A 72,089-nucleotide genomic window follows, 5' to 3' on the forward strand; every position below is an offset into this window, starting at 1 on the left:
TCTATTTGTGCTGCACATGCCTTAATACAATTTAAGGTTGTACATAGGGCTCACATCCCTAAGGATAAACTTGCTCGATTTTATTCTTATGTTAATCCAACCTGTGACAGATGTCGTTCTGAAGTTGCTTCATTGACCCACATGTTTTGGTCTTGCCCCTGCTTGCAAAATTATTGGAAAGATATTTTTGGTATTATTTCAAAAGTTCTGAATATTAAATTGCAACCGCATCCTATTACTGCAATTTTCGGTTTACCAATGGTGAATAATAGTTGTTTATCCCCCTCAGCTCAGCAGATGATTGCATTTGTTACGTTAATGGTCAGAAGATCTATCCTATTGAATTGGAAAGAAATTAATCCTCCAACCATATTTCAGTGGTTTTCTCAAACTATTTCTTGTTTGAGTTTAGAAAAAATTAGAAGTGTTGTTTTTGACCCTTCGATTAAATTTGAAGAAACTTGGAGACCATTTATTCAACATTTTCATATGAGCTAAACTGACTTTTTCTAAACCTTACTTTTATTATCCTTAAGTTAGGTCGCTATTCATTGGAGCGTAGAAGATTGAGGGGGATTTGATCGAGGTATTTAAAATTTTGAGAGGGATAGATAGAGATGACGTGAATAGGCTGTTTCCATTGAGAGTAGGGGAGATTCAAACGAGAGGACATGATTTCAGAGTTAGGGGGCAAAAGGGAAACACGAGGGGGTATTTCTTTACTCAGAGAGTGATAGCTGTGTGAAATGAGCTTTCTGTAGAAGTAGTAGAGGCCAGTTCAGTTGTGTCATTTAAGGTAAAATTGGGTAGGTATATGGACAGGAAAGGAGTGGAGGGTTATGGGCTGAGTGCGGGTAGGTGGGACTAGGTGAGATTAAGAATTCGGCACGGACTAGGAGGGCCGAGATGGCGTGTTTCCGTGCTGTGATTGTTAAATGGTTATATGGTTAATTATTTGGATGGAGGTACGGAGTTATTGACGCTGCTGTGTATATTTGACATAATGCAATGGCCCATGTTGGTTAGGTTTTTTTTTGGAGGGGTTTTTTTTCTTATTTACTCCATTTTTCTTAATCACTATGAGTTTGGGAGGTTATTATATATGGATTATCATCTATTTGTATTTATACTTTAACCTATTAATTATGTATTCTCAAACTCTCTATATCTATGTTTCTCTTATGCTTGTTTAAAATTAATAAAAAGATATAAAAAAAAGAAAGACAGTCACAAGATACCCATGGGGTATGTAACAGCCCTAAAGGGACGTCTTTCTATTCTGCGGCTGTGCCCTCTGTTGCTCAACTTTCACACTATTAGAAAGAATGGGGGGAACCTCAACGAAACCTATCGAATGTTGAAAGGACTGGATAGAGTGGATGTGAAGAGGATGCTTCCTGTGGTGAGTGACAACCTCGGGATAGAGGGGTGTCCTTTTAGAACTGAGATTAGGAAGAACTTCTTCAGCCAAAAAGTAATGAATCCGTGGAATTTGTTGCCACAGGCAATTGTGGAGGCCAAGTCATTGAGTATATGAAAGGATATGGGCAATAGGCGGGAGGTTGGGGTTGAGTGGAAAATGGATCAAACATGATGAAATGGCAGAGGAGACTTGATGGGCCAAATGGCCCAACTCTGCTGCTATATCTCATGGTCTTATTAAGGTCTATCTAAGCCTCTCATAATTTTATGTGCCCTTGTCATGCCTCCTCTCAGCTTCTTTCACTTCAGGAAAAATAGTCCCAGCCTATTCAATCTCTTCATGTATCCTAAGCTTTCCAATCCTGGTAACAGCACAGAAATGGGCTCTTCAACCCATCTAATGAGCCCATGCTGAACTCTTACTCTGCTTAATCCCATCAACCTGCACTTGGATCTTAGACTTCCATACCTTTCCATTCATGTACTTATCCAAATTTCTCTTAAGTTTTGCAATCAGATCCACATCCGCCATTCTACGCAGTATTCTGATAAAAGATTGGAGATAATGCTTGACATTTTTATTTTCATTTTCAAGGATAAGCATGAGGAATTTGCTGTGGTATGTTTGTCATGCATCTGTTATATACCCCATGGGTATCTTGTGACTGACACATGACCATGATGTAATTGAGTATTTGGTAAGCATGTTGTAATGGCCTTGTGATGGTGGGGTGATGTAATTTCCTGCCAATGTGAGGTCACATGATGTAATCTTCCCACCAGTGAGAGGTCATGTGATGGCCTGTTTCAACTGGTATAAATGGGGAAAGCCTTGCTGTGATGCAGGTCAGTTTGTAGTTTACTTCGTGACTCTGTTATGCTGTGTATTCGTCTCATGAAGCAGTTTTGTTCTAAAGTGGAGTTTTACTTTCTGTCTTAAGTTTCAAAGGTTATTGCCGGCAGTCTCATCACAACGCTGCCAGTTTTGACTCCTACCTTTGCAGTCCAGTCGGAGAGTGAAGAATTTACCAAAGGGTGACCAGTGGGGTACCGCACGGCTCAGTGCTGGGACCCCAATTGTTTACAATATATATTAATGATTTAGGCAAGGGAATTAAATACAGCATCTCCAAGTTTGTGGATGACACAAAGCTGGGCAGCGGTATTAGCTGTGAGGATGATGCTAAGAGGATGCAGGGTGACTTGGATAGGTTAGGTGAGTGGGCAAATTTATGGCAGATGCAATTTAATGTGGATAAATGTGAGGTTATCCACTTTGGTTGCAAAAACAGGAAAACAGATTATTATCTGAATGGTGGCCGATTAGGAAAAGGGGAGGTGTAACGAGATCTGGGTGTCATTGTACACCAGACATTGAAAGTGGACATGCAGGTACAGCAGGCAGTGAAAAAGAAAAATGGTATGTTGGCATTCATAGCAACAGGATTTGTGTACAGGGGCAGGGAAGTTCTACTGCAGTTGTACAAGGCCTTGGTGAGACCACAGCTGGAGTATTGTATGCAGTTTTGGTCCCCTAATCTGAGGAAAGACATTCTTGCCATAGAGGGAGTACAACGAAGGTTCACCAGATTGATTCCTGGGATGGCAGGACTTTCATATGAAGAAAGATTGGATCGACTAGGCTGGACTTGCTTGAATTTAGAAGTTTGAGGGGGGATCTAATTGAAACCTATAAAATTCCAAAGGGATTGGACAGGCTAGATGCAGGAAGATTGTTTCTGATGTTGGTGGAGTCCAGAATGAGGGGTCACAGTTTAAGGATAAAGGAGAATCCTTTTAGGACCGAGATGAGGAAAAACTTCTTCACACAGAGAGTGGTGAATCTGTGGAATTCTCTGCCACAGCAAACAGTTGAGGCTGGTTCATTGGCTATATTTAAGAGGGAGTTAGATATGGCCCTTGTGTCTAAAGGGATTAGGGGGTATGGATAGAAAGCAGGTACAGGGTTCTGAGTTGGATGATCAGCCATGATCGTACTGAATGGCGGTGCAGGCTCGAAGGGCTGAATGGCCTATTCCTGCACTTATTTTCTATGTTTCTATGTACAGAAAACCCGAAAGATCGAGTAAAGTTGGTGTCATCAGCGGTTTACTACAGCAGCGACCTTATTGAATCCTTGTTCAAGGGGGTAGTAACCTGCATCTGAAATAGTCCCTGCTGTAAGAGCAGAAAGCGTCATTTGCCAAGGAAAGGTCGCTGCCTTTAAGCTGTTTTAATTTCCTTCATCATGAATCCTTCAGGCAAGGCATATATTAGCTAGGATCAGCAGTAACATCACGTTGTCGATGAATTCGTTACTTCAGGAAAGTCTCTCCTAATTGACTGTATAAATCATTTTGGACTTCTGTATTTACCACTTTAAGAACTATGTTCGCATTTATCATTTTAAGAACTGTTCGAGCTGGCGTGTAGCAGTTAACTTCTGGTTAAGTTAGTCATTTGTTTACTTTACATTTGTCGTTGAGCTGAGTTTTAAATAAATGTTTTATTTGTTTATAAAAAACCTGTCTCAATTCTATATTCATTGTTGCTGCATCGTAACACAACAAAAAAGTAGTATTTGACAATTTTCAGGAATAAAGAACCTATCAACCCCTGGTTTAAGTATACCCAACGACTTGGCCTCCACAGATTCTCAACCCACTAGGTAAAGAAATTACCCTCTAGGTAAAGGATTACAGTATATGTATGTATACACACACACACACACACACACACACACACACACACACATATATATATATAAAATAGTTAAGCTAGGTAAGTAAAGCAAAAACAGCAGTGAGATAGTGTTCATGGGTTCAATGGCCATTCAGAAATTGGACAGCAGTAGGGAGGAAGCTGTTCCTGAATTGTTTAGTGTGTGCCTTCAAGCTTTTATACCTCCTTCCTAATGGTAGCAATGAGAAGAGGGCATGGAGATCTTTAACAATGGATGCCTCTCTTTTGAAGATTGCTCCTTAAAGATGTCCTGGATAATACGGAGGCTCGTGCCCATCTGTTTTTTAAAGGGATGCCCCTCTATTCTGAGGCTACGCTCTCTGGTTCTAGACTCCCCCACTTCTGGAAACATCCTCACCATGTCCACTTTATCCAGGCCTTTTAATATTCAATACATTAAATTGCAATTCCATATAATTGCAATTATATAATGCAATTCCACTATTTTAGTGGCTCACTGAAGATTTCCCTTTAAAGGCTGGAGCACAACATGAATTAGTACAGTGATGAGCTGCCAGTCCCCCTAAACTGTGCCAATAATTATCCAGGCATGCTCATTAACCACTTAAAGACAGCATGATGCACTCAAAACATGTTTAGATATTCGAACAAGAATCACGATTGAACCTTAAGTCATGCACTGCAGCACCAACAGGTGCAACTTAATCCCACAGCTTCTATTTGGAAGCGAAGCATTTATTCGGCATTCATGTTTCAGAACTGAAAGCAATACAATGCAAATGATATGATTGAGGATGGAACACACTGTAGAAATCCAGTAGTCTCAGCGTACACAATAGTGACTGAATAATTATTGTCATCCATCAGACCTAAAGGTCTAAAAATGTAAATAACTTTTTCTGTCACATCTCTCATTCCCCATGCTTGCCAAGTATTTTTTTCAGTTCCCTCCTGAATTTCTCAATAATTCCTATGCATTAATTTGCTTTGTCTCAATGCTGGTGCTGCCACATTTTAAAAAAGATATGTCTACACTGTGACTCTGTGACGTTAAACATCTTTTTCAAGTTATCAGTGTGTTCTGTAGAGGATTTTACAGGAAGAGTTAGGGTCACAAACACTAACTGTGATGGGAATGGAGATAGATTTTCGGCTTGTCAGAATTTGCAGGGAACGCCTGCGGAGCTTGTTGCTTTATGCAAGGTCTTCAGAATCCATTCCAGATTTATGATGTTCTGATAAGGTGATGAAGGACTTTAAATAGGAAGTATGAAGTGTTGCTCTTTCCACAGATGCCTAATCTGCTGAGTTTTATTTCCAGCTCTTTCTGCTTTTCTGAACATTTGATGTGGCCCCTTGCTGAGAGTAAGGAAGACCGGAGGTTCGATCATTAAAAGCACTGTGACAAAGGCTGAATTGAGGCGGTGAGATCTGGGCACCTGAGCATACCGACTCAACTAAACTCGATGCTCAGACAGAGACTTAAGCACAGGGCTGAATTAAAATAGGTCGGTTACGGGCCAAATCGAGGCAGTGTGGTCTAGGCACCAGAGCATATCGAGGTGCTGGAACCTGATATTTGGACATCAAGTTAGGTGCCAGGCCAGATTGAAGTAGTTAGCGTTCAGATCACTGTTGCACAATGTTTACTTCAGCTCTGCACTGAAGAATGGGGCTCTCTTTGCAGAATTCATTTCAGGACGCTATTTGCTTGTGGTTACCGTATGCATGACGTGGCTGGGTGTGCTCTTTTCTTTTTCCACATTGGGTGTTTAACAGTCTTTATTAAAGGGTTCTTTATTTTTATGGACATGATTTTGTTTTTTCTCTGTCTGCACATTGGGTGTTCGACGTTCTTCAATTTTTTATGGTTGTTTGGGTTTCTTTGTTTTGTGGCTGTCTGATAGGAGACAAATCACAATGTTGTATAATATATATGTCATCTGATAATAAATGTTCTTTGAATTTGAACTTGTAGTTTAGTTTTCCAGCAACTGAAGTTTTTTTTTTAAACTTTCAAGTTCCATGAGAGGTGGTGATCTGCTCTGGGAACATCTCAGGTAGTCCATGAAGTCAGTACCACCATTACCGTGTACCTTGTTGACTATATAAGACCATAAGATTTAGGAGCAGAATTAGGCCATTTGGCCCATTGTGTCTGCTCCTTCATTTCTTCATGGCCGATCCATTTTCTTCTCAGCCCCAATCTCCTGCCTTTCTCCATATCCCTTCCTGGCCTGACCAATCAAGAAACTATCAACTTCTCCCTTAAATGTACATAAAGATTTGACCTCCACAGCTACCAGTGATAAATTCCATAGATTCACCACCCTCTGGCTCATCTTCATTCTCTCTTCTGAAGCTGTGTCCTCTGGTCTTAGACTCTCCCACCATTGGGAATATCCTCTTCACCTCCACTCCATCAAGGCCTTTCACCATTTGATAGGTTTCAATGAGGTCACCCCTCATTCTTCTGAATTCTAGTGAATACGGGCCCAGGACCATCAAATGCTCTTCATATGACAAGCCATTCGATTCCGGAATAATTTTTTGTGAATGTCCTTTGAACCCTCGCCAGTGCCAATGCATCCTTTTAAAGATAAGGGACCCAAAACTGCTCTGAATACTCCAAGTGAGGTGTCAGCAGTGCTTTATAAAGTTTCAACAATTACATCCTTGCTTTTATATTCCAGTTCTCTTGAAATGAATGCTAACATTACATTTGTCTTCCTCACCACAGACTCGATCTGCAAATTAGCCTTTAGGGAATCCTGCACAAGGACTCCCAAGTCCCTTTGCACCTCAGTTTTTTTTTGTATTTCCTCTCCATTTAGAAAATAGTCAACCCTTTCATTTCATCTACCAAAGTTCATGACCATACGCTTCCTGAGACTATACTCTATCTGTCATTTTGCCCATTCTCCTAATCTAAGTCCTTCTGTGGCCTAGCTACCTTCTGAAAACTACCTGCTCCTCCACCTATCTTCATATCGTTTACAAACTTTTCAACAAAGCCATTACTTACATCATCCAAAACATTGACATATAACATAAAACAAATCGGTCCCAACGCAGACCCCTGTGGAACATCACTAGTCACCGGCAGTCAGTCAGAAAAAGCTCCCTTTATTCCAACTCTTTACCTCCTGCCAATCAGCTACTGCTTTATCCACGCTAGAATCTCTCCAGTAATTCTATAGGCTTGGAGCTTTTTAAGCAGCCTTATGTGTGGCATCTTGTCAAAGGCCTATTAAAAATTGTCCACTGTGTGATGGTTAAAGGATAGCCCAGGAAGGCGAGACATCAAAAGTGCTTCTGATGTAACTACTGATGCCTTTAATAGAACATCTGTCGTTGCAGAGGGAATTTCCAACCATCCTATTGCTTTGGATATCTTTTTCTCACCTCTTCAGATCATGAGAGAGTAGCCATTGATTCACCTTTCTCCATGGCTATTATGTTAGAGGTGCTGTCTCTGTTCGGACAGGCTACTTGCTTCATTCAAAGTCTTGCCTTTTTCAGATCCAGTTCTATGATGGACCATTCGACCCTAAGCTTGAATGGCTCTCCGGTTAATTCCTTGTCCAATGTTGTGATTCTCTGAAACACACAGTCCTTCAGAGTAAGTGAATCAATCCAATCAACCCCATGGTTATTTGTGCAATGCTCTGCACTATAACCACAATCAATTATTGAATCCATCTGTGGCCAATGTAAACTGAACATTTAACTTCCCCACAATCATTGGAAGGTAAATGTCTCTCCTGCATAAGTACCAAATACCATTTTGCTCCAAAAATTGGCTGGGACGTTTCTGATGCATATCTTGACCTTTAATAATCTGCACTATAGAGAATCAATAGTTATATTTGATCCTTGTGCTCTTAGTAAATAATGGCTTTGATTATTTCAGAATCAGAACTAGGTTTAATATCATTGGCATATGTCATGAATTTTGATGTTTTGTGGCAGCAGAACTTTGCAATACATAATAATATTACCATGCAAGAAGAGAGTATGGCCTGGATGGTGGGGGTCTTTTGGGGGGTCTATGATGGTAGATGCTGCTTTCTTGTGGTCCTTCTGGCAGATGTGCTCAATGGTGGGGTGGGTTTTGCCTATGATGGACTGGGCTGCGTTCACCACTTTTAGTACACTTCTCCATTCTTGGGCATTGGTGTTTCCACACCAGGTTCTGATGCAACCAATCACTCCACTGTATGTTCGCAGAAGTCAGTCAAAGTTTTAGATGACAGGTCATTACTGCAGCAACTTCTAAGAAAGCTACGACGCTGTCTTTGCAATGGCACTTACGTGCTGCTCCTAGGATAGATCTTCTGATATGTCAAAGGTTGCAGCAAGAGGGCTGGACAATGAGATTGACAGGGACAATAAATCGGCCGTGATTGAATGGTTGAGCAGACCCGATATGCTGAATGTCCCAATTTTGATCCTCTGTCTTATGATATAGAACATAGAATAGTACAGCACAGTACAGGCCCTACTGCATAAATTGTAGTGATTTCATGGTCACTACAGACAGCAATGGCTACAGTGTATCAAAAGTTCCACCATATGAAGCATGCCTTATAATCATGACTACAGCCGCTTACTTGTGCTCTCTGTTTCTTGGGCATTCTGTGCCCCCTTCTGCATGGCGCAAAATACAGGCTCTGAGTGAGACCAGTGAAGCTGTGGATGGAAAGCAGGTAGATTCCATCAGGCTGCATGGCCAGAGGCACACGTCACAAAGTACATCAACGGAGGGATTGGGGGAACTAGCAAGGTGGATGGATCTGAGGACTGACATCTCGTGTAGGTTAGAGAAGTGATAGGAACGTGTAAGACACAATCCTCACCGTCATCGAGAGCAGCTTCAGGAGGCAGTGCCTCATCATTAAAGGACCTCACCATCCAAGACAAGGATTCTCAACCTGGGGTCCACGGACCCTTCGCTTAATTGTAGGAGTCCATGGGCTGAGAAAGGTTGGGACCCCCTGTGAAGTGAGGACGTGCTCACTTCACAGTACTATCATCAGGACGAGGGTTCAGAAACCCGAAGACCCACACTCAGTGTTTTAGGGACAGTTTCCTCCTCTCCACAATCAGATTTCTGAACAGTCCTTGAACCCATGAACACTACCTCATTATTTTGCTCCCTTTTTGCACTACTGTTATTCATCTTTTGCACTGTTTACCTTTTGCAACTCACATGTTGCAGGAAAGCAGCATCCATCATCAGGGATCCCCACCACCCCTGGACCTTCTCTTTTCTCGCTGCTGTCATCGGGAAGAAGGTGCAAGAGACTCAGGACTTGCACCACCAGGTTTATGGACAGTTATTCCCCCTCAACCATCAGGGGATAACTTCACTTGCCCCATTATTGAAATGTTCCTACAAATAATGGACTCACCTTCAACCACTCTTCATCTCGATATTTGTTGCTTACTTATTTATACTATTGTTTCTTCTTTTTGCACATGCACAATTTGTTGTCTTCTGCACTCTGGTTGAACACTCTAGTTCGACTGTCATTCACTAATTCTATTATAGTTACTACTCGAGGGATTTGTTGAGTGTGCCCTCCAGAATTTGAAGCTCAGGGTTGTACATGGAGACATGTACATACTTCGATAATAACATTTACTTTGAACTTTGAGCTTTAGTAATTTTTACATCTTTCACTGTACTGCTGCCGATGCTTGTGAAGAAAAAGCATTTCGGGATGCATATTGTGTACATTTCTCTGACATTAAATGTACCTTTGAAACAACTATTTTTATCATCTATGTCAATGATGATAAACCTGATTCTGATTCTGATTGAAGGAATGCTGATACTCAAATCAGAATGGAGTTGTTTGGAACAGACAATAATCTACATACTCACTCCAACTATTTAGTGGAGGGGTCACAGTTTAAGGTTAAAGGGGAAGCCTTTTAGGACCAAGATGAGGAAAAACTTCTTCACACAGAGAGTGGTGAATCTGTGGAATTCTCTGCCACAGGAAACAGTTGAGGCTGGTTCATTGGCTATATTTAAGACGAAGTTAGATATGGCCCTTGTGGCTAAAGGGACCAGGGGGTATGGAGAGAAAGCAGGTACAGGGTTCTGAGTTGGATGATCAGCCATGATCATACTGAATGGTGGTGCAGGCTCGAAGGGCCGAATGGCCTACTCCTGCACCTGTTTTCTATGTTTCTATGAAGGGTATGGATAGGGGTAAATGCAAGCAGGTTCTTTCCCACTGAGATTGGGAGACACTAGAACTACAGGTCATATGTTAAAGGTGAAAGATGAAATATTTAAGGGGATCCTGTGGTAGGAATTGCTTTACTTCCCCCCCTCAGGGTTTTCTCTGAGTGTCGAATGAGTTGCCTGCGCAAGTGATAGATGTGGGTTGGAATCAGCATTCCAGTTGGATAGATACATGGAAGGGAGAGGTATGGAGGTCAATGGGACTAGTCGGAATAAGAGTTCATTATGGACTAAATTGGCCCAAGGGCTTGCTTTCATGTTGTAGATTTGTGACTCTACCACTCTATGTACCAAGTGCTAAAACTAGTTAACTTGCAAGAAGAGCTGAGATAAACCTAGTATAAAAATTTCAGCTCAATATATATTTCTTTGTGACTGTCTGTGCCATGATTATTTGACACAATCTTAGGGAAAGTTGAAATTAAATGAATGCTCCATTACCAGCAGTAGGTATAGCCAGGACACTGCAGCAGGTGCTTCCCATCTCCTTGACCAGAAGTAAACTGAATCATTTTCAAATTCAAAGTTGACTCAGTTGAGAACTTTGGGATTGTCGTGCTGGAACAGAATTCTAAATGCCTTTGCAACCTTTAAAACAAAATCTATCTTTGAGTTCTTCAGACTTCAGATATCACATCATGGTGTGAATACAAGTCAGTTTAATTGTTTTTGAAAGGAAAGGAAACCAGCATATCTGAGTTATATTTTCTGACTTCTAAAGCATCTGGTAATGAATATCCGAGCAAAAAATTGACTGTGTTTAGTCTTTACTCCTTGGAATGTAGAAGATTAAGAGGAGATTTGATAAAAGTATAGAATATTATAAAGGGTATAGATAGGGTAAATGCAAGGAGACCTTTTCCACTGAGGTTGTGCGAGATTACAACTAGAGGTCATGGGTTAAGGGTGAATGGTGGAAAGTTTAAGGGGACCATGAGGGGAAACTTCTTCACTCAGTGGGTTGTGAGAGCGTGGAATGAGCTGCCAGCACACGTGGTGCATGTGAGCTTGATTTCAAAGTTTAAGAGAAGTTTGGATAGATACTTGGGTGGTCAGTGTGTGGAGGGCTATTCTACAGGTTTGGCTCGATAGGAGTAGACAGCTTAAATGGTTTGGCACAGGCTAGATGGATGAAAGGGCCTATTTCTGTGTTGTATTTTTTCTACGACTCTAAATACTCTCTACGAGAGCATAGCAAATAAAACAAAACAACACAGGAAGAGACCCTTTGACCCAACATGTCTGTACCAACCATGATGTCAGTTTAAAGAAATCACTTCTGTCTGTGTGTGATCTCAATCCCTGCAATCCTCACTTGATAGAATTGAAAATGTTTTATTTTCAGCTTGATAGCATAACAGTTGGCACAACTGCCTTACGATGTCAGTAATCACTGATTGGGGTTCAATTCCAGCTACTGACTGTAAGGGGTTCAGTGATGCACGGGTTTCCTCTAAGTGCTCTGGTTTCCTCCCACATTCCAAAGACGCATAGTTAGAATTAATGTACAGGAGTTGTGGGGGTGGTCTGTTGGTGCCAGAAACAACCCTCAGATTGTGTTGGTCATTGAAACAAACTTTGCATTTCATCGTATGTTTCAGTGTTTTGATGTATCTGTGACAAATGAAGCTCATCTTTATATCTCTCCTTATGGTCACATGTAGCAGGACATGCCCACTTCTCATTGATAACATCAGGGAGGAGATACAGGAGCCTGAAGTCACACACACAATGACTCAGGAACAGCTTCCTTCCATCTGCCATCCAATTTCTGAATGGACATTGAACCCAAGAACCTTGTTGTTTCTGTAGTTACACTACTTATTTAATTTAACCTTTTTTAATATTCACATATACTTCTTAGTGTAATTTACAGTTATTATTATGTATTGCAATGTACTGCTACCGCAAAACAACAAATTTCATAACAAATGCCAGTGATACTAAGCATGATTCTGATACAGTGAAAAGCTTGTCTTGCATTCTATTCACAGAGATCAAACCATTACACGGTGTAAAAGGTATAGAGGAAGATCAGTGTCACAAACACAAGAAAGTCAGAAGATGCTGGAAATCCAAAGCAACACAAAATGCTGGACTGATAAAGGGTGTTTGCCCAAAACGTCAACTGTTTACTCTTTACTATAGATGCTGCCTGGCCTGCTGAGTTCCTCCAGCATTTTATGTGTTGCAGAGGAAATGCAGTGCAGGTAAACAATAAAGTGCAAGATCATAACAAGGTAGATTGTGAGTTCAAGAATCTATCTTATTGTATTAGAGGCCCATTCAACTGTCTGATGACAGTGGGATAGAAGCTGTCCTTCAGTCTGATGGTATGAGCTTTCAGACTTTTGTATCTTGGGGGGGGGAAGAGAATGTCTGTGGTAGGTAGGGTCTTTGATTTACAGAATCTGCGAGAAGTGCAGACAGAGTCCATGGGGGGGGGGGGGCTGGTTTTTGTGATATTCTGAGCTGTGTCCCAATTCTCTGCTGTTTCTTGCAGAATAGTTGCTCTACCAAGCCATTGTGCATCCAGATAGATTGCATTTGTTTGTGTGTTTTGGTTCATATGTCTGCCCAAATGGTTCTTAAATAAGCTGCAACATCTGCTTCTACCATCTCCCTGGCAATGCGTTCCAGGCACCCACAGTTCCCTATGTAAAAAAAAAATCTACCTCATAAATCTTCATTGCACGTTAAAAGGACAGGTGTCTAACTGAAAGGAATGACTTACAGTAGCTTAGCCTAAGACAATGCAGCTGTCAAGATTCAAGATTAAATATCCCATGTACATTAAAACACACAATGAAATGCGTCATTTGTGTAAACAAGCAGCACAGCTGGGGCAGCCCGATGAAGCCTGTTCTTATAGATTTGCCTTCCTCTGCAAGGCGGCAGGAAATTTATTAATTTATTTATTGAGATATATCATGGGACAGGCTCTTCCAGCCCTTCGATCCACATGATTCAGCAACCCCGATTTAACTCTGGCCTCATCATGGGACAATTTATAATAATCAATTAACCTACCAACTGGTACGGTGTTGATCTACAGGAGGAAACTCGAGTCCCTAAAGGAAGCCCATGCTGTTATAGGGAAACTGTACAAACTCCTTACAGACAATGGCAGGAATTGAACCTGGGTCGTTGGTACATTAGAGTGTTATGCTTAACACTACACAACAGCCTCTTTCCTTCATGTAGCTGGTTTGGAATCTGTCAAGACATTTTTAATCAAGAGGTCAATTACATTATAAAAATCTAATGAGAAATTAGGATATTAGCTTTTGGGTGTATATTTAGGGATGGTCATAAATTTAAAACTGCTTTAGAGGCTATTTGTACAAATCAATTGGAATCATACATAAAGACATAAATAAACTGTGGATAGCCATAAAAGTTATATATGTTGTCAGATTCAAGTGGTTTCTGCAGGTTCAGCAGCAACAATAAGACCATAAACTTTAGAAGACTTATTTGTCCTGTGGGATCAGTTAATCTACTGAAATCAATATTCCTTACATGGATTTACCATATACGTTCATGTATGTACAGTGGTGTCTTGATTAGCTCTTAGAATATATTCACAGGGATAGAAGAATCAACACTAATAAAAGTGTCACCGTAATATTATACGTTTTTTTGTGGTTGTCCTTCGTGTCTGACGATGACAGGAAACCTCTACAGTGGCAGTTGCACTCTCTTGACTGCAGAAGTCTGAGTCCAGTGGTACAAAGAAGTGTCACAAACGGGGGTCTTTGTTGATTGTAGTGGATGACCATAATGGCTTCTGTGCTTTGTAATGCCCTTCGCTCTCCACAGAGAGTTACGGTACCACCTTCCTGGCCGTTGGATCTCATCCGGCCAGTCTGCCGCAGCTGACTTAGCAACATACAATTGTAGGGCTCACAGATGTCGCTGCTGTGCAAGGAACCTGGCACTGGTCTGTGCTTTCCTCACTGCGATGTGAGGCCATGCCAGAAACTTGACATAAACCCATGGATGATTTGCCCACAGCTTGGAGAGGCTGCCTTTGAGGACTACACACAGAGCGCTGGAGAAACCCAGCAGGTCAGTCATCGTGAACTTTGAATCCAGATCATCGTTCCTGGTTTGAAACGTCCGCTGTCTAATTTTCTCAACAGTTGCTGCTGGACCAGTGGACTGGTTAGAGCACAAGAGATTCTGCAAGTGCTAGAGATCCAGAGCAACACATATAATGCGGGAAGAACTCAACAGGTCATGCAGCATCTATGGAGGGAAACAAATTGTTGATATTTTGGATAAAGATTTTTCATCAGGACTGGTGAGGAAGGGGAAAGAAGCTGGAATAGAAAAGCTGGGGGAGGGGAAGGAGTACAATCTAGCACGTGATTGGGGAACCCAGGTGACGGGGAAGAGGGGTGGGTTGCGAGGGAGAACAACATGAGGAGCTGGGAGGTGACAGGTGGAAGAGGTAACCGGCTGAAGAAGAAGGAATCTGGTAGGTGAGGATAGTAGACTATGGAAGGGAGAAGGAGGTGATAGGCAGGTGAGGAGGAAGGGAAAAGGTCAGAGGGGAGCAAGAATGGGGGATGGAAAATAGGTAAGGGGAAAGGAGAGAGAAAATACTGACAATGAGCAAAATTGACGCTCATGCTATCAGGCTGAAAGCACCCAGATGTTATATGAGATGTTGCTCCTCCAACCTGAGAGTGGCCTCATTGTGGCAGCAGAGGGGGCCACAGACCAATATGTCAGAATGAGAATGCGAAATCGCTTTGAAATATGTCACTGAAAAATCCTACCTATGCTGGTAGACAGAGTGAAGTTGTTTGACAAGCTGTTTGTTTTTTAGCACCTGATTCCAGGTTCAGCTCTCCCTTGTGTCTCAACCTATTGCCGAGTTCAAAAAGGTTCAAGGTAAATTTATTCCAAAGTATATATACTGTATGTCACATACACCACACTGAGATTTGTTTTCTTGGGGGCATCCACAATAAATGTAAGAAGTACAATAGAGGTTGTGTGTGTAGCTTGCAAAGCACTGCCGTGTGTCACCAGGGACATCTTGAACAACTTTGTGTTAAATGTTTGGGTTTATTCTGGACCCCAGAACAGGAATTTCACAGAGGAACCCGTATTGCAATGCACAGAATGTGCTGGAGGAGCTCAGCAGGTCAGGCAGCATCTATGGATGGGAATGAACAGTCGATGTCTCAGGCTGAAACCTGCTCATCCTGTATTGCCATTTTGAATTCTGTGCAATCTCTATAAGACCATAAGGTATAGCAGCAGAATTAGGCCATTCAGCCCATCAGGGCTGCTCCACCATTTCATCATGGCTGTTGCATTTCCCTCTCAGCCCCAATCTCCTCCCTTCTCCCCATATCCCTTCATGTCCTGACCAATCAAGAATCTATCAACCTCTGCCTTAAATATACACAAAGACAGCCCCCACAGCTGTCTGTGGCAAAGAATTCCACAGATTCACCACCCTCTGCCCGAAGTGCGCTTCCAATCACTTTCTCAGAAGTAATCCATAATTGAATTTCTATACCATTACATTTTCAGGAATGTTTGACTAGTTCTGGCACATTACCTTGTACTCGGCCAGCTTTGTTTTTTGCCACCTCTCGCTAATTGGAAATGATGATTGACAGATTGATTTACACTCACAGCTCTCTGCAAACATGCCTTGGCAAATTCTGTCTCAAGCAAGTAACAGATTATATCTGATTTTTACTTCCAGATGCTAGATGAAATAGACATAATGTATTAATTTGTCTTTTACCAGCCCAGTCATCCAGCATTTACGTGTAACTTAAGTGATATGACTATTAAAATTTCATCTGTGTAGCTTCAAATGTTTTTTGCCTTTGGTCTATTAGCTCTGAACTCCACTGGGAAATCATTGTGGAGAATATGATAACGGTTAGCACAATCACTTTACAGGGACAGCAGTCACTGATCAGTGTTCAATTTTCGCCCACTATCAGTAAGCAGTTTCTACGTTCTATCCATGACCATGTGGGTTTCCTCCGAGTGCTCTGGTTCCCTTTCACTTTACAAAGATATACAGATTAGAGTTAGTGAGCTGTGGGCTAAGGAAGCATGGTAACACTTGCACATCGCAATCAATGCATTTCACTGCTTGCTTCAATGCTTCAATGTACATGTGGCGAATAAAGTGAACATTTATCTTTACCTTGACCCTCATTCAGCCATCTGGCTGCAGAAGCACTATTTAATAGATAAGTTCTGATTAAGTTCTGAATACCTTGAGTGGCTAGGATGAATGTCACCCACATTTTTGGTTACTTAGACTGGAGTTGCACTATTTAAAGAAATGGCCTGAAGAAATGAATGGAGCTGCAAGTGTCGTATTCTGTGCATTGTATTCATTGCTAATAGTTCTAAGAACATCAGACTGGACTTTCTGTGGTTGATAGAAGATGGGGAACAAAACTCCATCATGAAAGAGAGCATGGGTCAAGTAGAGTTTGTAGAAGGGAGCAAAGGAGAGACAGGTACAGAATATCAAGAAGTAGATTGACAATGGTAATGCATTCTGGCTTAATCTTGCCAAAGATGTGAGATCAAGCTATAGAACATAGAATAATACAGCACATTACAGGCCCTTCAGCCCACAATGTTGTGCTGATCCTCAAACCCTGCCTCCCATATAACCCCCCTCCTTAAATTCCTCTATATACCTGTCTAGTAGTCTCTTAAACTTCTCTAGTGTATCTGCCTCCACCACTGACTCAGGCAGTGCATTCCACGCACCAACCACTCTGAGTGAGAAACCTTCCTCTAATATCCCCCTTGAACTTCCCTCCCCTTACCTTAAAGCCATGTCCTCTTGTACTGAGCAGTGGTGCCCTGGGGAAGAGGTGCTGGCTGTCCACTCTGTCTATGCCTCTTAATATCTTGTACACCTCTATCATGTCTCCTCTCATCCTCCTTCTCTCCAAAGAGCAAAGCCCTAGCTCCCTTAATCTCTGATCATAATCCATACTCTCTAAACCAGGCAGCATCCTGGTAAATCTCCTCTGTACTCTTTCCAATGCTTTCACATCCTTCCTATAGTGAGGCGACCAGAACTGGACACAGTGCTCCAAGTCTGGCCTAACTAGAGTTTTATAGAGCTGCATCATTACATCTCGACTCTTAAGCTCTATCCCTCGATTTGTGAAAGCTAACACCCCATAAGCTTTCTTAACTACCCTATCTACTTGTGAGGCAACTTTCAGGGATCTGTGGACATGTACCCCCAGATCCCTCTGCTCCTCCACACTACCAAGTATCCTGCCATTTACTTTGTACTCTGCCTTGGAGTTTGTCTTTCCAAAGTGTACCACCTCACACTTCTCTGGGTTGAACTCCATCTGCCACTTCTCAGCCCCCTTCTGCATCATACCAATGTCTCTCTGCAATCTTTGACAATCCTCTACGCTATCCACAACACCACCAACCTTTGTGTCATCTGCAAACTTGCCAACCCACCCTTCTACAACCACATCCAGGTCGTTAATAAAAATCACGAAAAGTAGAGGTCCCAGAACGGATCCTTCTGGGACACCACTAGTCAAAACCCTCCAATCTGAATGTACTCCCTCCACCATGACCCTCTGCCTTCTGCAGGCAAGCCAATTCTGAATCCATCTGGCCAAACTTCCCTGGATCCCATGCCTTCTGACTTTCTGAATAAGCCTACCGTGTGGAACTTTGTCAAATGCCTTACTAAAATCCATGTAGATCACATCCACTCCACTACCCTTATCTATATGCCTGATCTCCTCCTCAAAGAACTCTATCAGGCTTGTTAGGCACGATCTGCCCTTCATAAAGCAATGCTGACTGTCCCTGATCAGGCCATGATTTTCTAAAAGCCCACAGATCCTATCTCTAAGAATCTTTTCCAACAGCTTTCCCACTACAGACGTAAGGCTCACTGGTCTGTAATTTCCTGGACTATCCCTATTACCTTTTTTGAACAAGGAGACAACATTCTCCTCCCTCCAATCCTCCGGTACCATTCCTGTGGACAACGAGGTCATAAAGATCCTAGCCAGAGGTTCAGAAATCTCTTCCCTTGCCTCGTGGAGCAGCCTGGGGAATATTCCATCAGGGCCGGGAGACTTATCCTTCCCAATGTATTTTAACAACTCCAACACCCCCTCTCTTAATATTAACATGCTCCAGAACATCAACCTCACTCATATTGTCCTCACCGTCACCAAGTTCTCTCTCAGTGGTGAATACCGAAGAGAAGTATTCATTGAGGACTTTGCTCACTTCCACAGCCTCCAGGCACATCTTCCCACTCCTATCTCTAATCAGTCTTACCTTCACTCCTGTCATCCTTTTGTTCTTCACATAATTGAAGAATGCCTTGGGGTTTTCCTTTACCCTACTCACCAAGGCCTTCTCATGCCCCCTTCTTGCTCTTCTCAGCCCCTTCTTAAGCTCCTTTCTTGCTACCCCATATTCCTCAATAGACCCATCTGATCCTTGCTTCCTAAACCTCATGAATGCTGCCTTCTTCCACCTGACTAGATTTTCCACTTCACTTGTCACCCATGGTTCTGTATAGATCTGTAGTTTCTATAAATGTGTAGTGGAGAATATATGGACTGGCTGCACCACAGCCTGATATGGAAATACCAATGCTCTTGAACAGAAAATCCTACCAAATGTAGGATAAAGCTCTCCCAACCATTCAGCATATTTACAGTACATGAAATGCTGTCACAAAAAATGCAGTATCCAACATCAAGGGTCTCCAACACCCAGGAACTTTTCTCTTCTCACTGCTGCCACCAGGAAGAAGGTGTAGGAGTCTCAGAACTTACACCAGCAGGTTCAGGAATGGTTACGACTCCTCAATTATCAGGCTCTTGATCAAAAGGGATGACTTCACTCAACTTGCACCAACATTGAAAAGTTCGCAAAATATATAGACTTACTTTCAAGGACTCTTCACCTCATGTTTTCAATGTTTGCTGTTTATTTATTTATTATTATTGTTTCTTGCTTTTGAATTTGCAGAGTGGAGGAGGGGAGATCAAGCGTGAAGCTGGGAGGTGATAGGCGGAAAATGTAAAGGGCTGCAGGAAAAGGACTCTCTTCCCCCTCACCTGGTTTGCCCATGTCCTCCCCAACCTTCTTATTCGGGCTTCTTCCCCCTTCCTTTCCAGTCCTGATGAAGGGTCTTGACTCAAAATGTAGACTCTTTATTCCTTTCCATAGATGCTGTCTGATCTGATGAGTTCCTCCAGCATTTTTATGCATGTTACTGAAGATTCTTAGTGTCTTTGAAAGAAGATAAAATTCCAGGCCTTGAGCAAATAAAGTTGTCTACAAGAACCACAGGAGACTGCAACAGTGATCTTCCAATCCCGCTGGCAAGGGACATGATGCCAAAGTGTAAGAATGCCGGTAATGTGGTACTGTCATTTATAAAAGGAAGAAATAAATAGACTGAGTAATTACAGTCTAATCAAGCTAACTTTGATCATAATTATTGGAAATAGTTCTGAGGGAGGGTAGCAATTATGATTCAGACTAATCAAAGAATGCTGACATAGATTAAAAAGAGAAGGTTGCATATAGCAAATGAGATTTTTTTTATGGGAGCAATAAGTAGGAATAAGATCTATGTTTGTCATAGTTAACATAGATTTTAACAAGAAAATTCACAAGCTTTCCTGTGGGAAGACTGGTCAGAAATCCTCTGGAAAGTAGCACATTTACATGCTGGAATCCTGAAGAAGCGTCTCAGCCTAAAATGTCGACCCTTTATTCCTCTCCATAGATGCCGCCTGACCTGCTGATTTTCTGCAGAATTTTGTGTGTGTTACTCAGTGATTTCCATCATCTGCCAAATCTCTTGCGTTTATAGAGCCATAGAAAAGTACAGCACAGCAACAGGCCATGCATCCCACCTGGTCCACACCGAAACCATTTAAACTGCCTATACGCATCTTTCTGTGCCCAGACCATATCCCTCCATATCCTTACAATCCATGTGCCTGCAGTACCTAAACCTCTTAAACATTGAAATTTAGCTCACATCTACCACTTTCACTGGCAGTTCGTTCCAAACTCTCACAACCTTCTGAGTGAAGAAGTTTCCCCTCATGTTCCCCTTAAAGTTTTCACCTTTCACCTTTATACAGGTTGGTATCTCTGTATTAATGCACATTTTATTCCATATCTGTGCTTCAACATCTAGCTTTATTTTGTGTAATTCTTCATTCTTTAAGATTGTAGAATGCTGTTTTTGTTGCATGTCATGCCAACACATCACAGCAAATTTCTTAACTTTCATGAACAGACTTACATGAATTTCTAATACATGTAAATGTAACTGGCAGATAAAGTTCATTAAAAATTTACTCCAAAACCGATCCGGTTGCAGGAAGCAAAGGGATGTGGGGAGTGGCAAGTTGCATATGGCGATGTGCTAGATGGTTCAGCTGCGGTTCCCTAACAGCTCATGGGAAATAAAACTGAAATGAAAGTAAAAACCAAGTTTAAGAAACCTGCAGATGATCAATATCTGATAATATTAAATGTGAGAAAGGAAGCTGTTGATTGAAGGAATATGTTAATGCGCTGGTGAGGTGGATAGGTGAGTAACAAATGGAATTCACTATGTATTAGGTATTGCATCATGGGAGGGTAAACACCAGGAAACAAGTAATGAGTAGATCACTGATTGGTTGGCAGGGCATTTGTTAAGTCTTCATTAATTTAAAATTTTCCTGAATGAGCACTCAAAAAGTTGTAGGCTACAATGCCAAGAGCCAAAAAATACAAAGTGGTATAATTCCTCTTGAAATGGTCTGGAGATGTTGGACAAAATACGTTCCTACATTACTGATGATTCGTATGATTTGTACTTCCACAATTGCTGGAAATGGGTACCATGACAAAGCAGATGCAATCATATGAACGTTAAGGTGATTGCTGGCAATAATACTAGGTCATGCCAAGCTGCAAAAAAAATCACAGAGCAGAATGAGGCTCCGTCACAGAGCAGTTAGAAGAATAATGCTATTAGAGTGTCAGTAATCACTGATAAAGGCTCAGTTGCTGCCACTGTTGGACCTTTATGCATTCTGCTCATGAATGTGACTTCAGGAAGGGAAAGGCACTGGGACACACACCAGTCCTCATTGAGGGATCAGCAGTGGAAAGAGCAAGCAGTTTCAAGTTCCTGGGTGTCAACGTTACTGAAGGTCTAACTTGGTCCCAGCATATTGGATCTAATTACAAAGAAGGCATTACAGCAACAATACTTCATTAGGAATTTATATGTCATCTAGCAAATTTCTACAGATGTACTCAGGAGAACATTCTAACTAGTTGCAACATTGTTTGCTCTGGAGGGGCCACTGCACAGGATCAGAAAAAGCTACAGAAAGTTGTAAACTCAGCCAACTCCACTATGGGCAATAGCCTCCCCCCAGCATGGAGGACATCTTCAAAAGGCGATGTCTCAAAACAGTGGCTTTCATCATTAAGGACCCCATCACCCAGGACATGCCCTGTTCTCATTGCTAAAATCAAGGGGGAGGTATAGGAGCCTGAAGATGCACACCCAGTGTTTTAGGAACAGCTTCTTCCCCTCTAATATTAGTTATATGGATAGACCAATGAACACCACCTCGTGATTTTTGCCTCTTATTGCACTACTTAGTTAATTTAATATATATATTTGATGGATTCCGATCCTGGGTTTCCTCACGCATTCCAAAGTCCTACGGTTAGGGATAGTGTTATAGTTTTGGGCCGGAAGCTTGGTGACACTTTCAGGCTGCCCAGCATACTGTACGCCTCAATGATTTGCTTAACACCATTTCACTGTATGTCTTGACGTTTCAATGTACTTGTGACAAATAAATCTTTGCGGTCATCAGGTTCTTGGGAGAGCAAAGGCACCCGAGATCAGGATAATTCTGAGCCAAAAATATGCGATATATGGCAATGAATGTTCCAGAGGTTTAATGTGGGGACTCGTTGGAAGACTGTGGATTCTAGTCAAACTAGAGATGCCACCTTGTTATAATGTCCAGAACAATGTTCTCCAGCCTGGCCAGTGCAGGATGAACTATTACTGCCCCTGCAACACATACAAAATGCTGGAAGAACTCAGTAAGTCAGACAGCATTTAGGGCCAAGATAGTCGATGCTTTGAGCCAGGGCCACTCATCAGGCCCATAAGGACCATTCATCAAGTCTTGTCCAAAAGCGTTGAATGTTTATTCCCCTCCATAGATACAAACTGACTTGCTGAATTCTTCCAACATGTTATGCATGCTGCTCTAGTTTTCCAGCATCTGCAGAACCTCTTGCATTTATGTAGTTCTGTCCCTGTCCCCTCCTGCTCTTTCAAGATGGATCAGACCTCCTCAAGGCAGCACAGTAGCACAGCAGCTAACATAACATTATTACAGGCCAGCAAACTGGCTTTAATTCCTGTTACTGCCTGTAAAATTATGGTACCTTCTCCCCATGACCACACGGGTTTCCTCCGTGTGCTCTGGATTCCTCCCACATTCCAAAGACGTACAGGTTAATAGGTTAATAGGTCACATGGTGTAATTGAGCAACGTAAGTTCATTGCAGCCTCAACTAGAGGGCCTCAGATATAGGGAGAGGTTAGCTACACTGGATCTTCATTCAACGGAGTGCTGGAGAATGAGGACTGACCTCATAGAAGTTAACAAAATCGTGAGGGATATAGTTAAGGTGGACAGTCTTAATCTTTTCCCAAGGGTTGAGGAATCCAAAACTAGAAGGCACAGATACAAGATAAGAGGAGAGAGATTTAAAAGAGACCTGAGGGGTAACTTCTTTACACAGAGGGTAGGGAGTACCTGGAATAAGATACTAAAGGAAGTGGTCAAGTTGGGTACATTGTAATATCTAAGTAAAATTTGGCTGGGTACATGGAGGGGATGGGACTAGAATTGTTATGAATTGAATGCGGGTGACTGGGACTAGCTGGGAGGTTTTTCCAGCCTAGTTCAGCAGAAGCAATGTAATCTTGGAATTGTGTGGGCCATAGGTTTAAACCACACTTGAGAATTAGTGGTTAGAGTAATGCAATTACTGAGCAAAACGACAGGGGATCAATTCCACTAGTACCTGTAAGGAGGTTTATGTTCTCCCAGTGACCACATAGGCTTCTTCCTATGTTCTGGTTTCCTGCTACATTCCAAAGATATATGAGTTAGTAGGTTAATTGGTCACAAGGATGTAATTGGGCAGGAGGGCCCTGTTACCATGATGTCTCTCTAAGTAAATAAATAATTGCTAATTTCATTGTTGTGCTAATGAACAGAGATAACAGGAGAGCATGAAAGGAGCATGCAAGTTATATTCCTCTCTATTTTGAATATTGTCCAAGATTTAAGCAAGTCGGTATCCAGTTGTTCAGGGGAATCTCAACCTAGCTATCTGAGGATTAAACCAAACCAGGTAATGTTTATTCCTCCACCATTACTGACACATTCATTGATTAATCTTTACGATGCCAGTATCATCAAGAGGACATGGCCACAATCATCATGAGGAAACGTTGGAGAAGGAAGGGCACATGATGTGGTGAGAGGTCAGTTCCATCATCAGGACGGCACTTCATGTGGCGTAGAGTGGCGGTAGAAACGCTGGAGACCAAAGACATCTCAGCATCGTACCATAGAAGCAGAAATGAGAGCCCTGAACCACGCCTGGGGTACAATAGAGAAGATGGACAAGGGCGGACAGAGATGGAGGACCTTCGTTGCTGCCCTAAATACCAGTGGCATAATGGGTAGTAAGTATTATTTGATACTGCAATAGTTTGCTGTGAACAAATTAAATGCTGAGTGTTTCTGCACACCAAAGATGGTGTAGTTTATGTGGTACCATACTTTTCACCAGACTGTTTGGATTTTGATAGAACATTTTTCCAATATATTTACTTAGAAGTTTATAAAGGGATTTTTCAATAATACCCTGTGTCTGTTCAAAGTAAATTTATTATCAAAGTACATCTTTTTTACCATTTACTTGACTTGAGATTCGTTTGCTTGCAGGCAAAATGAAAATTAAACAAAAGAAATATATTAGAATTAATGAAAGACTACAAAACAGGTGAGGGCTGGCAAACAACCAACGTGCAAAATAAGACAGATTATGAGAGGGTTAGATAGAGTGAACAGAGCATCTGTTTCCCAGGGCTGACACGTAAAATATCAAAGGGCATGCGTTGAAAGTCAGAGGGGTTAGGTTCAAAGGGGGTTGGAAGGTAAGTTCTTTATTCAGAGAGTTGGGGCTGCCCGGAATGCGTTGCCTGGTGCTAGAGGCAAATACATTCACAGCTTTTGAGGGATGCTTGGATAAGCACATGGATGTAAGGAAGATGGAGGGATATGGGTGGTGAATTCACCACACAGAGAGTGGGGAATCTGTGGAATTCTCTGCCACAGGGAACAGTTGAGGCCGGTTCATTGGCTATATTTAAAAGGAAGTTAGATATGGCCCTTGTGGCTAAAGGGATCAGTGGGTATGGAGAGAAAGCAGGTACAGGGTTCTGAGTTGGATTATCAGCCATGATCATACTGAATGGCGGTGCAGGCTCGAAGGGCTGAATGGCCTACTCCTGTGCCTATTTTCTATGTTTCTATGGGCTTGGTGCAGGTAGGAGGGATTAGTGTCTGGAAGTTTTTGATTTGCTTTTTAGCTGGTCCAGTGCAATTTTGTGGGCCAAGTGGCCTGCTCCTGTGGTGTACTGTACTGTTCTGTACAACAGATGCTAAGATGTGTTAGGGGCAGCCCGCAAGTATCGCCACAATTTCGAGTGCCCTGAAAATCAGTCTACAGGTCATATGGTGTATGGTGACCGAAATCATTCCATGGGAGTTTAGGAGCCTGATGGTTAGCCTGCAATAACAATTCCTGAATTCTTGAGACCTAAAGTTTTTGTATCTCATGAGAGAAGAGGGAATGGCCTAGATGGTGTGTGTGTTGGGGGGTTCTCTGATGACAGGTGCTGTTTGTAACTTTAAAACATTAAATTGACTCAAAGGAAGACACAGGAGTCTTAAAACTGAGTCTAACTTTGTGTTTGCTTTAGGCAAGGCGCACACTTATCATATAACAGTGTGATGATGTATGTAATTCACGCATTCATACATATACCCTATAATGGGTTATTGAAATATCAAAAATGCTTAATCAAGCTATATCTATATAAGATTACTCAAATATTACTGAGATATGAAATACACAACATTCCTCCTTGCTTACCTATAAATTTCAAATCAATAGAGAATGCATCTCAACTATATAAACAGTATACTCTGTAATAACATGGGTCCTGAGGAGGGATCTCGGCCCAATGTGCCAACTGCTTACTCTTCTCCATAGATGCTGCCTGACCTGCTGAGTTCATCCAGTGTTTTGCTTTGGCTTCGCAGCATCTGCGGATTCATCATGCTCGTGACAAAGCAGATCGCTCTGCTCGGCAGGTGAGACTTGTGGCTGGGAACCAATCCCAGGATCTGGGGCCACCACCACAGCGGTTGTGGGAGTTGATTCTGGGACTGCAGGAAGAGGTCCTGACAGCAGTAGCCACCTTCCTTCTCTATCACTGGCCACCTGGGCTCAGAGCCTCGAGCTCTCTGAAACAGGTGCACCAGGGTTTCTGAATGCAGCTCCAACTACTTGGAGCTCAAACTGCTTTGGAATGAAAAGCAATCGTTTGATCGCAAACAAGAGAATATCTGCAGATGCTGGATTTATTATCACACTCATCTAGTCTGCTATTAACTAATCAAGAATCTATCAATCAACATCTTAAATATGCCCACTAACATGGCCTGCAGAGCCACCTGTGGCAATGAATTCCACAGATTCAAAGCCCTCTGGCTGAAGAAATTTCTCCTCATCTCCTTTCTAAATGGACTTCCCTCAGTTCTGAGGTCCTAAACTCCCCCACTACAGGAACATCCTCCCCATATCTATTCCATCTAGGTCTTCCAAGATTCAATAGATCCAACACACATTTTAATTCCATGTCCCATTCCCATTCCGATATGTCTATCCATGGCCTCCTCTACTGTCAAGATGAAGCCACACTCAGGTTGGAGGAACAATACCTTATATATCGGCTGGGTAGCCTCCAACCTGATAGCATGAACATTGACTTCTCTAACTTTCGTTAATGCCCCTTCCCTTCTTACCCCATTCCTGATATATTTAGTTTTTTTTTCTCTCTCTGCCCATCACTCTTCCTGTTCTCCATCTCCCTCTGGTGCTCCCCTCCCTCTTTCTTTCTCCCTCAGCCTCCTGTCCCATGATCCTTTCCCTCCTCCAGCTCTGTATCCCTTTTGCCAATCACCCGTCTGGCTCTCAGCTTCACCCCACCCCCTCTAGTCTTCTCCTATCATTTCGCATTTTCCCCTCCCCACACTACTTTCAAATCTCTTACTATCATTCCTTTCAGTTAGTCCTGACGAAGGGTCTCGGCCCGAAACGTCGACATCGCTTCTCCTTAGAGATGCTGCCTGGCCTGCTGTGTTCCACCAGCATTTTGTGTGTGTCGTTTCAATGATATTCCCCTTCATTCATCTAAATACTGGTGAGTACAGGCCTAGAGAAATCAAATGCTCCTCATATAATAACCGGAATCATTTTGTGAACCTCCTCTGAAACTTCTCCAATGTCAGAACATCCTTTCAAAATTGCTCACAGTACACCAAGTGAAACCTCACCAGTGTCTTATAAAGCCTCAGCATTACATCCTTGCTTTTACGTTCTTGTCTCTTGAAATAAGTGTGAACATCGTATTTACCTTCCTCATCACTGACTTAGCCTGGGGTCAGGGTCACTAGCAAACTCGGGTGCAGAAGTTCCAGAGTCTTCAGCAATTCAAACAAAACAAACAACTTATTCCAGAACTTACCAGCAAAACTAACAATAATTGAGGTAAACTATCCAGAATCCTGAAGAACTTAAATCACTCACGAAACACAGAAGAGCTCATCAGGCAAGGATCCACGATGACCAAGCAAGGCAGGGTTGAAATGCTTCCCCCCCCCCCCACCCCCCGCCGAAATAAACCCTGGTGCATGTAGGAATTCAGGATCAATCAGAGAGCCCTGGTGTCTATTTGAGTTTCACTGGACAAGGATCCACAGCAACTGAGCAAAGAGGGGTTGACTTGCCCCCCTGAATACACCCTGGTGCATGTAGGAATTCAGCCCTGGTGTCCAGACAAAGCAACAACCCCCAGTGACAACAACTACAATGCAAGACTTTGACAATCCTGTGCTGATTCCATTACCCAAATTGATTAGAAGTGATAAATACAAAGAGAGTTTAACAATCCCCATGATCCCAAATGAGGGAGCTGTAATACAAAGTGGAAACCCAAAGACAAACAATTAGACATAAAAGGTAAACGATCCAAGGAAACAAGAGGAAATCTGCAGATGCTGGAAATCCAAGCAACACACACAAAATGCTGTGACATCGGGCTAAGACATCGACTGTACTCTTTTCCATAGATGCTGCCTGGCCTGCTGAGTTCCCCCAGCATTTTGTATGTGTAGCAATAGTTTGATGCTTACTATTGGAATAGCAGAAAAATGCAAGCTGTGATGAAAGTACAATGAAGTACTCTACGACCACTGGACTAAGTGTGCACATGTTGGAGGGGACTATGTTGAAAAATAAATGTGCTAGGTTTTCTAAAATTGTCTCCTTCTATCTTAGGCCACAAACTTATCATTCAATCCCTCATATTTTAATTTCAACTAGTATTCTTTGGCAAAGATGACATTGACTTATACAAAAGAAAATCATGAAATATACAACTTTCTTTGATTATAATCTTCAAAGATAAATTTATTATCTTTGGGTGACAGAATGGAATTGCATCATTACCAAAGGAGGTTTAAGGTGCTCCTTCTCTCTGCTAGACTGCAGGTCAACCTTGGCCAATTTGTAGTACCTGCATAGCCTCCGTTGAAGAGACACGTGAAGCCACTGGAGCAGGTGCTGGATGGTCGTATAAGCAGCTGCTGCATATCACAAGTCTTGGTTATGCAACCACTGATGTTAGGCAGGCAATCTCTGAAGAGTATCAATAATGGCTGGGGTCAACTGGCTTGTAAAGACACTGCCCAAAGGCAAACCATTCTGTAGAAAAATTTGCCAAGAACAATCATGGTCATGAGACCATGATTGTCTGCATCATGACACAGCACATAATGGGTGGTAATCTTGCCCCCCCACACCCCCTGCAAAGTTTACCTCTACTAAAGGTGCTATTGGAATTGGAAATAAATGATAATAAATATCACAAACCATATGACACTTGGAGAAAACATACCACTGGGCACTTCAATTCAAGACCTTCCTGAAAGGAGGGAGACCAATTCATGCTGTTCAACTGGAACTTATTTGGTTCAAACTGTGAGGTAATGAAGGGTAGATAATATTGGTGATAATATTTAACTCTTAAGGACTCTACAACTCATGGGTGACAGTGTAGTGGGTATTACAAAGCTTTACTATACAGGCGACATGGTTTCAATCCCTGCCGCTGACTGTAAGGAGTTTATATGTTCTTCCTATGACCATGTGGGTTTTTCAGCTGCTCCTCTTTCCTGCCACAGTACTGGATAGTTGGTTAATTTGCCATTGTAGGACTGTCCCGTGTTTAGGTTAGGGTTAAAGCAGGGGATTGCTGGGCAGCATGGCTTAGTGGGCAGGAAGGGCCTAGATAATGCTGTATCTCATTAAAAATATAAATAAAATATTCTCAGTATTATTTATTTTATTTGCATAATTTTCCTTCTTTTGCACAATAGTGGCTTGTCAGTCTTTGCTTTTGTGTACTTTTTTTCATAAATTTTATTGTATTTCTTTATTTTCCCGTAAATCCCTGCAAGAAAATTAACCTCAAGGCTGTATATGGTAACATGTGAGTAACGTTCTTTCAAAGCAACAAATGTGCGGTGACTTTAACTCAAAGGCCACCAATCGTCAATTGTAACAAAAGGAATGGCATGGACAACAAAATTAGAGTGAGGGATTCGTAGGGTTGATGCTCAAAGGGAGTTGGCTATGATTGTGCACAATTCACAGAAAGTCAACTTCAGGTGCAACATGGAATTTGGAAAACAATTTGTATACAAGATTTTATTATGACAGGATATCAATATAGGATCAATGAAATGTTAGTGCAACTGCATAAAGCCTCAGTGAGGCAACTCCTGTGGTGTGGTGCCCAGTTTTTTGTCTCTTTACTTAACAAAGGATATACTTGCTGTACAAATGGTGCAGCAAAGATTTGTTGGACAGGTCCATGGATGAAGAGCTTGGTCCAGGTGGGAGTAGGCTTAGATCTCATTAAACCTTGCAAAGTTCTTCCAGGATTGAGCAAGGCAGAAGTAAAGAGAACATTTCCACTGGCTAAGGGTCCAGGAATCAGAGTTAGCAGCCTTAGAATCACAAACTCCTCCAGCATTTTGTGTGTGTTGCTTGTCTTGAGATTATTTTTTCTCAGAGTGTGTGAATCTTTGGAATTCTCTTGTCAGGAGGACATGAAATGCTCATTGCAATCAACAAGTTTCTGGGTATGAAATATTAAGGTGTATTCAGGAAAATGGCATTGAGGTGAAAATTGAGCCATGATGGGTCAAGTGGCCTAATTCTGCTCTGATAGCTTATGGTCCTATGAACGATATATCAGACTCAAAACGTCAGATTACCTATTCCTTTCTTTCTACAATATTTTTATTCAGAAGAAAAAACAAGATTTACAGTGCAACACATAGATACATCTCAACGTAAATTGTGTACATTCATATATTGTAATAAAATTGATCAAAATGTTATAGCATATCATATACCACTCAGTAATCAAAAATTTAAAGATAGGTCATACATCATAAAATAAATTTTTTATACAAAAAAAGTCAATCCCCTACCAACTACCAAAGAAAAAAACTGATGGATGATAATGGATAAAAAAAAACATATTCGCTTAAGAGAAGTTAGAAATATACATAAAAGTCTGTGCACTGTTAAACTTTATAAATTGAAAAAGTAATTTAGGAAAGGTCCCCAGATATCATAAAAATATTGTTTTAAATTTAAGACTGAGCAGCGGATCTTCTCTAAATTTAGATAAGACATACTATCACGTGGCCATTGAAGATGTGTAGGAGGGGTAGACTCCTTCCATTTAAGCTCTCCTTGCTAAAAGAGAGGTAAAAACTAAAACCTGTAGGTTAGGGGTATTTAAAGTTATATCTTCATTTGCAATAATACCAAACAAGGCAGTAAGGGAATTTGGGTCAAATTGGACCCTAAAAAGTTGTGAGAAGGTATGGAATACTTCCCGCCAAAACTTTTCCATTTTCAGGTAAAACCAAAACATATGAATTAAAGAGGCATCAGCAGAGTTGCATTTATTACAAAGTGGAGAAACGTTCCGATAAAAACTGGACAGCTTCTGTTTAGAAATGTAAGCTCTATGAACCACTTTAAATTTAGAAGAGAGTGACGAGCACAGAAAGATTAACCCATTCAAGAATTTTATTCCATCTTTCATCAGAAATCTGACAATTTAGGTCATCCTCCCAAGCTTTTTTTATAGATTACCTATTCCTGCTTAGAAGTTTTATGTTCTTAAATTGAGCAAAGCCTACTTCTACCTCCTGAATCCCTTAACTCTTCTGAATTACAGCCCTGTATATACTCAATTAAATTTTTACTTCAAAATATTGTGGATTCCAGATAATTGGGCACAATAGGGACCAGTATATTTACCAATTAAATGGCTGCCCCAATTGGCCAAAATTTAATCGAAATAGTTAAAAAGGTATAAAAAATACAAACTACCTTGTAACTGAGTAACAAATTATGTACTTAAGTGAAATACAGAACAAATTAGAACACTACCAACATTACTACAGTGCTATAAAACTCTGTATTAGTTTGTAAGGGTTATTGACCAAGTAATTCATCAAGTGTTTGCTGGCATAGTACTTGATTAGTAAACTATCCATTCTTATCCCCTTAAAGCATGAAGGTTTAACGGTTTTCCCAATAACCAGCAATTTCTTGAAATCATTTCCTGAAATATTTGAACAACGCCACACAGTTATGCAATCCATTGCTTTCTTTCAACCTGATAGTGTTGCATGTTTGTAGCCAAGGGAATAGTCTGGTGTGGCACGATTAAAAATTGTTCTGTTTCATGGGTGTTGTAGATATTATCTACGCAAAATTTCTGTAGCAAGTCGGGGAGTTTTGTAGATTACCATGTTTCTGTTCTTACAGCATCAGCACTACCTTGCTTACCATGTTCCTTCTTGAACTTAATGTGGTACCTACATTTCCACTGAGACTCCCAACCACCTATTGCTTCAGAATCTTTGTGACTCTGATTCATAGCTAGCTCCTCTGCCTTGTTTTTTAACGTTGGTCCATTGACAAGCATACCTCATCCAGTTACAATGGAAAACCACTGACTGAGGGCCTCTTCAACACCTGAGTCCTTACCTTCACTCTGTTGTTTCTGGAATGTTCCCTGTTGACCCTTGTGTAATGCTCATTCTTCTCGCAATTTACCTTGCTGCTCTATCAAGCTTGCAATTGGAGATTTCGGCACTCCAGTTATCTCTGCCAGCTGACGATGAGCGGTGTTAGGTGGATGGTTTTTAATTTGGCCCATTAGGGATTTTTTCAGCTAGTGTCAAACCCTTTCATGGCAATGGTCTGAATTTTTTAAAGAAAATTATAAAAAGCCAAAATGATCAAGAATTAATGCTTTTTGAATCAGCATTTGTCAGCATAAATGAATAACATAACACACCTGCTGCAACTGTTCACTCTAAGCACAGTACACACGAATGCCCATCTCCTGCCCCAGTTAAGTGACATAGTGTCCAAAGCAAACAATGAAATTTCTTGCTCTTTTCTCAATTATTTTTGTTCTTTAAGAGTTGTCCTAAATAAGTGGCTACCTCTGATTAACTGATGGCACAATTAACTGGAATCCACTGTATTGCATAAAATTTTAACCATTATTTTGGTAACCAAAATAAGCACGACCAATCAAAAGACTTTGCTCTAAATGATAACAACAAATGCTAAGCTATAAATAGAGCAAACAGACTTGAGAGTCCTTGTGCAGGATTTCTTAAAGGTTGGCAGTGAGGAAAGGAAATGTGATGTTAGCATTCATTTGAAGAGGACTAGAATACAAAAGCAAGGATGTAATGCTGAGACTTTATAAGGCATTGGTCAGACTGCACGTGGTGTACTGTGAACAGATTTGGGTCCCCTAACTAAGAGAAGATGTTCTGGCATTGGAGAGGGTCCAGAGGAAGTTTATGAGAAAGTTTCTAGGAATGGAAGGGTTAACGTATGAGGAGCATTTGATGACATTGGGCCTGTACTTGCTGGAGTTTAGAAGAATGAGAGGGGATCTCATATCCAACATGTAACGGTCATACAGAGTGGATGTGGAGAGGATGTTTCCTACAGTGGGTGTCTCAGAATAGAGTGACATTCATTTAGAACAGAGATGACCAGGAATTTCTTTAGCCAGAGGGTGGTGAATCTGTGGAATTCATTGTGAGGGATGGGATGGCTGTGGAGACCAAGTAATTGAGTATATTTAAAGCAGAGATTGATATGTTCTTGATTAGTCAGGGCATCAAAGGTTACAGACAGAAGTCTGGCAAATGAGATGGTGAGGAAAAATAAATCAGCCATGATGGAATGGCACGATGGGGCAAATAGACTAATTCTGCTCTTATGTCGTATAGTTTAATAGTGACCACAATTTGAAGATATTATTATTGACATACTGTGGAATCAAGGTCTTCTTGTAAACTGAAACGGAAAATTTTAACTATGTAAATTGAAGATATTATACAGTATATAGTAGATGTTATGTTCTAGTTTGGAAAAAATTATCTGCTATGTAATTTCTTTTAGTTTCTTTCAATTGACTGTTATTTAACAGAAATTTTAAATACAAAAATTGAAGATGTTTGAGGTAGATGTTATGTTCTTGACTTTGTTAGGCTGTTGAGGCCAATCCAGGATCCACGTATTCTGGTGCAGTGTGGCCCTTAAAACTAACATTAGAATTTTAAGATTTTTAAGGATATGGAATAATTGTGTGTTCATGGTATGTGAGTGTGTCGATTATATTAGGGTTTTTATGCGTGTGTTTTAACTATTTATGTGCTCTCTCAGTTTTAGTTTTTCTTAATCATTAAACAATGAACTAACCAATATAGTACTTGGCAAGGTTGCATAACTCATTAGACGATATACCTGGTTAACTAACGTTGAACGGTTTAACTTGCTCAAAGGGTCAAGGGACAAGACTAAGGATTCAAAGGTCTAGATTAATGATTCCAGTGACATGGATTTAAAATCCAAGACTGATAGCTGAAAAATTTCAATTCAGTAAATAAAGCCAATCTGGAGTGCAGATCTTGACATATTAACGGTGACGATTATAATGTTGGATAGTTGTAAAAGACTACCTGGTTTATTGGGGAATGGAACATATTATTGTTATCAACTCTGGTCTGCAGGTATCATTAAACATACAGTAATACATATGTACAATGTCCTGTGTATGTTACTCAAAATGGGTTTTTTGGTTTGTTAAGAGTAGGAATGAGTCTTTGTCTGATAAGTGTTTCTCTCGCAGTTGTTTTGCTTTATACTTGTTGATATGGTAATTGTATTCATTTGTTAACCAATGGGGAATGTTATTTTGTCTTGTGAGGCTGGGAACTTGGGGGAAGGGTTTTTCGCGGGCTTTTGGTAGAGAGCCGGGAGGAGGACGTCGAGGAAGGTGGACGTGCGCTGCACTGCTCGGAAGACCACTGGGCGTGGTCCTAGGTGCGAAGACATTGAGGTCGGAGGCAAGTGGCGAGGGGTCGAATGGTTCGATGTTTGAGCTCCAACGATGTGCACAAAACTGACTGAACTTTGATAAGTTGGCGCCTTTTTGTTTTTTTCCCTTGCATATATATTGTATTGCCTAATACTCTTTTAATTTTAGTAAACTCTTTAAAGTGTATTTCATAACGGTATTTGTTGTGGGTTTGATACTGTGGGCGGGCGCGAGGTATAAACTCGATTCTCACAGCACCTGCGTGTACGGGAGGTGGGATTGGTGTGTGGCTGGATCTCCTTTTCCCCTAGAAATATATCAGCCTGTTGGGTAAGTGTTATACATATGACCACTATTTGCTCTCTGAAGGGGTCTTCCAAGTTGTTACAAAGGATTTGAGAGGCTGAGATTGGCAATACATTTCTTATGAATGAATAAAAGAAAACATTCATTGGCTTAACTTTGAAAGAATGTTCGCAATCTTTATCTGGAGTTTTCATTAAAGATACAATGAATGGTGTAAACAAGGTTGAAGGGTACAGAGAAAATTTACAAGCATGTATCCAGGAATTGAGAACCTGAGTTATAGGGAAAGGCTCAATAGATTAGGACGTTCCTTGAAACGTAGAAGATTGAGGGGAGGTTTGATAGACGTATGCAAAATTCTGAGGGTATAGATAGGATAAAAACAAGGAGGCATTTTCCAGTAAACATGAGGAAATCTGCAGATGCTGGAAATTCAAACAACACACACAAAATGCTGATGGAACACAGCAGGCCAGGCAGCATCTATAAGGAGAAGCACTGTCGACGTTTCAGGCCAAGACCCTTCGTCAGCACTAAGGCTTTTTCCACTGAAGTTGTATGGGACTAGAACCAGAGATCAAAGGTTAAGAGTGAAAGATGAAATGTTTAAGAGGAACATGGGGGAGAACTTCATTCAGAGGATGGTCAGAGTGTGGTCCGAGCTGCCAGTGGAAGTGGTGGTTGCGGGTTTGACTTCAACGTGTAAGAGAAGTTTGGATAGGTACATGGATGGAAGGGGTATGGAGGACTACAGTCCAGATGCGGGTCAATGGGAATAGGTAGAATAATGGTTTGGCATGAACTAGATGGACCAAAGGGCCTTTTTCTGTGCTGTATTATTCCATGATTCTCTGACTCTATGAAACTTTGACAGAGCCACACATGAAGTACCAAGTACAGTTTTGGTCACCTGTTATAAGAAGGACATAGTTAAACTGGAAAAATCGCAAAAAATATTTAGAAGGATGTTGCCAGTACTAAAGAGCTTGAGATACAGGGAGAGGTTGGCCAGGTTAGGTCCTTGTTCCTTAGAATGTTGGAAAATGAGGGTGAGACATTTTAAATGTTAAAAATTATGAGAGGCAGTGATGATTATGAGCATTCACATTTTAGCCTCTCCTACAATAGACAATAGGTGCATCAGTAGGTCGTTTGGCCTTTCGAGCCTGCACCGCCATTCAATATGATCATGGCTGATCATACACAATCAATAACCCGTTCCTGCCCTTTCCCCATATCCCTTTACTCCGCTATCTTTAAGAGCTCTATCTAACTCTTTCTTGAAAGCATCCAGAGAACTGGCCTCCACTGCCTTCTGAGGCAGAGCACCTGAAGAAAGGAATGTTAATATTGTGCACATGTCCACAAGCAGGAATTCTCAGTGACCAAGCATTTTAATTCAGATTCCCCATTCCCATTCCAAGAAGTTGATCCATGGCCTCCTTGTGTGCCAAGAGAAGGCCACCCTCAGGATGGAGGAGCCACACCTTATATTCCATCTGGATGGCCTCCAACCTGATGGTGCAAATTTCGATTTCTTCTTCCAGTAAACAAATTTCCACCCCCCCCCAAGCTTCCTCTACTCACTACTCTGATCTTTTACCTCTATTCACCCACCTATTGCTTCCCTCTGGGTCCCAGACCCTTTCTCCGATGGTCCACTCTCTCCTCCTATCAGATTCCATCATCTCCGGCCCTTGACCTTTGCCACCCACCTGGATTCACCTTCACCTTTCAGCTAGGCTCTTTCCTCTCCCCCCACCTTTTATTCTGAACCTTTCCCCCTTCCTTCTCAGTCCTGAACAAGGCCCTGGCCCGACACGTCGAGTGTCTTGTCATTTCCATAGATGGTGCCTGACCTTCTGAGGTCCTCTCACATTTTGTTGGTATTGTTGTTACTATGGTGACATTCTTTACCTCAAGTTTTTTTTCTGTGTGCCATGCTCTGCCAGAGCCTCGGAGACCACTTATCTTTTTCTGAAGTGGTTGTCTTGGGGGAAAGTTTCTGTGAGTGGTCCCCCACATCCTTCTCACAGTGCAGTGTTTTTTTTTACAAGACCATGTTGCGAGCTCAACACTGAACCTGGCACAGATGGAAAGTGTGCCCTGGAGCGGCCTGACTGGGTTCGAACTCGGAAACCTTCGCTCCGGAGTCCGGCGCTGATGTCACTGCGCCACCAGCTGCGCCTTACCTCATGTAGGAAAGCCCAAATCAAGGGAATATAGAATTAGGATGAGAGGGGAAAGATTTAAAAAGAACTTGAGAGTTCTTTTCTCATGCAGTGTGATGAGTATGTGCAGCGATGGTATCATTTAAGAACCATTTGGATTGGTACATGGAAAGGCAGGACTTGGAGAGATATGGGCTGAACACAGGTGGATATTGTGGTCAGCATGTGCTCATTGGGCAGAAGGGACTGGATCCATTCTGTTTTGATCTGTAAAATTATGAGCAGTTACTCGGTGGGATCATTTAATATTTGTCTGGTTATTGATCACTGAGTCACTACAAGAAAGCCATAAACTGAATGCGTTTCAACAAGGAAGGATCAACAGAGACATAATCCAGCTTGCTGAGACAATCAGGGATATAAGTAGAATTGAAAACAGGTTATTTATGCGTGTTACTGCACAGGATTGTAAAAAGCTGCAGAGCATTGTAAACTCAGTCACCTCCATCATGGGCACTAGCCCCCACAGCATCAAGGGCATTTTCAAAAGGCGATGCCTCAAAAACAACCCCCACCATCCATGACGTGCCTTCTTCTCATTCTTACCATCAGGGAGGAGGAACAGCAGCCTGAATACATGCACTCAATGTTTCAGGAACAGCTTATTCACATCTACCATCAGATTTCTGAATGGAAAATGAACCAGTGAGCACTTCCTCACAATTTTTGCTCTCTATTTGCACTACTGATTTAAGAAATGTTGTCTATATTCATGTTCATATATACCGTCTGACCAGCTGAGTTCCTCGAGCATTTTGTGTGTGTTGCTTTGGATTTCCAACATCTGCAGACTTTTCTCATGTTTAGAATTTTTATATATATTTCTTGTTGTAATTTCCAGTACAGCTTATTTATTGCTGCAGCAGAACACGTGTCATTTATAATAAACCTGATTCTGATTCTGAATATGGAACTGGAGGGTGCACATGCAAAATCAGCCAGCCTCAAGAAGGGGTAAAAAGCAGATACCTCCCCCCTCTAAGCTGCAGAAACCGAGAGCCAGTTTTCTGCAAAAGTCGTTAAAAGCAACGGAGACTGCATATATGGTTATTTCTCTGATGCCATGATTGAGATCAGGAAATTCAATACACCTTAGGAATTAAAGATTGCAATCACTTGATCAGGTGTAGTTCACCAATTCTCCAGGGAGCCTCGAGCACTTGGTTGTCAGGGTATCTCAGACTACATTTGGATGGCAAATACTTAAAGCTATCAAGCTGATTTTGTCATAAGGTGGTAAGGAATAGTGATAGCCATTGTCACAGGAACAGATTTTTTTCCAGAAAATTAGGTTTTAGTAATAGGGATAAACTCTAATTTATTTTACACGCCGTGGACATTTTTTTTATCATTTGATTCAGTATCTTCATTTAATGCTGGCTATGGGCTGTGAAAGATTCTGTTCACCACAGATGGCAAAGGAGCCTGTTGGCTAGATTCTACAACATTATGTTCAAGATAATTTGTCTGTTTTATTATGTTGATCAGCAATTTCCTTGATCTTTCCTGAATTGCCTTTGGGCTTATAGCGGACTGTTTATTGAGCTTTGCCTGAATTTTCTTCAACAAAGTTTACTTTTCCTCTTACCTCAGGATATCTTTAAGGCCGTAAGATATAGGAACAGAACTAGGCCATTTGGCCCATTGAGTCTGTTCCACCATTTCATATCATTTCATTTTCCCTCTCAGCCCCAATTTCCTGCCTTTTCCCTGTATCCTTTCAAGCTTTGACTAATCAAGAATCTATCAGACTCTACTTTAATCATACCTAATGACGTGGCCTCCACAGCTACCTGTCGCAATGAGTTCCGCAGATTCACTGCTATCCGCCTGAAGAAATTCCTCCTCATCTCAATTCTAAAACGTTGCTCCTATAGTCTGAGGTTGTGTCCTCTGGTCTTAGACTTCCCCACCACTGGAAACATCCTCACCAACTCCACTCTATAGAGCCCTTTCATCATTCGATAGGTATCAATGAGGTCACCCCTCATTCTTCAGAATTCCAAGGAGTAGAGGCCCAAGGCCATCAAATGCTCCTCGTATTCAATCATTTTCATAAACCTCCTTTGAACCCTCTCCAGTGTCAGCACTTCCTTCTCGTATGTAGCTTTCCCTTGTTGAGGAGCTTTAGTGTAGATTGTAGTAAGCATGGATTCAGTTTTATATTATAGTGTAGTTAATTTAAGAAACATATGAGAGTTGGCAACTATTTGTAGCCTTTGTCCACTCTACTATAAACAGCCTGTCCATACCTCTGCTGTAAAAACCATTGGAGGTGCCAGGCGTTAAAGTCAGACAAGATTCATATTCAGATTCATTTTCTTATCACATTTACATCGAAAGATACAGTGAAATGTCTAGCTGATGTTAACACCAAAAACCGAAGGATGCGCCGGGGGCAGCCCGCAGGTTTGCCACACCATTTTGGCACCAACGTAACATGCCAACCAAGTTTGCAGAGCACAGGCGAAAACAACAGCAACAAAACAAGCACCTTTAGTTCCCCTCACCTACCCACTCTCACACGTAGACAACTCTCAAATAAGTAATCAGCAATCACCTCGTTAGCTGTATTTCCTCCTTGAACTGCCTGTTTGTATGAGGTCCATGGGTAAGAAAGTTGTTAATGAAACCAGTGTGGAGATAAACCAGTGAAAGTAGTGTTACTTCTTTAGAATGAAGCTGCTCATATCTCAAGTGACCCTAAGTCAGTTCAGACCTCCTGTGCTGTCTGGAGTTTGCACACCCCCTATGTGATTCCCAGATGCTCCAGCTTCCTCCCACATCTCAAAGATGAGTGCTAATTTATCTGACCGCTCTATGTTACCCTAGCGAGTAGCATAATCTGAGAGCCCACAGCTTTGTAAGAAAGATCCCAGCATGGATAGAAGATTGGCAGACTGGAAGGAGGCAAAGAGTCAGAATAAATTGGCCGTTTTCTGATTGGTTGCTGGTAACTAGCGGTGTTCTGCAGGGGTTAGTATTGGACCCGCTTCTTTTCATATTACGTGTCAATGATTTGGATGACTGAACTGATGGTTTTGTGGCCAAGTTCGTGGATGATACAATAACAGGTGGAGGGGCAGATATTGTTGAGGAAGCAGGGAGTTCGCAGAAGCACTTAGGCAGATTCGGAGAATGGTCAAAGAAGTGGTAGATGGAATAAAGTGTAGGGAAGTGTATGGTCATGCACTTTGAAAGAAAGGATAAAGGCATAGCTGGGGAGAAAATTCAGAAATCAGAAGTGCAAAGGGATTTGGGAGTCCTTGTGCAGGATTCCCTAAAAGTTAACTTGCAGGTTGAGTCTGTGGTAAGGAAAGCAAATGCAATGTTAGCAATCATTTCGAGGGACTAGAATATAAATGCAAGGCAGTGATGCTGAGGCTTTATAAGTCAATTGTCAGACCGCACTTGAAGTATCATGACCAGTTTTGGGCCCCATATCTAAGAAAAGAGTGGGAATAAAGTGGCTATTTGAGAGAATCCGGGGGGGGGGGGGGTTCATTAGAATGATTCTGGGAATAAAATTGTAAGTGCATGAAGAGCATTTGGTGTTCTGGTAAGTGTTCTTGCTGGAGTTTAGAAGGGGGAGATCAATGAACCTAATCGAATATTGAAAGGCCTAGATAGAGTGAATGTGGAGAGAGTCCAATAGTGGGACAGCCTAGGACTAAAGGGTCTTCAGAATAGAGGAACATCTCTTTAGAACAGAGTTGAAGAGGAACAACTGAAGAGGAAGCCATAGGTTGGTGAATCTGTGGAAGTCGTTGCCTCAATTGGCTACAGAGGCCAGATCATCGGGTGAATTTAAAGTGGAAGCTAATTGGTTCTTGATTAGTAAGGATGTCAAAACTAATGGGGAGAAAGCAGGAAAATAGAGTTGAGAGGGATCATAAATCAGCCATGATGGAATGGTTGATGGGACAACTTGTCTAACTTTGCTCCTAGGTCTTATGGTCTAGGGCCAGCTGAAGGGAATATGGGGGGAGTGAACTGCGATGAGTGAAGAGTATGTATAGATAGATGCATAAGTTTGGTGCTGGCTCCGTGAACTAAAGGGCCTGTTCCTGGTTCTGTTCTGCAGCATTCTGTAACTGTATGAATACTAATGGCATCTTTAATAAAAAATCAATCCTAAGCCATCTGACATTAAAAAAGTCACAAAACCAAAAAAGAAAATTACAGATCATCAAGGAGACTGGTTTTGCAGAGCAGAGGATAATAAAATGCTGAAGGCTTCAAGGAGGGTATTCCATGGTAACCATTTTACCTGACCCGAAAGGTGGTGTAAGGGAAGAGGTGGGTGCAACAGGGAGAAGCCAATAGAAAGTTGAATGGATTGACAGGATGTAATATGCCTGAAGGTTATATAGTTTTTCATGGAAAGGTTACAACCATCAGCTGAAGACACTCACTCAACATTTTAGGAACAGCTTCTTCCCCTCTGCCATCAGATTTCTGAACGCAGGGTCTTTGACAATGCAGAAGGCTCTGCAATAAGTGTACTCTATGGATGTATTTGGTTTTAGTTTTGTTGTAATTATATAACATTTTGTCACTTACACTGTATTGTTTCCATAAATTAACAAATTTCACAACATTCTGGTATAGAGCAAATTGAATTCAATAGGTTCCAAAAGGTACATTTAATATCAGAGGAATGTATACAATAAACATCCTGAAATTCTTTTTCTTCACAAACACCCACAAAAACAGAGGAATGCCCCAAAGAATAAATGACAGTTAAATGTTAGAACCCCAAAGACCCCCAGCTGCACATGCAGCAGCAAGCAATGATACCCTCCCCCACCAGCAAAAAAGCATCAGCACCCCCCACCGAGCACTCAAGTGAGCAGCAAAGCATCAATAAAGATACAGACTTGCAGTAAGCCAGAAACCACTCGTTCATCTGGTAATTTGAACTACCACAAGCTCTCTCTCTCCCTAATAAGGGAAAAAGAGATATCTCCATTTCACAGCGAGAGGGGAGACATAACAAAGCAACTCATCAATTTATGGTGTTAAAAGTCTGTTGAGTCACCCTTTACAGCCTCTGTGCCCAAAGATCTCAGGTCTCTAGGCACACAGCCAGCAGCCAGCTCGCTGCTTTTGATTGTCCGTGTACTCCCACGTCAGACCAATTTCAGCAGTGACTCCTGCCTCCAGAGCCATGAAAGTCCAACACCCTAAAGGCCAGGTCTCTAACACATTGAAAACCGGGCGATCGTGAGGCCCTGAGAGTGGGCCCCATTTCCGCAAAGGACTGAAGTCAGCATGTAACTCCAGGTCAGGGTCTTCAAAAGAACCTTGAAAGGGAAAAAAAAAAGAGATATCAAAGGTAGAAATCGAGCTGTTTCCGAAGATGTAAGCAAAGGAGTTGCCATTAGGTGCCATCGTCCTCCCAAGCCTCAGCCCCAGCCCTTGTTGAACTGAAGGTGACATTGAATAGCACTGAGGTTGCCAGCACCTGCAGTTCTAAGCTTTACCTTTGGAAGACTTGCAACTCATAGCTGGGTTTTTAACCTCAGAAATATTGCTTTTGTATATTAATTTCAAAAAGTGAAGTGACCATTTTCAAATCAGTTTGAATAATTTCCATGACTGTATAAGTCTGGGTGGGTACATGGATGATATGTTTATGGAGGGCTACGATCCTGGTGCAGATCAATGAGAGTAGGCAGTACTTGCCTAATAGCATGGACTAGATGGCCCAAAGGGCCTGTTTCTGTGCTTTACTTATCTATGACTCTTTAACTCTATGACTTTATTTTTAAACGCAGTAATTGCTGTTAACGCCAAAATTTCAATAAAATATAGAGGACGCTATGATCCCCTGTTCTGCTGTTCCAGGCATTTTTTTGGTTCACTTCTGTAGACGGGCATGTTGTTAGGGGCTGAGTTGCCAATATACAACCTATGAACTTGTACACGTCCAGATATTCTGTATTGCACTCCTGTGGCCATTGCTTCCTGGCGCCTGACGAACCCAGTCCACCACAACGGTTCACACGAATAGTTCATTTACAAGCAAGAGACTGTAAGCAGTTTAAAACAATGATCCTTACGCAAACGTAAAGAAAACACTGTTAACTTTTTCAATTCTGACCTTTAAAGCTACTCTAAAGCAACAGGAATCATTGCAAAGTTCAATCCCACAGATTTCTATCAGTGTTTTTTTACACAAAGTTAAAGTCTTAGCATATACTCAGATAGGTACACCTGCACACCTGTTTGTTAATGCAAATATCTCGTCAGCCAAGCATATGGCAAAGCTCAATGCATAAGAGCATGCAGACATGGTCAAGAGGTTCAACTGTTCTTCAGACCAAACATCAGAATGGGGAATAAATGTGATCTAACTGACTTCCACTGTGGAACGATTGTTGATACCAGACAGGGCGAATATTTCAGAAACTGATCTCCTGGATTTTCACACTCAACAGTCTCTAGAGTTTACACAGAATGGCGCGAAGAACAAAAAAATCCAGTGAGTGGCAGTTCTGTGGGTGAAAGAAACTTGTTAATGAGAGAGGTCAGAGGAGATGGGTTCAAGCCGGCAGGAAGCTGACAGTAACTCAAATAACCACGTGTTATGACAGTGGTGAGCAAAAGAGCATCTCCGAATGCACATATTGAACTTGAAGTGGATGGGCTACAAGAGCTGAAGACCACAAACATACACCCAGTGGCCACTTTGGTCTTTGAGGCACCTATTAAAGTGGCTACAGAGTGTATACCGTACAAGTAATGATAATACATGAAAAGTAATTATTTTATAATTAAATCTACACTCAACCAGGTATATCTCTATTATCAGCATCAAAATCAGAAGACTTAGGAGTAGAACTAGGCCATTTGTCACATTAAGTCTGCTCCACCATTCGATCATTGCTGATCCTTTTTTTCCCTCCTCATTCCCATCTCCCATTCTCCCTGTAACATTTAATGCCATGTCCAACCAAGAACTATCAAACTCTGCCTTAAATACACTCAAAGATCCGGCCCCCACAGCTGCCTATGGTAATAAATTACACACATTCACCACCATCTGGCTAAAGAAACATAGAAACATAGAAAATAAGTGCAGGAGTAGGCCATTTGGCCCTTCGACCCTGCACCGCCTTTCAGTATGATCATGGCTGATCATCCAACTCAGAACCCTGTACCTGCTTTCTCTCCATACCCCCAATCCCTTTAGCCACAAGGGCCATATCTAACTTCCTCTTAAATATAGCCAATGAACCGGCCTCAACTGTTTCTTGTGGCAGAGAATTCCACAGATTCACCACTCTCTGTGTGAAGAAGTTTTTCCTCATCTTGGTCCTAAAAGGCTTCCCCTTTATCCTTAAGTTGTGACCCCTCATTCTGGACTTCCCCCAACATTGGAAACAATCTAGAAATGTTTGCACATCTCTCATTTCAATGAACACCCCCTCTATCCTGAGGCTGTACCCTCTTGTCCTAGACTTCCCCACCATTGGAAACATCCTTTCCACATCTGCTCTGTCTAGGGCTTTCAACACTTGAAAGGTTTCAATGAGATCTTCCCTCATCCTTCTAAATTCCAGTGACTACAGACCCGGAGCTATTAAACATTCCTCACATAATAACCCTTTCATCCCCAGAATCATCCCATGAAACCCCTCTGAACCCTCTCCAATGCCAGCACATCTTTTCTTTGATAAGGATCTCAAATCTGTTCACAATACTCAAGGTGAGGCCTCACCACTGCCTTATAAAGCCTCAACATCACATCCCTGGTCTTGCGTTCTAAACCTCTTGAAATGAATGCTAACGTTGCATTTGCCTTCATCACCACTGACTTTACCCATAAGTTCCATTGCATCTCAGATTTTTGTATCATTTTCAAACTTGGCAACAAAGCCATCTATTCCATCATCTAAATCATTGCTATACTGTACAGCATAAAAAGATGTGGTCTCAACACCAACCCCTGCAAAACACCACTAGTCATGAGCAGTCTACCAGAAAAGGATCCTTTTATTCCCATTCACTGCCTCCTACCAATCAGCCAATGTTCTAAGCATACCAGTAACTTTCCTGTAATACCATGGGCTTGTAACTTGGTAAGCAAACTCATGTGTGGCACCTTGTCATAAGCTTTCTGACAGTCCAGATATGCAACATCTACTACATCCCCTTTATCTATCCTACTTGTAATCTCCTCAAAGAATTCCAACAATTTCATCAGGCAAGATATCCCTAAAGGAAACCATGCCAAATCTGTTTTAACTTGTCCTGTATCACAAAGTACTCCACAACCTCATTCTTAACAATCGACTCCAACATCTTCCCAACCACTGAGGTCAGGCTAACTGGTCTATTATTTCTTTTCTGCTGCCTTCCTCCTTTTTTAAAAAGTGGTGTGCCATGCAGAGCCCAATATTTTTGAAAGATCATTACTCATGCCTCCAAAATCTCCACCACCACCTCTTTCAGAACCCTAGGGTGCAGTTCATCTGGCCCCGGTGTCTTATGTACCCTTAGGTCTTTCAGCTTCTTGGGCACCTTCTCCCTTGTAATAGTAACAGCACTCACTTCTTTTCCCTTGTACCCTTCAACATCTGGCACACTGCTTGTGTCTACCACAGTGAAGACTGATGCAAAATATTTAATTCGTCTGCCATTTCCTTGTCCCCTGTTATTACTTTCCTGGCCTCATTTTCTAGAGGTCCTATATCCACCCTCATCTCTCTTCTATTTACTTTTGCATACCTGAAAAGGCTTTTACTATCCACTTTGATATTGTTTGGTAGCTTGCTTCAATATTTCACACATTTTAAATTTTCCCTCCCATTGATTCTGTTAGTTGCTCTCTGTAGGTTTATGAAAGCTTCCCAATCCTCTGTCTGCCCACTAATTGTTGTATGCCCTTTCTTTTGCTTTTACATTAGTTTTGATTTCCCTTGTCAGCCATAGTTGTATTATTTTGCCATTTGAGTTTTTCTTTGTTTTTGGAATACCTCTATACTGCCACTTCCTCATTTTCCCCAGAAACTCTTGCCATGGCTGCTCTGCTGTCATCCCTGCCAGCATCTTCTTCCAATTTACTTTGGTCAACTCCTCTCTCATATCACAGTAATTTCCCTTACTCCACTGAAATACCGCTATGTCAGACTTTACATTCACCCTATCAAATTTCAAGTTGAACTCAATCATATTGTGATCACTGCCTCCTGAGAGTTCTTTTACCTTAAGCTCACTAATCACCTCTGGTTCATTACATAACACCCAATTAAGAACAGTATAGCCTTTCTGCTCATAGGCTCAATGACAAACTGCTTGAAAAAGCCATCTCATAGACATACAACGGGTAGTCCAGGACTACCCTTGAAGTCCTGCTTCATAACTTTCTACCTAGTTCCTAAATTCTCTTTCCACAACCTCTTTGCTTATCCATCCTATGTCATTGGTACTTACATGTATCAAAACATCTGGCTGCTTTCCCGCCCTCTCCAAAATGCTGCAATCCAAGATGTCCCTGACCCTGGCACCTGGGAGCCAACCTGATTTTCCCAATTGACCTGCATGTTGAAATCTCCCATGACTATCATAACACTTGCCCTTTTGATACACCTTTTCTATTTGCAATCTGTGGTCCACATCCCAGCTGCTGTTGAGAAATCTGTATATATATGCCATCAGGGTCTTTTTACCCTTGCAATTTCTTAACTCAACCCACAAGTATTCAACGTCTTCTGATCCTTTGTCACATCTTTCTCTTAATTTGATGCCATTCTTTACCGGCAGAACCACCCCACCTCCTCTATCTACCTTCCTATCCCTCTGATACAACTTGTACTTGGACATTCAGCTCCCAACTAAAACCATCCTTCAGTCACGATTCAGTGATCTGAAAATGTGCAACAAGATCATCCACCTTATTTCTTATACTGTACCCTGTGCATTGAGCGATAACACAATGAGTACTGAATTTGCTACCCTTTTTGATTCTGCATTGCTAATGCGCTGATACCCTGCTGGTTACAATTTTGTCCTATCATTTTCCCACCCTTCTCAACAGTCTGACTACATGCTATCGTTGCAATCTTACCATCCGTCATATACTGAGTCCCTTCACTCCGGTTCCCACCCTACCCCTCTCCCCCACCAAATTAGTTTAAACCCTCAGTAAACCACATTTCTGAACAGGTCATTCCTCCCTCAGAAGACATCCCAAAGATTGAAGGCAATCTGAAACCCTCCCCACTGCACCAACGTCTCAGCCACTCATTTATCTGCCAAATCATCCTGTTTCTACCCTCATTAGCACGTAGCACAGAAAACAATCCAGAAATTACTACCCTGGAATTCCTGCTTCTCAGCTTTTTACCTGGTTCCTAAATTCTCTTTCCACAACCTCTTTGCTTATCCATCCTATGTCATTGGTACAGATATGTACCAAAACATCTGGCTGCTCTCCCTCTCTCTCCAAAATGCTGCAGCCAAAGTTGCCCCTGACCCTGGCAACATACCAGTCAGATGTCCCATTCATGTTCACTGAATCTCCTGTCTGTTCTCCTGACTGTTGAGTCCCCTATCACTACCGATCCACTCTTCTCCCTCTTTCCCTTCTGCACCACGGACCCATGGTCAGTACCAGTAACCAGGTCTCTGAGGCACCAGTCAGGTTTAATATCACCGATGTAGGTCATGAAATTGGTTATTATGCTGCAACAGTACATTGCAATACATAATAAAAAAACATGATTTGGGTAAGAAATGTTAAAAAAATGATAAATAGTGCAAAAAGAAAAAACAGTGAATAGCCACAAACACGACAACGAATGTACACTCCGTGGCCACTTTACTAGGTATGGGAGGTATCCAATAACGTGGCCACTGAGTATATATTGAAAATTTTTAAATTAAAATTAGGGGTTAGTAGGTTACTTGTCACATGGGTGTACTTGAGCAGCATGAGCTCTCTGGGCTGTGAGGGCCTGGTTCTGTGCTTAACGTTTAAACAAAATAAAATATGTCAGTGATAATAAACCTGATTTTGAAGATGAGGGATCAAAGCAGGAAATGAAGTTTTTTGGGAATATGAAATTTATGACAGAAGAGGAATTAAAGGAATATTATTGGAAGAATGACATTCTTTCTGGAGTGGTATCAGTGTCAAGAGGGAACGAAGTATATGAAAACTTATCTGGAAACAATTAACCAGTCAAAATGTATCAAGGCAAATAACCTGCTAAGAACAGGTCAGGGAAGAGAGAGAGGGCATCACAAGGGTGAATTTTGATAATAGAACAGACAATGAAATTATGTCAGAATTTCTGAGTGATTTTGTGGAGTTACTTAACTAATGAAAAGAGGAAAGGTAATCATATTGCACATAGGAATGAATTGCATCTGACAAGAAATCAGTTCTGTCAAAAAGGGAATTCAATGATACAGATATGTCTTGAATAAAAGACATGCCAATGGAATTAGGATGGAATTGTCTGTGGTAACGTCTGGAGATATAAAAAGAATATGACAGAGTAATTGATTTGAGAAGGCAGATGAGAATCCAATGTGAAATTCTTTGAAAAATTGTTTAACTTCAGGTAAAAGAGAGAATCCAATTTTCAAGCAGCACACACAAATGCTGGAGGAGCTCAGAAGGCCAAACTGCGTCTATGGAAAAGAGTAGACCATCAAATGTTTAGGTTGAGACCCTTCATCTTGACCAAAACATCATTGTTTATTCTTTTCCATAGATGCTGCCTGACTTGCTGAGTTCCTCCCACATTTTGTGTGTGTTGCTTTGACTTCCAGCATCTGCAGACTTTCTCAACAGAACCCAACTTTAAAGATTTTTGCATGTCTTATGAGGATAGGTTGAGGAGCTGGGGCTTTTCTCTTTGGAGTAAAGGAGGATGAGCGGTGTCTTTATAGATGTATACAAGATGAAAAGAAGCATAGATAGAGTAGAGAGTGGAGACTTTTTCCTAGGGCACTAATGGCTAATACAGTGGGTCATAGCTTAAAGTGATTGAAATGTAGGGTAATTTTTTTACAAAGTGGGGTAGGTGTGTGGAATGGACTGCCAGGAACAGAGGCAGAGGCAGATACATTAGGAGCATTTAGCCAACTCTTAGACAGGCACATGGTTGATAGGCTGGATTTTATAGCCTGACAACAGGATAAATTTCAGATTACACAAGTTGGATGGAGTGAAAAACTTGATTGGTGGTTGAGTGTACTCATGGGGGAAAGCTTTTATTATCTTGGTGTTATATAAGGAGTTTAGGAAGCCATGACTCACAGCTTCTATTAAATGAGCAACACACATAAAGTGCTGAGGAGACTCATGAGATCACGTAACGTCGATGGGTGTTAAGGATCCGGCCTGAACACTGGGTCAAAGGGGCTCTGCTGATAGCTCTGGACCATGACAGCCCTTAAATTCTACCTTCTTTCACCTGTCCAGGTGGGCTTTGAACCAGCCCCTTCCCTAATTGGACTCTTGCCAATTACCCACTTAGCTCCTCAATAGCACCCATCTGTTTCTGTTCTCGCTCATTACCCGGTCCATTTAAACCCTGCCTCGACTCATACTCTCTGCCTCTTTGTCCCAGTCCTGCACTGAGTTGCTCCAGCCTGCTATAGTGACTACTGCCAATGGAAATTGTTGAATTCTGTGTTTCTGGATTCTGCCTGTTTGGAACCTGATTCTTGCCTGAAGCAACCGTAATCGTCTGCCCTCTCCAGACAGCCTTTCCCGGGTAAGACCTCTGCCTGCCATTCCAGCTTTGTACCTACCTCCTGGTGTTGAAAGACTGTTGCCCCTGTGGCCACTAATAAAATGCTGGTAAAAGAACATTCATTGGTCTGCACTTGAGTCCTACCACAACCGGCCCCTCCCGACAATAGGGAGGAATAAACAGTTGCCATTGTGGGTCAACATGCTTCATCAGGACTGGAAAGGAAGGGGGAGAAAGCCAGAATAAGTAAGTGGGAGAGATGGAAGAAGGCCGGATGAGACAATGGCTAGAGGGCATGGGTGAAGGGTGAAAGGTGAAATGTTTAAGGGGTACATGAGGGGGAAGCTTGCTCACTCAGTGAGTGGTGAGAATTTTGAACAAGATGCTAGTGGAAGTGATGGATATGAATTCAATTTCAGCATTTCAATTCAATAGGTTCAATAGGTACATTTAATGTCGGAGAAACATATGTAATGTGCATCTTGAAATTCTTTTTCTTTGCAAACACCCACGAAAACAGAGGAGTGTCCCAGAGAATGAATGACAGTTAAAATTTAGAACCACAAAGCCCCCCCGCAACTCCCCCCACATGCATAAGCAACAACAAAGCAATGCCCCCCCTGCCCCCACCAAGTACTCAAACATGCAACAAAGTGTCAATAAAGACACAGACTTGCAGTACCCCAAAGACTACTCGTTCATCTGGTAATTTGACATACCACAGGCTCTCCCTCTCCCTAATAAGGGAAAAAGGGGTGTCTCCATTTTCACAGTGAGGGGGAGACATAACAAAACAATTTGTTGATTTATGGTGTTAAAAGTCTATTGCGTCACTTTCAAGCTCTGTGCCCAAAGAACTCGTGTCTCCGGGCACACAGCCAGCAGAAAGCTGTGAACTCCCACGACAAATCAGTCCGTGGTGGGCAACACCAGCCTTGAATAAGCCCGTCTCCAGAGCCACGAAAATCCGGCACCCTGAAGATGTGCTGGTATTCCAAACCGCGTCATTGGCATATTGAGAATTGCCCAGTCGTGGGGCCCTGAAAGTGGGTCCCATTTCTGCAAAGAACCTAAGTCAGCGTGTAACTCCAGGTCAGGGTCTTCAAAATAACCTTGAAAGGGAAAAAGGAAATCTTAGGGATAGATTGCTTCCGAAGATGGAAGCAAAGGAGTCGCCATTAGACACCATCATCCTAAGCTCTGCCCTTCCCATTTAATGGAAATTTGGATAAGTACAGGATGGGAGGATTGTGGAGGACTATAGTCTGGGTGCAAGTCAATGGGACTAAGCAGAACAATAGTATGACATTGACTAGATAGGCTGAATGGCCTGAGCTGTAATATTCTATGACTCTATTACTCTGCAATCTGGCAAGTGATAGGTGAAACCAGGTGAGGAAGCTGGTATGTGTTTAAGGGAGGGTGTTGAAGGATTCTCGTGACATATGTCAGTGATAATAAACCTGATTCTAATTTTGATTCTGAAGTGAGAAGCTGGGAGGTGATAGGTGGAAAAGGTAAAGGCCTGAAGGAGAAGGAACCTGAGAGGAGAGGAGAGTGGATCATGGAAGACAGGGAAGGAGGTGGTTCACCAAAGAGAGGTGTCGGGTAGGTCAGAAGAAGCGAAGAGGTAAAACCGGAGGCAGAATGGGGAATAGAAAAAGAGTCAAGAGGGAGGGAGGAGAAATTAGCAGAAGTTAGTGAAATTGATGTTCATGTCATCAGGTTTGAATGTCCAAAGGGAACATGCGGTGCTGCTCCTTCAGCTGGAGAGTGACCTCGTTGTGACAGTAGAGGAGGTTATGGACTAACATGTTTACATGACTGACATTGGCATTGATGAGAGTCCAGAGGAGGTTCACAGGGATGATTCTGGGAATGAAAGAGTTAACATGTATGGAGTGTATTTGCTTTGAGCCATACACATTGGAATTTAGAAAAACGCTGGGGGGTCTCACTGAAGCCTACCAAATGTTGAAAGGACTAATTGGGGGATGTGGAGAGGATGTTTCCTATGGTGGGGGTATCCAGAATTAGAGGGCACAGCCTCTAAACAGAGGGGTGACCTTTTAGAATGGAGGTAAGGAGGAATTTCTTTGGCCAGAAAGTAGTGAATCTGTGGAATGCTCTGCCACAGACTGTGGTGGAGGCCAAGTCTGTGGGTATGTTTAAGAAGGAAGTTGATAGGTTCCTGATCGGTCTGGGCATCAAAGGTTGTGGCAAGAAGGCAGGTGTACGGGGTTCAGTGGGTTCCAGATCAGTCACGATGGAATGGCAGAGTAGACTCGATGGGCTGAATGGCCTAATTCTGCTCCTCTGTCTTATGGTCTTATGTTGGAATGGGAAGTAAAATTAAAATGGATGGTCACCAGGAAGGCCCACTTTTGTGGCAGATGAAGGTGCTGGTAAGTGGAAGCTGCTGTGCAATGGGCAATGCTCTTTGAAGGAGAGAGTGATTGGTGTAGCCATGTCGTATTTGTCCTAGGCTTCTGGCGGCACCACTGGAAGTCTGACGGGAAAAGTAATGCACTTTTCTGGAGCTGGCGTCAATCAACTTAATTAGCAAAAACAGCACCAAATGTCCTGTGCCTGGATTTTGTCAGAATCAGAATCAGGTTTATTATTACTGACATAAATCGTGAAATTTGTTGTTATGCAGCAGCAGTTCAGAGGAATACGTAAAATATTACTATAATACAATTTTTTTATTATGCCAGGGGCAGCATGGTAGCGTAGCAGTTAATGCAATGGTTTACAGCTCTAGTGATCATCAGTCGGGGTTATAGATCAGAAACACTGCATAATCAGTGCCTTCAGCATTGTCAAAGTCCCCTCCCATCCGTCACATAATCACTTTGACCTCCTGCCGTCAGGCAGAATGTACCACAGCAGAAGCACCAGAACTGTTTACCAGCTTCTTCGCCTGAGCAGTTAAACTTCTTAACACCCTGCTGCCACCCAGCACACATGTAGACCCGGCTGAAGGCCCTGCACCCCTCCACACACTCTCATCCTGCTTTTCATCTTTTAGTGTTGCTGCTTCACTTATTTATACGACTGCTTGCTTTACTGTATTAGTAGCTTACATACTGTCTTACATAAACATGCATCTCATACTCGACGTCAACCTGTCAATCTGCAGCTCATGCCACTCCGGCTGATATTACTTTGTGACTGGATGTGTTGGATCAAAGCTATATCAGAATCAGCATCAAGATCAGGTTTAATGTCACCAGCAAGTGTTTCAAAATTTGTTGTTATGCCGCCACAGTACATTAGTGTGGTGAACTACATATACCTGTCTGGACACGCTCCCCCCACCCCACCCCACCCCCGCTGACTGCTCCTGTGGCTCCTCCCACGGACCCCTGTATAAAGGTGATTGGGGACACCGCCCCGGCCTCAGTCTCCAGGATGCAGTGTGGTGGTCAATTGCTGCTTGTTCTTTCTTCCAGCCAATAAAAGCCTATATCTCACCTCACGTCTCCAAGAGATATTGATGGTGCATCAATTAGTGGCATCCATCGGTCTTGCAAGACCATGGATCTGCATCTGGAATGGTTTCCAGGGCACAAGCCTGGGCAAGGTTGTATGGGAGACCAGCAGTTGCCCATGCAGCAAGTCTCCCCTCTCCACGACACTGATGTTGTCCAAGGGAAGGACAAGGGCAAATACAGCTTGGCACCGGTGTCGTCGAGGAGTTGCCAGAACGAGGTTGAAGGCAACGTCGGACTGCCTTAGAGACTCCAGCTCCAGATTTGTCCTCAGGGTTTACTCCCGAAGCCTTTCCCATGAGTGGATATGGCTGCAAGGCAGCACAGGTTTGAAATCAGAGTTTTCCATCTCTTAGATGGACTGCCTTCCCAGGCTGATGAGTTCCATCTACAGTACATTGCAACTCATGATAATAATGACAGTAAGTATATATACAGTATATGGAAATGACTCAAAAGATGTGTAACTTGGTTGGTTAATGGCTGGGTTGAGTTGTTCTCCAATCTTGGCAATCCATTTGCAAGTGATCCGTCACCATACAAGGAGATACTATTAGTGTGCTGCTAATTTGTCAAATGACAAATGAAAAGCACACTGTGATGTCTCTTTGGTGATGAAATGGTTGCCCAATGGATTGCCAAGATCAGAGAACAACTGACCCCAACCATATATATAATTAAATTTGTACAAAGAAAAAGAAGTATAGCAGTGTTCATGGGTTCAATGTCCATTCAGAAATCTGATGGCAAAAGGGAAGAATCTGTTCCTGAATCATTGAGAGTGTGCCTTCAGGTTTCTGTACCTCCTTGCTGAAGGTAACAATGAGAGGAGACAATGTCCTGGTTGATGGGAGTCCATAAAGATGGATGCCGCCTTTTTGAGGCATCACTCCTTGAAGATGTCCAGGATGCTACAGAGGTCAGTGCACCTGATGGAGCTGACCGAGTTCACAACTTTCTGCAGCTTATATCAATCCTGCTATGCATGACTATATGTACAGTGTTTTGTACTTTGGCTTCAGAAGAATGTCTCTTTTTTCTATATATACAGTATGCGTACAGCTGAATGACACCTAAACTTGAACTTGAATTCCTTCCACTGCCTGTGAGGAGTTTGTACATTCTCCCCGTGGCCATGTGGGTGTCCTCCCAAATCCCAAAGATTTATGGGTTAAGATTAGTAAGTTGTGGGCATGGTATGTTGGCACTGGAATCCTGGCCACCCACTTTATTACCCGGTTGTCCTGCAAGCACTGTTCACTCTGAGCTGCTGAGGTGGTCCCCCGCGCCATAACTGAAGTGCTCCCACTCAGATAACCGTTGCTACATAGCTGGAATAAAGGCAGATGAGAAAAAGTTAATGAAACGTGAAAGATTTTCTTTGTTGACCTGTATTTCATGGTGCCCTTCAATTAATAAATAATATCAAAAGTATATTTTTTTTATCTTCATTCTATTCATAGTTTGTGCATTACAAAAGTAAAACAATCTGCACGGCTTTCAGGCTGTGTAAAAATTTCCCGCTCAGTGCAAAAGTTGATTTGTGCAGTTGTTAAAACCATTAGAGGGAACATTGCCTTGCAACTTATCCCTCACACAGCTGTCAGTGAGTAATTAATCTGAAAACAAAGAACTTCATGTTGTTTATAGGGAGAGCATGCAAACTCCACACAGAGAACACGTGTTGGTCAGGATCAAAGTCAGATTGATGGAACTGTGAGGCAGCAACCACTCCACAACTTTTCAAACCAAAGAGTTGCTGCAACTCAAATCAGGGCCTATCGATATCACTGGACAACAATTTTTTTTCTAATGTGTTGCTTCCTCAATAAACCTTTTGTTTATGATAGACCACTTGAAGCTGAACACAAATGTAATTTCAGACTACTTGTACCACGTAGAAATTTGAAGAAACCAGAAATTAATTCTTATTGGATATAATGCATTTAATTTCATAATGGTGCTGATGCTTTGCAATAGTTCAACAAAGCTAAATGTTTTGTTGATGATTTTCATTTGTACTCAGTGTCTGAGGCTTCCTGCTTAAGTGTCCAACAATAATCAGCCAGCATTGATAGATTCCAGTTGCCCTGATACAATTTCTCCATGACTGCAATGTCCTGGTGAAACCTTTCACCATGCTCGTCACTAACAGGAAGAAGATTTGCAGGGAAGAAGTCTAAATGGGAATGCAGAAAATGAATCTGTAGTGACATGTTGCACTTCATGGTTTCATATACTTGAAACATGTTGTCAACCGGCTGCAAGTACTTTGGCGCTCGGTAGTTGCCAAGAAAATTTCCAACAACATCCTTGAATGTCTTCCATGCGATTTTCTCCAGTCCCACTAGAAGTTCTTTGAATGGCCTGTCATTAATGACCTGTTTGATTTGTGGACCAACAAAAATGCCTTCCTTAATCTTGACATCAATTATTCTGAATTGAATTGTGAATGGAAATAATACTAGCGATTTTTTTTAAAAAAAGCTGTGTGATAGTGAAATTTCATGGTGATTTTCACTATCAGCAGCCTAAAATCCATAAGGAGCACCCAAAGTATTCAAGCAACAATATCTTTGTTGTCTAGCATACTTTACTATTCATAGAAATAGCATTGCATAGTAAATGATAAAACATGGAAGATGTCTTGTACAGGCTTTGCTGACCAAGGGACTGTTTACATGCTTTACATACTGTATGGAGTCACAGAGAACCATAATACAGAAGCAGGATCTTCTGTTCATCAAGTCCTCACCAACTATCAGCCTTTGGCACAAACTCCACATTAATCTAATGAAATTCCTTACAATTGAATATAGAACAGCACAGCGTAGTGCAGGCACTTCAGTCCAGACTGTTGTGCAGATCGTTTAACCTACTCATATGGGGAGATGAGTGAGGGAGGGCGCTCTTTTTAAAGTAGTGGTTGATAGGTTCTTGATTAATAAGGGTGTCAAAGGTGGGCCAAATGGCCTAGTTCTGCTCCCACGACTTAAGGTCCAATTCCAAGATTAATTTAACCCTTCCCTTCTACAAATCCTCTTTTTATTGCATCCTTGTGCCTATCAGAAAGTCTCTTAAATGTTCCTAATGTATTAACCTCTACCATTAATCTGACCAGTGCATTCCATGCTCCCACCACTCTTTGTGTGATAAAAATTGTCTCTGACATACCCCCCAATACTTTCCTCCAACCACCTTAAAAGTATGCCCTCTCATCTTACCCTGTGATGCCTTAGGTAAAAATATACTGGCTGCCAACTCTGTCTATGTCTCTTAACATCTTGTATGTACAGGCTGAAGAACAGGACCTCAAGGGTGCTGTTCTCAGGATTGCTGCCGGTGCTATGTGATAGTGATGGTAAGAATTGGAGGAGATGGCAGTTGATTGCGTGGCTGAGGAGTTGGTGCAGGGGGCAGGGTTTTAGATTTTTGAACCATTGGGATCTCTTCTGGGGAAGGTGGGACCTGTGCAGATTGGATGGGTTGCACCTGAACTCAAGGGGGAGCAATATCCTTGCTGGTAGGTTTGCTAGCATGGTTTGGGAGGGTTTAAACTGATTTGCAAGGGGTTTGGGACCCAGAGCGATAGAGCAGTGAAAGAAGAGCATGGCATAAAGCCAGATCTAACATATAGAGAGGCTTTGAGGAAAGAGAAGCAGAATAAAGGGTATAAAGGTAGAAATTTAGAAGGGCTAAAGTGTGTGTATTTCAATGCAAGAAGCATCAGGAACAAAGTGATGAACTGAGAGTTTGGAGACATACATGGAATTATGATGTAGTGGCCATTACAGAGACTTGGCTGGCACCAGGGCAGGAATGGATTCTCAATATTCCTGGATTTTAGTGCTTTAAAAGGAATAGAGATGGGGGGGAAAGGGGAGGAGGGGTGACATTACTGGTCAGGGATACTATTACAGCTGCAGAATGGGTGGGTAATGTAACAGGATCCTCTTTTGAGTCAATATGGGTGGAAGTCAGGAACAGGAAGGGAGCAGTTACTCTACTGGGGGTATTCTATAGGACCCCTGGTAGCAGCAGAGATACTGAGGAGCAGATTGGGAGGCAGATTTTGGAAAGCTGCAAAAATAACAGGGTTGTTATCATGGGTGACTTTAACTTCCCTAATATTGATAGGCACTTGATTAGTTCCAAGGGTTTAGATGGGGCAGAGTTTGTTACGTGTGTCCAGGATGGATTCCTGTCACAGTATGTTGACAGGCCGACTAGGGGGAATGCCATACTAGATCTAGTATTAGGTAACGAACCGGGTCAGGTCACAGATCTGTCAGTGGGTGAGCATCTGGGGGACAGTGACCACCGCTCCCTGACCTTTAGCATTATCATGGAAAAGGATAGAATCAGAGAGGACAGGAAAATTTTTAATTGGGGAAGGGCAAATTATGAAGCTATAAGGCTAGAACCTGCGGGTGTGAATTGGGATGATGTTTTTGCAGGGAAATGTACTATGGACATGTGGTGGATGTTTAAGGATCTCCTGCAGGATGTTAGGGATAAATTTGTCCCTGTGAGGAAGATAAAGAATGTTAGGGTGAAGGAACCATGGGTGACAAATGAAAATCTAGTCAGGTGGAAGAAGGCAGCATACATGAGGTTTAGGAAGCAAGGATCAGATGGGTCTATTGAAGATTATAGTGTAGCAAGAAAGGAGCTTAAGAAGGGGCTGAGAAAAGCAAGAAGGGGGCATGAGAAGGCCTTGGTGAGTAGGATAAAGGAAAACCCCAAGGCACTCTTCAATTATGTGAAGAACAAAAGGATGACAGAAGTGAAGGTAGGACCGATTAGAGATAGAAGTGGGAAGATGTGCCTGGAGACTGTGAAAGTGAGCGAGGTCGTCAATGAATACTTCTCTTCAATATTCATCACTGAGAGGGAATTTGATGATGGTGAGGACAATATGAGTGAGGTTGATGTTCTGGAGCATGTTGATATTAAGGGACAGGAGGTGCTGGAGTTGTTGAAATACATTAAGACGGATAAGTCCCCGGGGCCTGACGGAATATTCCCCAGGCTGCTCCACAAGGCGAAGGAAGAGATAGCTGAACCTCTGGCTAGGATCTTTAAGTCCTCGTTGCCTATGGGAATGGTAGTGGAGGATTTGAGTGAGGCGAATGTTGTCCCCTTGTTCAAAAAAGGTAGTAGGGATAATCCAGGTAATTATAGACCTGTGAGCCTTACGTCTGTGGTGGGAAAGCTGTTGGAAAAGAATTTTAGAGATAGGATCAGGGACAGTCAGCATGGCTTTGTGAAGGGCAGATCATGCCTAACAAGCCTGATAGAGTTCTTTGAGGAGGTGACCAGGGATATAGATGAGGGTAGTGGAGTGGATGTGATCTACATGGATTTTAGTAAGGCATTTGACAAAGTTCCACACGGTAGGCTTATTCAGAAAGTCAGAAAGCATGGGATCCAGGGAAGTTTGGCCAGGTGGATTCAGAACTGGCTTGCCTGCAGAAGGCAGAGGGTCATGGTGGAGGGAGTACATTCAGATTGGAGGGTTTTGACTAGTGGTGTCCCAGAAGGATCTGTTCTGGGACCTCTACTTCTTGTGATTTTTATTAATGACCTGGATGTGGGGGTAGAAGGGTGGGTTGGCAAGTTTGCAGATGACACAAAGGTTGGTGGTGTTGTAGATAGTGTAGAGGATTGTCAAAGATTGCAGAGAGACATTGGTAGGATGCAGAAGTGGGCTGAGAAGTGACAGATGGAGTTCAACCCAGAGAAGTGTGAATTGGTACACTTTGGAAGGACAAACTCCATGGCAGAGTATAAAGTAAATGGCAGGATACTTGGTAGTGTGGAGGAGCAGAAGGATTTGGGGGTACATGTCCAAAGATCCCTGAAAGTTGCGTCACAGGTAGATAGGGTACTTAAGAAAGCTTATGGGGTGTTAGCTTTCATAAGTCGAGGGATAGAGTTTAAGAGTTGCGATGTAATGATGCAGCTCTATAAAACTCGTTAGGCCATATTGTGTCCAGTTCTGGTCACCTCACTATAGGAAGGAAGGATGCTGCCTGGTTTAGAAAGTATGGATTATGATCAGAGATTAAGGGAGCTAGGGCTTTATTCTTTGGAGAGAAGGAGGATGAGAGGAGACATGATAGAGGTGTACAGGATATTAAGAGGAATAGACAGAGTGGACAGCCAGTGCCTCTTCCCCAGGGCACCACTGCTCAGTACAAGAGGACATGGCTTTAAGTTAAGGGGCAGGAAGTTCAAGGGGGGATATTGGAGAAAGGTTTTCACTCTGAGAGTGGTTGGTGCATGGAATGCGCTGCCTGAGTCAGATACACTAGTGAAATTTAAGAGACTACTAGACAGGTACATGGAGGAATTTAAGGTGGGGGGTTATATGGGAGGCAGGACTTGAGGGTCGGCACAACATTGTGGGCCAAAGGGCCTGTAATGTGCTGTACTATTCTATGTTCTATACCACAGGCTCTCTCTCTCCCTCATAAGGGAAAAAGAGGTGTTCCCACTTCACAGTGAGAGGGGAGACATAACATACAACTCGCTGATTTACGATGTTAAAAGATTGTTGAGTCACTTTTTTCAAGCTCTGTGCTCGGAAAAGTTGCCCACGTATGGCAGCACATGTTCCATGCACTCACCACTCTCTGTGTGTGTAAAAAAAAAAACCTGAAGTTGGCACGGAAAGGGGGCAGCTCTCCGGACACACAACCCCTGGCAGCCAAAGCAATGCTCCCGATGTTCCGTGTTCTTCCGCGACTCTTCAGTCAGGGGCACCTTCTGAATGGGTAATAATCAGCTCTGAAGGAGGAAAAGTTAAAGTATAGTACAAATAAATAGTCATAGTCTTTACAGTTTTTTGAATAATTCTCATGAATATGTCTATATGAGGATAGGTTGAGAAAGCTGGTGTTTTTCTCTTTGGAGAGGAGGAAGAGATGTAACATGCTAGAGGTGTACAAATGATAAGAGAATAGATTAAGTGGATATGAACATAGAACATAGAATAGTACAGCACATTTCAGGCCCTTCGGTCCACAATGTTGTGCCAACTCTTAAACCCTCCAGAGACTTTTTTCCCAGAATGGAAATGGAACCAAAAGGAGGCATAATTTTAAGCTATTTAAAGAAAAGTATCAGGAGGATGTCAGAGGTATGTTTTTTTTTACACAGAGAGTGGTGAGTGCATGGAACATGTGCTGCCAGAGCTGAGGGTAGGGGCAGATATATTAGGAGCATTTGAGAGATCCCTGCATAGATACATGGATGAAATCAGGGCATGTAGGGATCCGGGGAGAAGACCGGAGGAGGTTGGAGCTGGAGCTAAGAGGGAAAATGGACCTGCAATAATGAAATAGCAGAGCAGACTCGATGGGTCAAATAGCCTAATTCTGCTCCTATATCTTATGGTCTTATGATATAAAAATGGAGGACTATGTAGGAGGGAAGTGTTAGATTGATCTTAGAATAGGTTAGAAGGTTGGCAAAACATCATGGACCAAAAGACCTGTGCTGAGCTGTAATGTTCTACATTCCAATTAAAAACAAAGAATAATATTAATAAGTCCTTGTTTCCCCTTTCAAGATTTCTATTCTCCACCTCCCTCTCATACGGCAAGTACCAATTAACTTCTAATGTCTTACAAGTGAGAAAAATGAAGCAGATGGAAAGGTCACACTTAAAGACTCACTTATCTTACAAATGAGAACAAAAAAATGAAAATGTATCACAAGAATGACTCATGGAATAAACAGAATAATAACACAGGAGCTGAATGACAATTTTGGGTAAATTTCTGCCTGAACCTTTTTATACAACTCTGGATTATCTGCTGCAGATCCTATTCTAGCTAGTGAATTGATCTTTAAGAACAGGCAAAGGTCTAAAATTGAATTTATAAATGTAATAGCAACTTCTATAGTGAGTAAGCCCTTTTTATTTTAGAAGATTTTTGTGATTATCTGATATAATTCAAGGTATTCTGTGAATCAGTAGAAACTTTCAAATTACTTTAGCTCATCTGCAGGGACTCTAATTTCCCTTCATTTGTTATTTTGCCTTAACTGTTAAATTGAATTATTTTTGTCTATTGCAAGCCATTTTGCTCCATTCCTACAATCTCACCGAACCTCTCTGTTCCATGCAAATTTTTGTGAAGAATACAGATAAGCAAATTAAATAAATACCTTTACAAGCTGATACTATACAAAAGTCTTCCAACAGGGCCATAACCTTGTCATAATATTTGGAGGCTGTAACCCGGAGAGCTATTTTGGCTGCAGTCAGGGATTTATGCTTTGGTCTTGGTAGGGTCACCTATGCCAAACAGGACCAAAGGGTAGAGGTTAGGCTAAGAATGGTCCACTGTCTTCTAGGTTTGGGGGTTCAGCTCAGGGCTAACAATGCAGACTGGTAAAACAAAACTTTTACAGATACAGCATCGAAGAATAAGAACATAAGAAATAGGAGCAGGAGTAAGCTATCTGACCCATCAAGCCTGCTCCGCCTTTCAATAAGACCATGGTTGATCTGGCCATGGACTCATCTCCAGCTACCTGTCTTTTCCTCATAACCCTTAATTCCCCAACCATGCAAATATCTATCCAACCTTGTCTTAAGTATATTTACTGAGGTAGCCTCCACTGCTTCATCGGGCAAAGAAATCCACGGATTCACCACTCTCTGGAAAAAGCAGTTGCTCCTCATCTCCGTCCTAAATCTACTCCCCTGAATTTTGAGTCTATGTTCCCTCTACATCTGCGTGGCCATAGACAGAGAAGGAGGACCTTCATCAATGCCCTAAATGCCAGCAGCTTAATGGGTAGTCAGTAAATAAGTTTTACACAAGGTTAATGAAATGAGGATTGGTTTATAAAAAAAAATACTAGAAAAATCAAATTGGCTTAGTGACAGGAAGAAAACAGGAATTTGTATAAATATTGAATACTGGAGTTGAAGAATTGAACAGCACCCTCCATAAAAGTTCCGGAAATCAAATATTTTAGAAGGGAGAATATTTGTGAAAATGTACTTTACTTGTAGTAACAAAATGGTACCTGTTTTGCACCAGAGTGCTTTGCTAATAGTGTTCGTGCCACATTATGCTGATGAAACTTTGGTATATGATAAACTGCTGAAAAGCAAATGAATTTGATTACAAGAAGAATTCAAATTACATTGATTAAACAGACTAACAGAATACACCCGGACCTTAAACTGACACGGATAAATAACGTGTGTATAAAGGAGAGACAATGCTGTTTGTTCTTTCAAAACTACTACAGTGATGGTGCTCCCTCGCTGCAAATATAATAAACACACTTACAATTGATCCGCCTTAAGTTAATTGTTCTTTGTTATAAGACAGTGAATAGGTGCTTGACATTTTCCAGGAATTTGCAGAGATTTAAAGGACAACTTGGCACAATGGTTGATAGAAAAATGGGGGGCTATGTAGAAGGGAAGGATTAGAATGATCTACGAATGCCAGAAAAGGTTTCCGCGTGTGTGATGCTCTCTCCCTCTCCCTCTCCCTCTCCCTCTCCCTCTCCCTCTCCCTCTCCCTCTCCCTCTCCCTCTCCCTCTCCCTCTCCCTCTCCCTCTCCCTCTCCCTCTCCCTCTCCCTCTCCCTCTCCCTCTCCCTCTCCCTCTCCCTCTCCCTCTCCCTCTCCCTCTCCCTCTCCCTCTCCCTCTCCCTCTCCCTCTCCCTCTCCCTCTCCCTCTCCCTCTCCCTCTCCCTCTCCCTCTCCCTCTCCCTCTCCCTCTCCCTCTCCCTCTCCCTCTCCCTCTCCCTCTCCCTCTCCCTCTCCCTCTCCCTCTCCCTCTCCCTCTCCCTCTCCCTCTCCCTCTCCCTCTCCCTCTCCCTCTCCCTCTCCCTCTCCCTCTCCCTCTCCCTCTCTCTCTCTCTCTCTCTCTCTCCCTCTCCCTCTCCCTCTCCTCCAGGAAGACTATGCTGGAGTTGTAGGTCTTTGGCAAGGTTTAACTGACACAGTTTGTAGATTGAACTCTGTAGTTTACATTACGCTGTGTTTCTAGTTTCTGGTCATTCCTCCTTTTGTTGCTATTTTGGACAATTTTGATCAGAACGGTCTACAGATAATGAACAACAGTGCACTATATTGAAATGAGTTAAGCCAAACTGATTGTGCCCAGACTCTTCCAATTTTGAGTTTCATGTTCTGTGTTTTTCACTTGTTTTTTTTGCCATATGCCTGGTTTGTTGTTTTTGGCCTTGTTGGGGGAGTTCAGTGCCTTTCTTTGAATGTGTTTTATGGTTTTCTTTGGTGGCTGTCTGTGAGAGAACGAATATCAGGATTGTTGAGTGCATACATATTTTGATAATAAATGAACTTTGAATCTAGTGTAGGTTAAAAACTGGGATGAAGGGCCTGTGCAGTGCTGTAATTTTAAGTTAACTGCTGAATCTTGTGCAGAGAAAAGCCAGCAATGTTATTATAACCATATAACAATTACAGCACGGAAACAGGCCATCTCAGCCCTTCTAGTCCGTGCCGACGCTTACACTCACCTAGTCCCACTGGCCCGCACTCAGCCCATAACCCTCCATTCCTTCCCTGTCCATATACCTATCCAATTTTGCTTTAAATGACAATATTGGACCTGCCTCTACCACTTCTACTGGAAGCACATTCCACACAGCTACCACTCTCTGAGTAAAGAAATACTCATGTTACCCTTAAACTTTTGCCCCCTAACTCTCAAATCATGTCCTCTTGTTTGAATCTCCCCTACTCTCAATGGAAAAAGCCTATCCACATCAACTCTATCTATCCCCCTCATAATTTTAAACACCTCTATCAAGTCCCCCCTCAAACTTCTATGCTCCAAAGAATAATGACCTAACTTGTTCAGCCTTTCCCTGTAACTTAGGAGCTGAAACCCAGGTAACATTCTAGTAAATCTTCTCTGTACTCTGTCTATTTTGTTGATATCTTTCCTATAATTCGGTGACCAGAACTGTACACAATACTCCAAATTCAGCCTTACCAAAGCCTTGCACAGTTTTAACACTACATCCCAACTCCTATACTCAATGCTCTGATTTATAAAGGCCAGCATACCAAAAGCTTTCTTCACCACCCTATCCACATGAGATTCCACCTTCAGGGAACTATGCACCATTATTCTTAGATTGTGCAAAGTCAGTAGGTACTTGGGTCCTTTTACTAAATATTTGGTCTGCCTTATGAAGTATGGTACTATTAGAGCAACTTGTTTGTCACCCATATACAGTTTACATACCTATTTCTGAGGCATGATTAAAGTGTAGATGCAGATCCTGAAGTAAAGTTGCAATAGCTGGCATCATTCAATTCAGAACTTGTGAAGAGACTTTATTGCCAGAATGAGCAGGATCACAAAATCAGTTTGGAAAATTGACAATGGCTAGTATCTGCAATAGGCCAGAAGTTGCTTGATAAATAATGAAAAGTTAGCCATGCTCGTATTTAAAGTCTGCAAAAAAAAATGCGATATTTGAACAGTGGGGAAGAAACAGAGTGTGAGGTTTTGTTCTTCAGATTCTGCCTTTGGCTTTGACACAGAGATAAATTATAGCCCTGATGTGGGCCTCAGTAGAGAAATTAATTGTTTGTCATGGAATTCTTGGATTTACACAATCAATGCAAATTAATCTTACCACAAGCATTCAGGGCTGGTAATCATGTTATAACAGCCCTGTTAATGAAATAATTTATGGCCCTGACAAATTTGGAAGATCAGAAATGCAGCCAAAGAGACTACGAGCTCTCACTTCAGCTAGTGGAAAATACTGTATATCTGCAATGTTTTTAAAACTTTTCATCTGTGTTGGCACAATCCACATGCCACATCCACATCCACATCTCGGAAAGCAACAATTCTAAAGATGCAGAGCTTTTTCAAACTCAGAAATGCAAATTAGACAGAGTGCCTTCAGAATTGCATTTAAGTCCTGGAACCAAAACAATCCTGACTCAATACTAATCAAGGATGATAATGATTACTTACTTACATTAACAACACTTTCAAAGTTGCTAAATACCTGGCTTATTTCAGACAGAAATAACTGTGGTTTACTCATTGTTATTTTAAGATTCACAGTTTCCATCATCCAGTTCACACTCTCTTCTTTCTGTTATCATTGGGCAGGAGCTACAGGAGCTTTACGTCCAACACCACCAGATTCAGAAACAGTTCTTACCCTCCAATCATCAGGTTCCTGAACCAGTGTAGATAACTGCACTTACCTCAACACTGAACTGGCTCCATGACCTATAAACTCACTTTCAAGGACTCTACAACTCAGGTTCTCAGTACTTTTTAAATTATTGGCAGGATATATCCTCATTTACACTTTGAATGCTTGTCAGTCTTTCTTATATTTAGTTTTTTTTCATAAACTCTATTGTATTTCTTAAGTTTCCTGTAGATGCCTGCAAGAAAGTTGATTTCAAGGTACTATACCATATGATAACATGTGCATACTTTGATAATAAACTTACTTCAAATTTTGATTAAGAAAAGTTTCAATTTAACAGCCTGATCACTAAATCTTGACCCAGTGTACTGAGCATGGACCAGCTTCCCTGATTTTATGTTATGCTTTTGGAAGCAAGACCACCAATAGGCAAAGCCTGGGGACCGGAGACTGGAGACTAGAATCCCGTCCTGGAAGTGGATGCCTCTATATCTGGGCATGAGAGGAAGAGAGGAAAGGGACTTGTTTTACTGTCATGGTTTTGTTGGTTGTTGCATTCTGTTGTTTTCTATGTTGTTCTGCGAAACATTGTTGGCTTACTGAGTTGGCACCAGAATGTGTGGCTACACTTGAGGGCAGCCTCCAGCACATCCTTAAGTTCTGTTGATTGTTAAGAGCCAGAGGTCATGGTACATATTGGCACCAATGACATTGGTAGGAAAAGGAAGGAGGTCCTGAAAACAGACTACAGGGAGTTGGGAAGGAAGCTGAGAAGCAGGACCTCAAAGGTAGTAATCCTGGGTTTACTGCCTGTGCCATGTGACAGTGAGTATAGGGATAGAATGAGGTGGAGGGTAAATGCATGGCTGAGGGATTGGAGCAGGGGGCAGGGATTCAGATTTCTGGATCATTAGGACCTCTTTTCGGGCAGGAGTAAACTATACAAACAGGACAAGTTGCAATTGAATCCCAGGGGGACCAATATCCTGGCGGGGAGGTTGTTGCACTGAGCAGTGACTGGAAGCGGACCTAAGTGCAGGACATGGGCATGGAGAGCAGGTTAAGATTCTTACACGGACTTGAACGTTGACTTGGACTCAGAGCCTGGACTCAGTACTTGGACACTGAGCCGGGTCTCAAACCTTGGAAACACCATGCAAAGACAGATGATTGTATCTTGGCTCAGGGGAGTGGCAAACAGCCAGCAATCCTCAATTGAATACCAGATGACAAAACCCAACAACGACAGACAATTCGCGCCTTGTCCCTATTCTTGACGGCCTGAAACGAGCATTGCCGCTCTGGCTGAGGTGACGGTCCAGCACTGAGTAGATGTAATCCAGAGTTTTTATGCTGCCAGTCCGGATGACAATCAGGTGCCTCAATCAAGGAGCCAGGCAAAAACGCGGGGAAAAGGAAATCAACAGAAACAAGGAGTCAACGGACTGGACCGTAACAGAGGTTTGCTAAGGCTGTTGGGGAGAGTTTAAACTAGAATTGTTGAGTGGTGGGAACCGAACTGAAGAGACAGAGGAAGAGGCAGCTGGCTCACAAACAGAGAAACAGATGGTTTGAGATGTGTCTATTTTCATGCAAGGAGTATTATGAACAAAGTGGATGATCTTAAATCATGAAGCAGTACTTGGAGCTATGATTTTCTGACCATTACAGAGAATTGGATGGCTCAGGGGCAGGAATGGTTACTTCAAGTGCCAGGCTTTAGATGTTTCAGAAAGGACAGGAAGGGAGGCAGAAGAGTTGGAAGTGTGGTGTGGTACTGTTGATCAGAGTTAGTGTCACGGCTGCAGAGAAGGAGGAAGTTATGGAGGGATTGTCTACGGATTCTCTGTGGGTGGAAGTTAGGAACAGGAAGAGGTAAATAACTCTACTGGGTGTTTTTTATAGACTACCCAATAGTAACAGGGATATCAAGGAGCAGCTAGGGAGATAGGTTCTGGAAAGGTGTAATTATAACAGGGTTGTCGTGGTGGAAGATTTCAATTTCCCAAATATTGCTTGGCATCTCTCTAGAGCAAGGGGTTTAGATGAGGTGGAGTTAGTTGTGTTCAGGAAGGTTTCTTGACACAATATGGAGATAAGCCTATAAGAGAAGTGGTTGTACTTGATCTGATATTGGGAAATGAACCTGATCAGGTGTCAGATCTCTTAGTGGGAGAGCATTTTGGAAATAGTGATCATAATTCTATCTCCTTTACCACAGCATTGGAGAGAGATAGGAACAGACAAGTTAGGAAAGCATTTAATTGGAATAAGGGGAAATATGAGGCTATCAAGCAGGAACTAGGAAGCATAAATTGGGAACAGATGTTCTCAGAGAAATGTACGGAAGAAATGTGGTAAATGTTCAAGGGATATTTGCATGGAGTTCTGCATAGGCATGTTGCAATGAGACAGTAAAAAGGATGATAAGATACAGGAACTGTGCTGTACAAAGGCTGTTGTAAATCTGGTCAAGAAGAAAAGAAAAGCTTACAAAAGGTTCAAAAAACTAGGTAATGATAGAGATCTAGAAGATTACAAGGCTATCAGGACAGAGCTTAAGAATGAAATTAGGAGAGCCAGAGGGGCCATGAGAAGGCCTTGGCGGACAGGATTAAGGAAAACCCCAAGGCATTCTACAAGTATGTGAAGAGCAAGAGGATAAGACATGAGAGAATGGGACCAATCAAGTGTAACAGTGAAAAGTGTGCATGGAAATGTAGCAGATAGCAGAGGTACTTAATGAGTACTTTGCTTCAGTATTCACTATGGAAAAGGATCTTAGCGATTGTAGGGATGACTTACAACAGACTGAAAAGCTTGAGCATGTAGCTATTAAGAAAGATTATGTGCAGGTGCTTTCGGAAAGCATTAAGTTGGATAAGTCACCGGGACCAAACGAGATGTACCCCAGACTACTGTGGAAGGTGAGGGAGGAGAGTGCTGAGCCTCTGGCGATGATCTTTGCATCGGGAGAGGTTCCGGAGAATTGGAGGGTTGCAGATGTTGTTCCCTAATTCAAGAAAGGGAGTAGAAATAGCCCAGGAAATTATAGACCAGTGAGTCTTAACTCAGTAGTTGGTAAGCTGATGGAGAAGATCCTGAGAGGCAGGATTCATCAACATTTGGAGAGGCATAATATGATTAGGAATAGTCAGCATGGCTTTGTCAAGGGCAGGTCATGATTGAATTTTTTGAGGATGTGACTAAACACAAAGACGGAGTTAGAGCAACAAATGTAGTGTATATGGATTTCAGCAAGGCATTTGATAAGGTACCCCATGAAAGGCTTATTGAGAAAGTAAGGAGGCATGGGATCCAAGGGGACATTGCTTGGTGGATCCAGAACTGGCTTGCCCACAGAAGGCAAAGAGTGGTCGTAGACAGGTCATATTCTGCATGGAGGTCGGTGACCAGTGGAGTGCCTCAGGGATCTGTTCTGAGACCCTTACTCTTCGTGATTTTTATAAATGACCTGGATGCAGAAGTGGAGGGGCAGGTTAGCAAATTTGATAATGACAGAAAGGTTGGAGGGGGATGTTGTGGATAGTGTGGAGGGCTGTCAGAGGTTGTAGCGAGACATTGATAGGATGCAAAATTGGGCTGAAAAGTGATAGATGAAGTTCAACCCAGAATGTGAGGTGGTTCATTTTGGTAGGTCAAATATGATGGCAGAATATCGTATTAATGGTAAGGCTCTTGGCAGTGTGGAGATCTTGGGGTCCGAGTCTATAGGACACTCAAAGTAGCTGCGCAGATTGATTCTGTGGTTAAGAAGGTGTGTGATGCATTTTTCTTCATCAATCATGGGATTCAGTTTAGGAGCCGAGAGGTAATGTTGCAGCTATATAGGACCCTGGTCAGACCCCACTTGGAGTACTGTGCTCAGTTCTGGTTGCCTCACTATAGGAAGGATATGGAAATCATAGAAAGGGTGCAGAGGAGATTTACAAGGATTGGGGAGCATGCCTTATGAGAATAGGTTGAGTGAACTCAGCCTTTTCACCTTGGAGAGATGAGGTTGAGAGGTGACCTGATAGAGGTGTATAAGATAATGAGAGGCATTGATCATGTGGATAATCAGAGGCTTTTTCCCAGGGCTGAAATGGCTAGCACAAGACAGCACAGTTTTAAGGTGCCTGGAAGTAGATACAGAGGAGATGTCAGCGGCAAGTTTTTTATGCAGAGAGTGGTGAGTGCGTGGAATAGGCTGCCGGTGACGGTGGTGGAGGCAGATACAATCGGGTCTTTTAAGAGACTCCTGGATAGGTACATGGAGCTTAGAAAAACAGAGGACTATGGGTAACCCTAAGTAATTTCTAAGTTAATGACATGTTTGGCACAGCTTTGTGGCCAAAGGCCCTGTATTGTGCTGTAGGTTTTCTGTTTCTATGTTAATGCAAATGTCGCATTTCACTGTATGTTTCCAAGTACATCTGATAAACGAATCGGAATCTGAATCCATTCCCTCTCTTGTAAAGTGCTCAAAGTGTGTGGTTAACCTCTGAGGAGATATATCTTTGTCATTCTGTAGAAAAGAAGAGAAAGGATTTAGATTCACATTTGTTGTTAGGCTTCATGTTGAGCTGATTTTACCAGCACATATCTGCTCTGTCAGTAATGTCCACCAACTCCTCCCCTGCCCTGTCTCATTTCTGACTGTGTTGGTCATTGATGCAAAATTGCATTTCACTGTATGCTTCAATGTTTTGATGTACATGTATATGTGACAGAGCTAATCTTTTTAACAGTATAATATGTATTAGTGAATAATAAGGCATGAAGAAAGCTTTGATAAGATCATGTATATTTCATGGTAAATAGGCATATATTTGACATCTGTCCAACCAATTTGTTTGTTCATTATTTGTTGTGTCATATGACATGGGCGATCATGGTCTTTCCGTGACATTGACGTTGATTCCATGTACTTGGCAAAATTTTATATGGAAGTTATTTGCCATTGCTGCCTTCTGGACATATGAAGTCCAGCCAGAGAGGTTTCAGACTTATTGACTTGGAACCCTGTCTATAGCTGTGAAATATTTGTGTTCTAGTACTTTGGCCTACTTCATTATTTGACCTGTGTGCCACCAAGCTGCTTATAGTTTCTTTATAAAAACTTATTTTTTTACTCTTGGTTGTGTTTCTAGGTCAACTGTTCTACCAGAGAATATCAGCAGGAAACCTGTCTGAAGTATGGTGGTGAGTCACATGGTCAAACTGCTTCCTCATTTGATTCATAACTACTGATAGTTCACGGTCATCTCACAATAATAAACCATGTACATAATCAAGACCCTCTCTGGTTAGAATCTGATTTGTGCTGAACATAGCCTTTTACATTTGACTTGAATGCAAATTACCATTTGATTGCAGTAGTGTAGATTAAAGATAGGCACAAAATCTGTTGAAGGAGTCAACGGTACAGAGGTTTGGCTGTGAAGCCCATGAGAGACTTCGTAAAAATGTTTCAAACTTTACTGGAAGCTTGAGTTTTTATTTTCAAGAGGACTAGCCTTTTAATTAAAATGCATTTATCCTTAAATATATACTTCTTGAAATATGTAAAATATATAGCTTACTAAAAATATTTTCCAATTAAATAACACATTAATAGTAGTATTGCAGTCACTCAAGTTGAGTCTGATGTTCTTCAAAGGGGTTGTCTATTGGTGGGTCCTCATGTAGCTTTAGAGCACCATCTGGGATCGACATAACCAGGTGGTTTCCTTGAATGGAGAATACCTGTGCATCACTCTGCGTAACATGGAGAAGCTGATGCATGGGCAGCCATCACCTTGACAGATCAGGGTCAGGGTCCATTGGCATGGAGTGCAAGATGATTGGGGACCCTTCACTGCTATAACCTTCCTCTGCCTTCGCTGCTTCCCTGCCGTTGTGATATGTCATCATCTTTTGCCGTCTCCATTACTGAGGTCTTGGCTGGATCGCTCTTTTTCTGTTACCTCCACTTTGACCGTGGCAAAATGGCAAAATTCCAGACAGCATCACTCTTGGGATCTCAGGAGCTCACAAGCCTCTCCACAATGACAAAGTGATGAACATCAAAGAAGAGCACATTTACTAATTCACATAGAAGCCGGTGGCATAGTGGGGTGCACAGCAGTGTAGTGGTTGGCAACACACTATTAAACCAGCAACCCAGGTTTAATTCTGCTGTTGTCTATAAGGAGATTATTTGTCCTCCCCATAACAATGCAGGTTTCTTCCAGGCACCACAGTTTCCTTCCACATTCCAAGGACGCTTCAGGTAGTAGGTTAACCTATCACATGGATGTAATTGAGTGGGACAGGATCAATGAGCCGGAAGGACCCGTTATCGTGCTCCGTCTCAAAATAAAAAATACAATACGGTATTCCAGAAAATGAAGGGAAGAAAGTGAAAGATTCCTACCGCTGCTTCATGCTCACAATGCTATTTTTATGTAAATTCTGGGGGGGGGGGGGGCGGGGAGTGCTGTGTAGAGTAACAGAATTGGGAGAAATATACATAATTCACTGACACGGAATTTCACTTTACGAAGCTGGTCTGGCGTGATGACGCTTTTACGTAAAGTGTTTTAGTGCATTTTTGTGTGTAGATTTTGGAGCTCAGTAAAATGTGTTGTGGGTTTTGTAAAATTTAAAATGCTTCACTTTGTTTTATTTGCAAAAACCAAGTCTCACTCAGACTCGGTGGAAAAAGCCTGCTTGCATTTAGTCTATCTATACACCTCATAGTTTTGTACGTACAACTCTAACAAATCTCCCTTCATCCTCTGACCTGGCAGAGAATAAACTCCTAATCTATTCACCATTTCCTTATTACTCAGGTCCTCAAGTCCCA

Source organism: Hypanus sabinus, chromosome 1 (genome assembly GCF_030144855.1).
Source record: "Hypanus sabinus isolate sHypSab1 chromosome 1, sHypSab1.hap1, whole genome shotgun sequence".
In the NCBI taxonomy this organism is placed as follows: Eukaryota; Metazoa; Chordata; class Chondrichthyes; order Myliobatiformes; family Dasyatidae; genus Hypanus; species Hypanus sabinus.